The sequence below is a fragment of the Nicotiana sylvestris genome, chromosome 2 (genome assembly GCF_000393655.2).
Source record: "Nicotiana sylvestris chromosome 2, ASM39365v2, whole genome shotgun sequence".
Taxonomy (NCBI): Eukaryota; Viridiplantae; Streptophyta; class Magnoliopsida; order Solanales; family Solanaceae; genus Nicotiana; species Nicotiana sylvestris.
Window position 1 is genome coordinate 134186141 of NC_091058.1, and position 72089 is coordinate 134258229.

A 72089-nucleotide genomic window follows, 5' to 3' on the forward strand; every position below is an offset into this window, starting at 1 on the left:
AGTAGGAAGTCAGCCAGTATGGGCAGTCTTGCGTATATTCTGGTCGGTAAGAGACCGCTTGCTTTGGATGTTCAAGCATTAGCCAATCAGTTTGTGAGGCTGGATGTTTCAGAACCTAGCCGTGTTCTAGCTTGCACAGTCTCTCGTTCTTTATTATTTGAGCATATCCGAGATCGGCAGTATGATGATCCTTATTTGCTTGTGCTTAGAGACACAGTGCGGCACAGAGGTGCCAAGCAGGTTACAACCAGAGATGATGGAGTTTTGAGGATGTAGGGTCGAGTTTGTGTGCCTAATGTGGATGGACTTCGTGAGTTGATTCTAGAGGAGGCCTATAGTTCCCAGTATTTTATTCATCTGGAGTCGCTAAGATGTATCAGGACTTGCGGCAGCATTATTGGTGGAGGAACATTATTGGTAAAGTACGAGCATCAGAGACCTGGTGGTTTGTTCTAGAAGATTGAGATTCCTGAGTGGAAGTGGGAGCGTATCACTATGGACTTCGTTGTTGGACTCCCACACACTCAGAAGAAGTTCGATGTAGTGTAGGTTATTGTGGATAGGCTGACTAAGTCAGCACATTTCATTCTTGTGGCAGTCTCCTTTTCTTTTGAGCAGTTGGCAGAGTTTTATGATACCACAGTATAAGGAACAAAGTAAGAGACTCCAAGAAATCAAACTAAATCATAGATGCGAAAGTTTTCCAACAAAAGGGATGGCTTCAACAACCCATAAGGGACGGCTTGCCAAGCTACACAAATAGTTAATTTGTTTATAGTCGCAAATTTTTTCCTACAAAGGGGCTGGCTTCAACAACCCATAAGGGACGGTTTGCAAAACTTTTGTACTACAACCAACGTTAGCTTTTTATAACTTAGAAAATTTTCGTACTACAATAAGCTAACTTTAAAAGAGTATTCTTATTCTATTTTCATACATGGACCAGCCTTTCCATCCATTCGAAAGAAAGAACAAAAGGGAAATTTAGAAAGCACTCATATGTAATATATCACAAAAGATTTACAAAGGTTACAATATGATCTTCCAACTACTACAAGGCCTCCATTATATAGGACTAGGAGGTTATTACAAGACAAAATTGCATAATAAAATAAACCTATATTACATGGCAAACTTATCTACATGTGGGTCCTTCTTGGCATGTGAAGGACTTTAGGCAAAACCACTAAAAAACACCTGAAAACATGTGAAAGGGGTGAAATATACATGGTGTAGCATGTGAAAGTATGAGGGAACATGTGATTCCATGTGAAAGCATGGTGTTGCATGTGATTAAGCATGTGAAGGCATGTGGAAGCATGTCAAAAAAAGTGGAAGTGGGGCCCAGATAGTATGGAAAGATGTGGGAATTTTTCTTGGCATGGGTAGGATATTTTTGAGGGTTTTTTGGTAGGTAATGCAGGATTATAGTTGGATTAGCAGGGATTTAGATAATTATCCTTCATTGATTCTAGGGTTATCTTCTAGGCATCTTTTCAAAGACCTGGTGTAGTAATGCCTGGAACTTGACGGTCCTTCTCCGCTGTGTTCTTTCTCCTTTGGATTGAGAGATGTAATCCGCAACTTTAATCTGGAAATGTCGTGAGTGATCTTTTCTCGGATGACTTCGTATGGGGTTTGATATTCTTTTGCAACTTCCCGGACTCTTTCCCAGTGAGGATGAGTGTTGGTATAATTCCAGCTTGTCTAACCTTTTGGCCATATCTCTCTCGGGATGTACTTATTTTGCTGGAAAAGGATTCTTTGTGTTTCGCTATATTCTTCCTCCATTGATAAAATGGACAGGGGAAATTTCCACCAAAATGATGCCTCTGCTCGCGCCTGGACTTTTCTATTAATGATCTTCACTGGCCTATGGAACATGAATATCTTTACTGCGTAGGAATCGCTGAAACATTTCATCCAATATCTTCTAGGCTTGAACCATAGTAAAAATACTTTAAGAGCTGGTGTAATGTTATCAAAATCCTTGAAGACGTTGCATTTGAATTCCATGGAAATATAATACTGATGGCATAGGTACCAAAAAAACCATAATAGTTCTTGTGAAAAATCCTTAGCTTGAGCTATGAATATATGGCAGAACGGATATTCTGGATTGACCCCATATGGATTGAGAATGGATCCTCCATGTTTCCGAAAAACTTTGAGCTCATAATACGTTCTTCTTTCCATAATAATTGACGGATCAAAGGGATCCATGAGGTTGAATAACTCCGATGGATGATCTGTTGGCTTTAATGAACTTGTTCCTGGTATATTTGAAAGCATGAAGACATGGCTAATTAGCTTTTGCTTTGACTTCAGTTTTGCTGGGGAAAATCTTTTTGAGAATTCTTCTGGTCGAGACAGAAAATCTGCGAGAATATTATCTTTTCCTTTCAGGTGCTTGACTTGAAACTTGTATGGAGAGAACCATTGGGCCCATCTGAGAATCTGAGGATTGGGAATAATTTTTGAATTTATTTGGATCATCTTTGGGAACGACTTCATATCCATCTCTATTAGAAATTCTGTATGGATAAGGAAGAAATTGAATTTCTTGATTCCATTCTTTACTGCAAGAATTTCCTTGAAAGTGGAGTGATAATGTTGCTCGACATCTTTGAACTTTCCACTTGGATGAATAGACTTTGAGTTCTACTTAAGGGACAACTGCGAGAGCGTTAATCTCCTCTCGGGCTTCGATCACTGGTTCTGAAATTTGGTATTGATCATTGCCTTGATCTTCATAGATATCAAGAGAGAATAAAGTTTATTCATTAGGTTCATCATCTATAGAGAATATGGATTCAAGGTCCTCCTCTTTTCCAAGATGTATGCCAATGTAATCTTCAATCTTCAAGGAGTTTGACAGATCTTCTTGATTGGAGACAATTCTTTGCAAAATGTCCAGTCTTATGGAAAATAAAGCATTTGTTCTTCTTGTGAAAATTTCCTGGCCTTCTGCGTCTGAAATATTTTGTGCGTCTCTTGGACCTTGATTTCCCGTCTGGAATTCTTGGCCATCTGAACCTCTTGAATTCTCTCCTTTGCCTGGAGGTGTGGCAGGAACATCCTGATCCGGTGATTAGATTAGATTTGCAGCATGCTATTTCAAGCGCTAGATATTGCTAGATAATTTGCTTTAGGGCTGAGCGCTTTGCACAAATGTCATCCAATGCGATGAAAATAGCTTGCTTGATGTAACCAATTTGTTGGATTGTTATGGACTGAAACGTTTCTTCAATGACGGTCATGGTTCGGCTGGCCAACAAATTTGGAAGGGAAGAGACAAAGGCTTGCTTCATATTTATGTCTCCTCCGATTTCAAAGTATATCTTCGCCATTTTTTGAAAATGTCTGTCAATGTCGTTTCTGTCAAATGACACACACTTTATCTTGAAGAGTTGTCTTCACATTTTCTACTGTCTTTAGCTAGTATCTCCGTAGAAAACTTCATGTAGGATCCTGATGTTGAAGGCAAAATCTTGGAAAGTAAGAAAAGTATTTTTGTCTTTAATTCCAAGCGAGTTCCACCAATTTCTGAGGATTTTTGAGAACCGTGAAGTGAGTTTGTACAGGATGATATACTTTTCTCGTTCCACCAAATTTTCGGTCACCATCCAAGTATAGAGTCTTGGATCCTTTGAGGCCATTTTAAAACCTTGACGTCATCTAAGGTCAAAGTGTGAAAGCCAGTTCCAACTACTTTTGACGCCATGGGCTCATATCTTCTTTCTGGGATTGGCTCGTCTGTCATGCCTTCTTGTTCCTCATCTACTTTAGATACTTATGGGTCCCTTGGCTGGTCTACAAATATTGGGGGATTGTCGTCTTCGGAAGAGTTCGTTGTGGATTCATTTCTTGATTGAGAGCTATCTTCTATTGTTTCATCGTCTGATGAATTCAGAGATTCCGGCCATGGAGTATCTTCTTTTGATATGTATCTTGGCTGGGAGACATAGAGGTCTGGAGCCTTCTGGTCAGAAATCATCAGATTTTCGGGGTTGGACCCTTTTGAACTTTCTTCTTGGTTTGTTTTTGTGCTGCAAAGGCATCTTTCCTTTCCCAAACCATTTTTGCGATATCAAAATCATGTTCTTCTTTTAAGGGTTGGGTGAAAGAGATTGGATTTTGTGAGGTAGATGGGAAAGTAGAAAAGGTGTAGTCTAAATTAGGTGGGGAATATGTTTGTGGAGACATAGGGAAGAAGGTAAGGTAGGTTTTGAGGAAAAAACTGGGGTTTTTTGTGGCTCAAAGTGGTCATTTATCAGATGTTGAATTTGTTCTTTAATGGAAATTGTCTCCTTTTGTTGTTGTTGGGAGAACTGGAAAATTGAAGTTCTTGGCGGACAAATCTCATATTGTAAATTTGTCAATCTTAGTTCCAAGGCTTTGATTAGTCCGGCATGGTGAGACGATGTCTGCTCCATCTTTTTCTCAATTGTTTCCACTTTGCTCATAATTTTGTTTTGTGTATGGGCCACATTCTTTATGGTGTTGACTATGTTGTTCAACACCTTGTTTTGGCAGATGGAGTTTATTGATTGTCAGTTCATTGTTGCTTCGATATCACTTGTTGGGGGGTTTTCTCCAGTAGGTAGCACTATGTTTTTCTTGGGAATTTTTGGAGCATGGCTTATACCCTCTTTTTCAAAAGGTTGAAGTGCAGGAAAATCTAGGGTATGACTGGAGCTTGAAGGACTTAGCATGAATATCTGTGGTTGTGTTGGATTTATGGTTTTTTTAAATTGGTGAAGTTTCAGATTCAGGTGGCTTTTTGGATTCTGGGGTATGAGCTGATGGTGATTTGGGTTAGGGTGTGATTTCACTATCTTCCCAGCTTGGAGTGAATTTTTCTGGTTATTTTGGTCATTCCTGGGGTTGTAACTGACAAGAAATTCATATTTACCTAGACGGCTTAATGAGCCAATTGAAGGATCGTTATTTTCATATTTGGCTCGAAATTGTTTTTCAGTGTTTTTTCCGTTTTTCTTGGATTTTGGTTTGGTTTTGTTGAGGACGAACCTTTCCCAATTATGCTTGTGGTGTTCATCATATTCTCAAATTGGATCTTCCAAACAGTCTTGACAATTGCAATCAAGATCCCAAAGGCAGTGTCCCGTAAAGGGGCATTTGAACCACCAAGTCCTTTTTCCTTCTTTGTCAAAATTTTGACACCAGTCATGTTCTTCCATGATGCTTTGTATATTCCAAATGAACTCTCCATCATGTTCAGTGTATGTATCTGTTGTATCTTTGGGTTGAATCATTTGGCAAGAGAAGATGGTTTTATTAGGGTTTTTGAGATGTGAATTGTCAAAGCTTATGCAAACGGTTTTGTCATTTCTTTTGATAAAAGTCGGTTCACTAGATTGTAGAGATTCCTCTGGTTCTCTTAACTTTTCATAATTTGTGATACAGGAATCAGGAAGAATTTTGATAAGTTCATCTCTGGAAATTTGTCTGGGTATTTGGGTGCACATGGTGTTTCCTTTGGTAGCATCAATATTTAGTAGTAAAGTATTTTCTCCTCCGGGAAGGAAAAGATCCATGGCATGATTTTGGACCCGCCACGCCATTTGGTGATGAAGAGTGGCTTGGATGGAATCTTTGGCTTGAGGGGCTCCTTGGATTTGGACTTGGATTTTTAGAGCTTCGGTTAAGTATGGATCATAAAGGGACATGTTGAAATTTGGAAAGATAGTTATGAAGACAGTCCGAGCATTCAGGGTAACTTCTGCAGTACCCAAATTTGCATGTTGGTACTCCAGGTATCTTGTATCTAGAAGAGAAAGTCGAGCTACAATAGGTTGACCTTTCGGATAGCACCAAAATGGATATGGGTAAAGCCATGATCTCTCCATTGTCTGGAAAAATCATCTGGAATTTGAAGAGTGATAAATTGTTCCTCACGAGTGGCAAGAATAGGATGCTGGTCAAGTTTTGAGGCAACAACATATTCTTTGACTCCTTTTGGTCTGTGTTGGACTAAGGAACGAATTTGGGTCCAGGGTGCAGATGATTTTTTGGTGAAAGCTGAGTAGGGGTTTTTGAGGGGTAGTTCAGTGGAGGATACTTTTTGTTCATCGGGCAGGATATCTACTTTATAGAGGTAATCATATTTTTTGTACAAGGTTTTATATAGAGTAGGAGTCATATTTATTTTCGCTAGGGAAGAGGATGATGGAAATGACTCAGACATATTTAGTAAACTTTTCCTCCCTTCGAAAGGATGGGCTGGCTCTAATACCACAGTATAAGGAACAGAGCAAGAGACTCCAAGAAAGAAAACTAAATCATAGATACGAAAGTTTCCATACAAAGGGGATGTATTCAACAACCCATAAGGGACGGCTTGCCAAGCTACACAAACAGTTAATTTGTTTATAGTCGCAAAAGTTTTCCTACAAAGGTGCTGGCTTCAACAACCCATAAGGGACGGTTTGCCAAGCTACACAACTTAGAAAACTTTTATACTATAACCAACGTTAGCTGTTTATAACTTAGAAAACTTTCATACTACAATAAGCTAACTTTCAAAGAGTATTCTTACTCTATTTTCATACATGGATCGGCCTTTCCATCCATTCGAAAGAAAGAACAAGAGGGAAATTTAGAAAGCACTCATATGTAATATATCACAAAAGATTTACAAAGATTACAAGATGATCTTTCAACTACTACAAGGCCTCCTTTATATAGGACTAGGATGTTATTACAAGACAAACTTGCATAATAAAATAAACCTATCTTACATGGCAAACTTATCTACATATGGGTCCTTCTTGGTATGTGAAGGACTTTAGGCAAAACAACTAAAAAGCTCCTGAACACATGTGAAAGTGGTGGAATATACATGTTGTAGCATGTGAAAGTATGAGGGAGCATGTGACTATATGTAAAAGTAGGGTGCTGCATGTGACGAAGCATGTGGAAGCATGTGGGAGCATGTGAAAACAAGTGGAAGTGGGGCCCAGATAGTATGGAAAGATGTGGGAATTTGTCTTGGCATGGGTAGGATATTTTTGAGGGTTTTTGGTAGGTAATGAAGGATTATGGTGGGATTAGCAGGGATTTAGATCATTGATTCTAGGGTTGTCTTCTAGGCATCTTTTCAAAGACCTTGTGTAGTAATGCCTGGAATTTGACGGTCCTTCTCCGCTGTGTTCTTTCTCCTTTAGATTGAGAGATGTAATCCGCAACTTTAATCTGGAAATGTCGTGAGTAATCTTTTCTCGGATGACTTCGTATGGGGTTTGATATTCTTTTGCTACTTCCCGGACTCTTTCCCAGTGAGGATGAGTGTTGGTATAATTCCAGCTTGCCCAATCTTTTGGTCATATTTCTCTTGGGATGCACCTATTTTGCTAAAAAGGATTCTTTGTGCCTCGCTATATTCTTCCTCCATTGATAAAATGGACACGGGAAATTTCCACCAGAATGATGCCTCTGCTTGCACCTGGACTTTTCCATTAATGATCTTCACTGGCCTATGGAACATAAATAACTTTGATGCGTAGGAATCGCTGAAACATTTCATCCAATATCTTCTAAGCTTGAACCATAGTAAAAATACTTTAAGAGTTGGTGCAATATTATCAAAATCCTTGAAGATGTTGCATTTAAATTCCATAAAAATATAATACTGATGGCAGAGGTACCAGAAAAACCATAATAGTTCTTGTGAAAAATCCTTGGCTTGAGCTATGAATATATGGCAGAACGGATATTCTAGATTGACCCCATATGGCTTGAGAATGGATCCTCCATGTTGCCGGAAAACTTGGAGCTCATAATGAGTTCTTCTTTCCATAATAATTGACGAATCAAAGGGATCCATGAGGTTGAACAACTCCGGTGGATGGTATGTTGGCTTTGATGAACTTGTTCCTGGTATACTTGAAAGCATGAAGATGTAGCTAATTAGCTTTTGTTTTGACTTCAGTTTTGCTGGGGAAAATCTTTTTGAGAATTCTTCCAGTCGAGACAGAAAATCTGCGAGAATATTATTTTTTCCTTTCAGGTGCTTGACTTGAAACTTGTATGGAGAGAACCATTGGGCCCATTTGAGAATCTGAGGATTGGGAATAATTTTTGAATTTATCTGGATCATTTTTGGGAAGGCCTTCATATCCATATCTATTAGAAATTTTGTATGGATGAGTAAGAAATTGAATTTCTTGATTCCATTCTTTACTGCAAGAATTTTCTTGAAAGTGGAGTAATAATGTTGCTCGGCATCTTTAAACTTTCCACTGGCGTATCCACATATTTTCCTCTGGCCATCTTTTTCTTCAAATAGAACAACACTCCAATATTCATGGCTGGCATCAGTTTGCAGTATTTTCTTTCCATCTGAAGGGATGTAGAAAGACTTGACATTTTTAGATATCTCTTTTATTTTTCTGACTGCTTCATCCTGTTTCTCTCCCCATGATGGAGCATTTTTGTTGAGCATTTCTATGAGCGGTGAAATGTATGTAGAGATATTTGGGATGAAATCTCTTACATAATTTATTATCCCTAGGAACTGTTGGATATGCTTTGTTGTGAAGTTGGTATCCAGAAATTTGAGTAATTCCTGACATATATTGTGGTCCTGGACTGTATTCACCTTGGACAAAATGCATTCCAAAAAAATCGATCTCCTTTTGAACAAGAACCTTCTTTTTTGCAAAAAGCATGATCCCGTACTGTGTTACCAATGCCTCAAATTGACGAAGCAAGTTGATATGTTCCTCCAATGTATCACTAAATAACAGGATGCCATCTATATAAACTAAAGAGGTATGGAGGATGGGTTGGAATATTTTTATCATGGCTTTTTAGAACAAGGAGGGTGCAGTTTTCAACCCGAAGGGCATGACTTTCCATTGGAAGTGATGATCGGGGATGCAAAATCCCGTTTTGGGTCTTTCTTTAGGGTGGATTCCCAACTGCCAAAATCCGGATTTTAAATCAAACTTGGAAAAATATTTGGCCTTGGCTAAGTGGGAGAAAAGGGTGAGTTTATTTGGGATAGGAAACTTATCATCTTGGAGGAAATGGTTAAGTGGCTGGTAGTTGATGATTAACCTGAGTTTTCCTCTTGTCTGTTCAGCTCTTTTGTTGACATAAAATGCTTTGCATGCCCATTGTGAATCTGATGGCTCTATTAGATCAAATTCCAAAAGTTCTTCACATTCTTTCTTTGCAAGCTGAAGATGGTCTATATTCATCCCTGAATGGCTGGCTTTTGTTGAATTGATATTTTCATTCTTCTTGAAAGGGAGATTAATAAAAAACTCTTCGTTTTTCCATAACGGGTGTTTTCCTTTCTTCATGAAATCCTTGTGGGATCCAGCACATGAATGTTCAATGAGATTTTGCTCAATCTCTTTGATTTGTTCGTCGTTAGTGATTTGGAATAGCCTCAGAATCTCAGAATAAGGTCTGAACTGCTTTTTAAAAGCTATCCCGTTAGCCTTGATCTGGAGTTGATCTCTAAGTTATCTGTAAATGTCGAACCCAATAATTAGATCCTTTCCTGGTACATCAGATCATAGCAGCTTTGTTCTGTATTTCAATCCAGGAAAGAACTCAATTGTGACAGGGTGCTTTGTAACAACAGTTGTGGTCAAGATTGCATTTGATGCAGTGTTAAAATCCTTAAAATGAAGCACCCATTGATCTTCTGGGAGAATAGTAGGATTTATGAGTGAAGAAGCAATTTTGGTGTCGATGAAAGCAATAACTCGATTTGGTTTATCCCATTTGGATGAATAGACTTTGAGTTCTACTTGAGGAATGGTTGCGAGAGCGTTGATCTCCTCTCGAGCTTCGATCACTGGTTCTGAAATTTGGTATTGATCATTGCCTTGATCTTCATAGATATCAAGAGAGAATAAAGTTTCTTCATTAGGTTTATCATCCACAGAGAATATGGATTCAAGGTCCTCCTCTTTTCTAAGATGTATGCCAGTGTAATCTTCAATCTCTTCAAGGAGTTTGACAGATCTTCTTGATTTGGGACAATTTTTTGCAAAATGTCCAATCTTATGGCAAATAAAGCATCTGTTCTTCTTGTGAAAATTTCCTGGCCTTCTGAATTCTTTCCTTTGCCTGGATGTGTGACAGGAACATCCCGATCCGGTGATTAGATCAGATTTGCGGCATGCCTTGTCAAGCGCTGGATTGTGCTGGATAATTTGATTTAGGGTTGAGCGCTTTGTACAAATGTCATCCAATGCGACGAAAATAGCTTGCATGATGTAACCAATTTGTGGGATTGTTATGGACTGAAACGTTTCTTCAATGATGGTCATCGTTCAGCTTGCCAACAACTTTGGAAGGGAAGAGACAAAGGCTTGTCCAGATTGATGTCTCCTCCGATTTCAAAGTATATCTTCGCCATTTTTTTAAAATGCCTTTCAATGTTGTTTCTGTCGAATGACACACACTTCATCACGAAGAGTTGTCTTCGCATTTTCTCCTATCTTTGGCCAGTATCTCCGCAGAAAACTTCATGTAGGATCCTGATGTTGAAGGCAAAATCTTGTTAAGTAAGAAAAGTATTTTTGTCTTGAATTCCAATCGAGTTCCACCAATCTCTGAGGATTCCTCAGAACCGTGAAGTAAGTTCTGACAGGATGATATACTTTTCTTGTTCCACCAAATTTTTGGTCATCATCCAAGTATAGAAGTCTTGGATCCTTTATGACCATTTTGAAACCTTGACGCCATCTAAGGTGAAAGTGTGAAAGCTAGTTCTAACTGGTTTTGATGACATGGGCTCATATCTTCTTTCTAGGATTGGCTCATCTGTCATACCTTTTTGTTCCTCATCTACTTCAGATACTTCTGGGTCCCTTGGCTGGTTTAAAAATATTGGGGGATTGTCGTCTTCGGAAGAGTTCGTTGTGGATTCAGTGCTTGATTGAGATCTATCTTCCATTGTTTTATCGTTTGATGAATTCAGAGATTCTGACCATGGAGTATCTTCTTCTGATATGTATCTTGGCTAGGAGACATAGAGGTCTGGAGCCTTTTGGTCAGAAATCATCAGATTTTCGGGGTTGGACCCTTTTGAACTTTCTTCTTGTTTTGTTTCTATGCTGCAAGGGCATCTTTCCTTTCCCAAACCATTTTTGCGATATCAAAATCATATTCTTCTTTTAAGGGTTGGGTGAAAGAGATTGGATTTTGTGAGATAGATGGGAAAGTAGAAAAGATGTAGTCTAATTTAGATGGGGAATATGCTTGTGGAGACATAGGAAAGAAGGTAGGTTTTGAGGGAAAAACTGGGGTTTTTTGTGGCTCAAAGTGGTCATTTCTCAGATGTTGAATTTGTTCTTTGATGGAAATCGTCTCCTTTTGTTGTTGTTGGAAGAACTGGAAAAGTGAAGTTCCTGGCGGACAAATCTCATATTGTAAATTGGTCAATCTTTGTTCCAAGGCTTTGATTAGTCCGGCATGGTGAGACGATGTCTGCTCCATCTTTTTCTCAATTATTTCCACTTTGCTCATAATTTTGTTTAGTGTATGGGCCACATTATTTATGGTGTTGCCTATGTTGTTCAACACCTTGTTTTGGCAGATGGAGTTTTTTGATTGCCAGTTCATTGTTGCTTTGATATCACTTGTTGGGGGTTTTTCTCCAGTAGGTAGCACTATGTTTTTCTTGGGAATTTTTAGAGCATGGCTTATACCCTGTTTTTCAAAATGTTGAAGTGCAGGAAAATCTAGGGTATGACTGGAGCTTGAAGGACTTAGCATGAATATCTGCGGTTGTGTTGGATTTATGGTTTTTTAAATCGGTGAAGTTTCAGGTTCAGGTGGCTTTTGGATTCTGGGGTATGAGCTGATGGTAATTTGGGTTGGGGTGTGATTTCACTATCCTCCCAGCTTGGAGTGAATTTTTCTGGCAATTTTGGCCATTCCTGGGGTTTGTAACTGACAAGAAATTCATATTTACCTGAACGGCTTAATGAGCCAATTGAAGGATCGTTATTTTCATATTTGGCTCGAATTTGTTTTTCAATGGTTTTCCCCTTTTTCTTGTATTTTGGTTTTGGTTTTGTTGAGGCCGAACCTTTCCCAATGACGTTGGTAGTGTTCATCATATTTTCCAATTGGATCTTCCAAACAGTCTTGACAGTCGCAACCAAGATCCCAAGGGCAGTATCCCGTAAAGGGGCAGTTGAACCACCAAGTCTTTTTTCCTTCTTTGTCGAAATTTTGACACCAGTCATGTTCTTCCATGATGCTTTGTATATTCCAAAAGAATTCTCCATCAGGTTCAGGGTATGTATCTGCTATATCTTTGGGTTGAATCATTTGGCAAGAGAAGATGGTTTTATTCGGTTTTTTGAGATGAGAATGGTCAAAGCTTATGCAAACGGTTTTATCATTTCTTTTGGTAAAAGTTAGTTCACCAGATTGTAGAGATTCCTCCGGTTCTCTTAACGTTTCATAATTTGTGATCTAGGAATCAGGAAGAATTTTGACAAGTTCATCTCTGGAAATTTGTCTGGTTATTTGGGTGCACATGGTGTTTCCTTTGGTAGCATCAATATTTAGGAGTAACGCATTTTCTCCTCCAGGAAGGCAAAGATCCATGGCATGATTTTGAACTCGCCATGCCATTTGGTGATGAAGAGTGGCTTGGATGGAATCTTTAGCTTGAGGGGCTCCTTGGATTTGGACTTGGATTTTTAGAGCTTCGGTTAAGTATGGATCATAAAGGGACATGTTGAAATTTGGAAAGATAGTTATAAAGACAGTCCCAGCATTCAGGGTAACTTCTGCAGTACCCAAATATGCATGTTTGTACTCCAAGTATCTTGTATCTAGAAGAGAAAGTCGAGCTACAATAGGTTGACCTTTTCTTCCGTGATATGTTAAAGCGATTCGGATAGCACCAAAATGGATATGGGTAAAACCATGATCTCTCCATTGTCTGGGAAAATTATCTGGGATTTGAAAAGTGATAAATTTTTCCTCTCGAGTGGCAAGAATAGGATGCTGGTCAAGTTTTGCGGCAGCAACATATTCTTTGACTCTTTTTGGTCTGTGTTGGACTAAGGAATGAATTTTGTTCTAGGGTGCAAATGATTTTTTGGCGAAAGCTGAGTAGGGGTTTATGAGGGGTAGTTCAGTGGAGGATACTTTTTGTTCATCGGTCAGGATATCTACTTCATAGGGGTAATCATATTTTTTAGAACAAGGTTTTATATAGAGTAGGAGACATATTCATTTTTGCAAGGGAAGAGGATGATAGAAATGACTCAGACATATTTAGTAAATTGTTCCTCCCTTCGAAAGGATGGGCTGGCTGTGATAGGTAATGTAGGATTATGGTGGGATTATCAGGGATTTAGATCATTGATTCTAGGGTTGTCTTCTAGTCTTTTCAAAGACCTTGTGTAGTAATGCCTGGAATTTGATGGTCCTTCTTTGCTGTGTTCTTTCTCCTTTGGATTGAGAGATGTAATCCGCAACTTTAATCTGTAAATGTCATGAGTGATATTTTCTCGGATGACTTCGTATGGGGTTTGATATTCTTTTGCTGCTTCCCGGACTCTTTCCCAGTGAGGATGAGTGTTGGAATAATTCCAGCTTGCCAATAAAGGGACGGTTTTCCAAGCTACACAACTCAGAAAACTTTTATACTATAACCAACGTTAGCTATTTATAACTCAGAAAACTTTCATATTATAATAAGCTAACTTTCAAATAGTATTATAACTCTATTTTCATACATGGACCGGCCTTTCATCATTTCTGATCGAGGTACGCAGTTTACCTCGCATTTTTGGAGATCAATTCAGCGTGAATTGGGTACACAAGTCGAGTTAAGCACAACATTTCATCCTCGGACGGACGGATAGTCCGAGCATACCATTCAGATTTTGGAGGATATGCTCCAAACATGTGTTATTGACTTTGGAGGTTCGTAGGATCAGTTCTTGCCATTAGCAGAGTTTGCCTACAACAACAGTTACTAGTCGAGCATCCAGATGGCTCCCTATGAGGCTTTATATGGTAGGCGGTTTCAGTCACCAGTTGGATGGTTTGAGCCAGGAGAGGCTCAGTTGTTGGGTACAGATCTACTACAGGATGCCTTGGATAAGGTTAAGATCATTCAGGATTGGCTTCGTACAGCTCAGTCCAGCCAAAAGAGTTATGCTGACAGCAAGGTTCATGATGTGGTATTCATGATCAGAGAGCGAGTGTTGCTTCGGGTGTCGCCCATGAAGGGCGTGATGAGATTTGGGAAGAAGGGCAAGCTAAGCCTTAGGTTCATTGGTCCTTTTGAGATTCTTGATCGAGTGGGAGAGGTGGCTTACAGACTTGCGTTGCCGCCGAGTTTATCAGCTGTACACCCAGTATTTTATGTGTCCATGCTTTGGAAGTATCACGGCGATTTGTCCCACGTGTTAGACTTCCGCACTATCCAGTTGGACAAGGACTTGACTTATGAGGAGGAGCCAGTGGCTATTCTAGATAGGCAGGTCGTCAGTTGAGATCGAAGAATTTCCCTTCAGTTTGTGTGTAGTGGAGAGGTCAGCCTGTTGAGGCAGCAACCTGGGAGTCCGAGTCCGATATGCGAAGCCGTTATCCTTATCTTTTCACCGACTCAAGTATTTGTCTATGTCCGTTCGAGGACGAACAATTGTTTTAGAGGTAGAGAATGTGATGACCCTAAAGGTCATCTCTTGTTTTAGAAGTCAAAACGGTGTTCCGAGGCCTTAAAAACCTCTTCTTGCCTCACCTCGATTTGCATGCGCAGTCCGGGCGCGTTTCTTTAAAGATTTTATATGAAGTTTTAGAAAAATAATGAACTTGGCCTTTAAAATGGGTTAAAGTTGAGTTTGGTCAATATTCTTAGTAAACGGACCCGGACCAGTGATCGGACGATTCCGTAGGGTCCGCAGTAAAATATGGGACTTGGCGTATATCTGGAATCAAATTCCGAGGTCCCAAACCCGATAAAAAAATTTTTAAAGAAAATTGTTTGCTGGAAATTATAAAGGCTTTTAGAAGTGAAATGATGCATTTTCTTGACGGTATCAGGCCCGTATCTTGGTTCTGGAGCCCTGTACAAGTTTAAAATAATAATTAAGTTAGATCTGTGAAATTTGGTAAAATTTGAAATTGGTTTGGTATAAATCGGACCTAAATTTGAGAAAATGGGAATTTCAATGTTGTTGAGTAATTTCATGAATTTGAGGTTTAATTCGTAGTTGTTAATGTTATTTTGATGATTTGATTGCACGAGCAAGTCCATATGATATTTTTAGACTTGCGTGCATGATTGGTTTGGAGCCCGAGGGCTCAGGTGAGTTTTGCATAGGCTACGGAGTGAATTTGGATTTAGGAAAATTGCTGGTATGTTGCAATTGTATAACATGCCTCTAATCTTGCAATTGCGAGATCAGGCTTCGCAAATGCGAAGTTCTCAGGCTTGGGAAATGCGACCCAGGCGTCGCAATTGCGAACCAAGCCTGGACAAGCCATACTCGCAAATGCGACAATTTGGTCGCAAATGCGAAAGGGTCAGGAGTCGCAAATGCGACATATCCTTCGAAAATGCGAAGGTAGCTGACTTTTGAAGGGTTCGCAATTGCGATAACTGCGCCTGCTAAATGAGATTTCAGACGAGATTTTCTTCATTTTTCCAACTCTCTTAAACCCTAAACCTCCTTAGGCGATTTTTCAAAGGCACAAACTTCTCCAAATCATTAGTAAGTAATTTCTAACTTATCTTCTTCAATCTATAACATCTTTTATATGATTTCATTTCAAAATCAAGGGTTTTTCATGGAAATTGGGTGTTTTTGGGTATAAGCTAGGATTTTCAAATTTTGGGGATTTGGACCTCGATTTGAGGTCCGATTTCAAAACTAATTACATAATTGAGTTCGTGAGTGAATGGGTGATCGGGTTTTGGTTTGAACTTCGGGTTTTGATCAAGCGGGCTCGAGGTCGATTTTTGACTTTTTGGGGAAATCATTAGAAACCTATTTTCATACATTAGAATCGGTTTATTTAGCATTTATTGATATCGTTAAGTAAATTGTGACTAGATACAAGCGAATTGGAAGTGGAACTGAGAGGTAAAGTGGTAGTAGAGGCTTAATCTTGTTCGTGGAATCGAGGTAAGTGTTTGATCTAACCTTAGCTTGAGGAAATAGGAGTTATGGTCTATTTGTTATGCGTTTGTATCAAGTATGATGTATAGGTGTGGTGACAAGTATCTATACATTGGTGTCAAGCATGCCTGTGAGTCTTATATCATGATTTTGTGAACCTATTATGTACCAATCATGCTCAATTGATGATTAGTAATATTGAACAAGCTTATGAAAGTTTCTTGGTAATTGACTATTGTTGAGTATTGACTCAAATTGAAGTTTCATTTCGGTAAGGAAATTGTTGAAACGAGATTAGTTATAGTTGAATCCCTTGCCGGGATGTTTTATTGATATTGTCAATTCCCTTGCTGGGAAGTTATTGTTGATTCCCTTGCCGGGACATGTTGTTTTCCATTGTTTGGGTGAGGAAGAGTGTAAATCATGAAGGGTGATGCCGTGCATGTTATTGTGAGAGAGTGTAAAGCATGAAGGGTGATGTAATGCACGATATTATAAGTAATAATGCACGAAGGGTGATGTCGTGCCATGGTTTGAGAGTTAATGCACGAAGGGTGATACCGTGCCGATATGTGAGGAATAACGCATGAAGGGTGATGTCGTGCCATAATTATGTGAGGTAAAGCATGAAGGGTGATGTCGTGCCATTCTATTGTTTCATATGGTAAGGATGAGAGTAAAAGTACGAAGGGTGATGCCGTGCACGTGTTACCGTTTCATTTTTTGTCTATTTAGATATGATGTTCATTATGCTCCTTTATTGGCTTATCGTTAGAATCTGATATCTCCGCAGCATGTCCCCTTCCCACCTTATTCTATTAATTTCTGTTATTATGTTTCTGTCTGTATATGATCTATATGCACAGTTATATGTGATTGTCGGGTCCTAGCCTTGTCACTACTTCGCCGAGGTTAGGCTCGGCACTTACTCAGTATATGGGGTCGGTTGTATTAAAACTACTCTCTGCACTCTTTTGTGCAGATTTTGATACCGGACCCGGTGAGTAGCTGAGGTAGCTGACTTCTGTCCAAGGAGACCAAGATAGATCTGCTGGCGTCCGCAGAGCCTAAAGTAGATCTGCTGGCGTCCGCAGAGCCTACAGTCCCCCTTCCCTGTTTAGCTTTTCCACTGTACCTTTTCTTTCCCGAGAATAGTTGTACTTTCTTTTCAGACCAATATTTGTAGAACTTGTAGATGTTCGTGAAGTTGTGACATCGGATCCGTGGGTAGACTTGTACTGGATTATTTGATCACGTTATAACTCTTCCGCATTTATCAGCTGTTTAACTTTAAGTTTTATGTTTATAACCTATTTGGGATTGATTGTTACTGTGTAGAACCCTAATAATTGGCTTGCCTAGCTTTCACGAGTAGGCGCCATCACGACTTCCGAGGGTAGAAAATCTGGGTCATGACAACGAAATTCAATTTTGAGTCCGTCTTCACATTGTTATGACTACGGTCCAAATTCTAAAGATTAAGCTCTCATTTAGGGACTAAGTATCCCAAAATACTCCGAAACTCAAAACGAATCCTTCCGACAACTCACAATAGCGGAAACAAACACGGGGAAGGCAGTTAATAGGGGATCGGGGCATAAATTCTCAAAACGACTGGCCGGGTCGTTACACCTGGCCATTATCGCAAATGCGATAGAGAGTTTGCAAATGCGAACTCTTTAGGCTTCGCAAATGCAATCCTTTCCCTCAGCAACCCAGGTTCGCAAATGCGAACACTTCCTCGAAAATGCGATTGTCGCATTTGTGACCAATACATTGCAATTACGATCATACCAGAACTAGCAATCCAACTTCTTAACAAATTACTCTGAAGCTACTCCGAAACACACCCTAGCCCTAGGGCTCCAAACCAAACGCCCACACAAGTCTAAAAGCATAACACCTCAATTCAAGCTTAATGAACTTTAGAACTTCAAACTTTTGCGTTTGAAGTCGAAACCTATTAAATCACGTCCGATTGACCTTAAATTTTGCACACACATCACATTCGACATTACAGACCTTTTCAACTTCCGAAATCGGAATCCGACTCCGATATCTAAAAGTTCTCTTCCCGTCGAACTTCTCAAAAACTTTTAAATTTCTAACTTTCGCCAAATGATCCCAAAATGAGCTACGAACCTCCGAATCCACTTTCGGACGCGCTTCCAATACCAGAATCACCATACAGAGCTTTTCCCAGATTCGGAATCCCAAACGAACATCGATAATATTGAAATGCACTTCAACCCAAATTTATGAAATTCTCTCAAAATGCTAACTTCCATAACAGGCGCTGAAACGCTCCCGGATCATCCAAAATTTTATCCGGACATACGCCAAAGTCCAAAATCATCATACGAACATGTTGGAACCTTCAAATCACGATTTCGAGGTCATTTACTCAAAAATCCAACCTTAGTCTTTCTTCCAACTTAAAGCTTCCAAAATGAGAATTTTCTTTCCAAATCAACTCTGAACTTCCGAAATTCCAATTCTGACCACGCGTACAAGTCATAATACCTGAAGTGAAGCTACTCATGGGCTTAAACTGTTGAATAACATGCTAGAGCTCAAAACGACCGGTCAGGTCTTAATCACAGATTATTCCACTTAAAAACTGCAATTGAACTCCTCAATATGAATTTCAAAATTCATTAACACTTATTTTAACTCCCCATGTTAAGATTGCCAATATTGGTTAATTAAACAAAATCACTGATAATTTAATTTAATCAACTAATTAAATACCTTACAATTCCACTTAAACCATTTCATGTGACGGATAAAAAATCCACTGGCCGAGTTTTCAGATAAAAACTTATAAGCTTACATGAAGGGGTATCATCAAACACAAATCCGAGTAACAAATTCTATCAACTAATTGTTATTTCACAAATGATATTCGTTATTGTCCAATCTATTAGGCATACACTAACTCTGAATAGGATTGTACCTTTAGATAAATCAAAACAATAAACAAATCACATTGATCATAATAACTATATCAAGATTAGGAGTGTAAGCTCATTTAATGAATCAAAGAAAATATTTTATATATATATTCAGTACAAAAATATATTTTCTCTATTTGGTCGTTCAATATACACTAAATATAAGTTGGAGTAAACACATTCCCATAATCAAGAAAAATTATACTTTATTCATGTACTACAATCATAAAGATATTTTGCCTAACAATATCTTCGATTGTGAACATAGTTTATTAATTATGATAACCGACAATTTAATCTTCTGTCCATGTGCTAAGACTCCATACACTAAATTGTTTACTACATAACTAAAAGACACACATTTAACAAATAATCTAATTAAAATAATATTTTATTGAATTGAATAAATCAAATAAACAATTGTTCCATAGAGAATAAAATATAATAATATAATTAAACCGCATTGTTAATAGTATATTCCAACAATTACATAATTGGATTATAAAGATTCAAAACAATCTCAATTTGGTCAATACAAAGGCTATTCGTTGCTTCAGAGAAGCAAATATGGTGGCCGATGTATTAGCAAAGATAAGAGCAGTGCAAAACATCTCCAAAGATTTTTACTAACATCTCTGATCTTCCCTCAAGTGTGGGAGGAGCCCACAATATGGACAGATTGGGTATAGCCAATTTTAGAATCAGAACTAATAAAAAAAGGAACTGGCTAAGGTTTTTGAACATAATAGGATTCTCCTTTAGCAGAATCCTGATATGGCCATCCTTCCTTTTGTAATCTTATTTTATCTGTTATATACATGGTAGGGGTCTCGGCCAAACCTCCCACCACCATGGGAGGTGAAAGCCTAGCTAGGTGGATGGCTTTAATAAAAAAAAATGTTAAGGAGGAAAAACGGATATTAGGCATTCTAAAGTTAGAATAAAATGTAAAGGGATAGGCATTGCTTGAAAGCAGACAAGTTCAAGAAGATATTAACCCAATAGATTATGCCACATAAATGTTTTAGAACACGAAGAAAATCATGACATATTTTTCTTTACAACAGGAGTAATTGTCAAGACTATCAACAATTATATAGTATAATTGCTTACACAATTATGTTCCAAAAGAAATGCATACCAAGTGTCATCACTTAAGAAATTAATAATTGTATTATAGATTATATAGATGATATGGTTACCGCGTTCAATCAGCCACATATATGTACAAATTATTAGCACCGCCCACATCACATTTTTCCCTTTTTTAATTCCATTGAAATGTTAGTAACAGGAGAAATTAATGTATTGAATTGTCAAAAACTGAAGTTATTTAATTTACTTATGGTCTAAATTAGAATACTTTTATGAAAAATGAATATATTAAGCTTATTAATGTTTAAGTTTAGGTTAATTAAGCATATTTTGGTGATTTGATTATTTAATTCGAGTTAATCTGATAACAATCTATACTATAGCCAGATTATGTAAATAAATTTTCTTTGTGCTAATCATATATTTTACAAAGACAGGAACAAAATCCGCACAAGAGTTAATATATAATTATTGCACTCTAAATATTTTTCTCCACTTATAATTATAAGAGGCTGGTTAAGGATTGGATGTACATAGAAATTTGGAAGAACTTATATGTACCAACTTGTAATTATTGCAAGGATTGGGTCACTAACTCTTGACTAAAAACAATACCCATAGGACCCAATAGTTGCATAATTGCAAAGACATGGAGTTAGTCCAACTAAAACCCTATAATTAGTGATTAGCACGTTTATTTGTGTCACTTATATGTGCCAACTTGTAATTATTCTCCTTCTTCCATAATCCCATTTCTGATTTTGCTTTCAATTCTCCAAATTATGGAGCTTCTCTTTTGGAGAAATGCTCAGAGAACTCCAAGAATAGTAGTACTTGTTTCTTTAACATTAATAATTCTTGGTCTTATCCCTCTTTACCACCCTTTTAATTTGTATGCTGCAGATGTTATAGTTGTAGATCATTCTTCTAAAACACCACAACCATATCAGACCAAGGACCAAAAGATAAAGATTGCGGAGGAAGACTGTGATGTATTCATTGGAGACTGGGTTCCTAATCCAGACGGTCCATATTACACGAACACGACATGTTGGGCAATACACGAGCACCAAAATTGCATGAAATATGGGAGGCCTGATACTGATTTCTTGAGATGGAGGTGGAAGCCAAAAGGGTGCGACCTGCCCATTTTCAACCCGTATCAGTTTTTGGATATGATGAGGAACAAGTCTATGGCATTTATTGGAGATTCAGTGGGAAGAAACCAAATGCAGTCTTTAATTTGCCTCTTGTCCCGGGTACGTACGATAATTTCCCTCTTCCTGCTAATGTTATACTTCCTTAACTTTAAAAAAAAAAATTATGGTTTTTACACATATTAACAAATTCATCTTTTAGCATTAATTAATAATGAAATTGACCATATTAATCTTATTTTGCTCATCAAAAATATAATAAATTCTCATAGGCTCTTTATTCCAAGGACAACTTTGAAAAAAAGAAGTTAATTCCTTCTTAATATCTTAAATAATCATATATTGTTGACTACAAAACATAAAGACAAAAAATTAATTAAAATGAACCGGAGGGAGTATTGCTTATGCCTTTCATTTAATTTACATGAAGTGATCACTAGATAGGAGTATGTCTGTACCCCCATTCCCCAACCCCCCTCCAAAAAAAAAAAAAAAAAAATAACCCGACAAACCCCCCACACCCTCCTCATTTTTTTCCCTTTTAGTTTCACTTGGCTTGTAGTGGAATCCAGACGGTAGCATAAGAGGAGGTTTGGTCAATGGACAATGGTCGAAGTTTAGGTGAAATTCTATTAAAGCATCAAGACGTTTTCTCAATTTTAAGGGCCCAATATATTCAAAACTTATTGTTTTATTAATCCGGATTTCTATCAAGTAAGTTTTCTAAAGGGGTAAAAGGTTTTTACAGAAAGATTCTTTATTTTCAACACTGGAATATGAAATTTCTGATTATAGGTTCCAAATTTTTTCTACAATTTGGATGGTAAGATATAGTAGAAAAACCGGAAATTTTATATTCAGCTGAAGATTTTGGCGTGTGCTATTGCAATAATTTCAGTCCCGATATATATTAGCTGTGCGCTTGTGACATGATACAGTAGGCCGTTAAAAGCAGATCTAATCAAAGTTGTCTTTTTCCCATAAGAAGCAAAAGGCCACTATCATGATGAGATTGCTCGATGGATACTTTTGCAATTATGTCCAAATGAGCCCAAAAAATTAAATAAAGAACTACGATAATTGGAAGCACAGAGAATCAATGTCGGTTCAAGGGGGGAGGCAGCTAAACAATTGCTTTAGACCCAAGTTGAAGGCCCCCATTTTTTTTCATTATTAGTTAATATTATATTATTATAAAAAAGATACTCATCCATGCTTTTTCCTTTTGGATATAGAAGTTATTTAATTTAGAAAAAAATAGAGGTTATTTGGATTTTAATAATAAACATGCAATATGGCAAAGTAACAATTTGATGACGGCAGTGATAATAAGAAAATAAAAGCAAAGTCTTTTCTAACATCTTTTAAAGTAGATTATTTCTTCTAAAAAGTAGATCAAGTTATTTTTATTAATTTCAAATAAATTTGTACTAATTCAAATTCATAAAAATATTATTTTAAAATCTACTTTGTAAGTACAAAAATTAAGATCATTAGGAAATGGGAACTTATGAAAACGTTTTCTTAACCGCGGATGTTTCTTATTAAAAAAAAAGTTCGAAGCAATTAGTAAATGTCTTCAATTGTAGGAGCTAGAAAGTAGACTAGTGAATGGCCAAAATACATATATATATATATATATATATAAAGACTTAACGTTGGGCTTTGGGCCCACCAAATTCATTGAGTCGCCTCCTGCGTATAATGCTAGCTTAGAGTTTGCATATTATATCATTTAGTCGTGTTTAATTTGTTTGCCAATAGTATATGCCAAAAGATACTTGGCTAGTATTGAGTCGATCCCTTAAAAAATATACTTAAATAGTGTCATGTTATGACAACTTGTTAGAGAATCCAATCCTGGGCAACGTGGGTTCCTCATCTCTTTCTCCGTTAAGAAATGTTAAGAATCAAGAATATATCAGTCCCTTTCTTGATCTTCGTTTAATGAAAATATAAATTTAAAATAAAACTAATTAAGCTCGAATTACATAATGAGTCATGAAAAATAGTTACATAATACGATAAAAAGTTTGGTGCTTTCTCTCTGGCTTCTCATCGCGGCTCGCGAAATATCAGATTTTGTTACGGTTGTTAAGTCTACAAACAAAATTTACATTAGTAGTTGATTAAAAAAAATTGTTACTATAAAGTGTGTTTGAATAGTTTAATTTGGTGTGAGGGTTTTTGGAAAGATCATGCACACTTGACTTAAAGTGAATAGCTAGTACCACATCAACATTACGTTACAAATGACTTTGAGTTGGTTTAGGCTAACAACTATTATTATCAAAAAAAAAAAAAAAAAAAAAAAACTAAAGTCTCACAAAAAATCATGCAGTTATGGCTTAAAAACGAACAATATAACATCCTATTAAAAGTTGGTTGCCTTAACCAACAATTGTAAATGCTTGAATATGTGTTTCAACAAAATTATTTCGAAAAAACTCTTTACTTTTTTTAATTCAAAGATAATAAAAAGATAAGATATTTTTGAACGTTAGTAGAGAGTTTTATAATTATTTATAATAGAAGTTATATCATGGATAAACTCAAAAAATCGAAATCTTATGGAATATTTACATAATATCCGACCATATTTATTTTTTATTTTTTATAGCTAATATAAATAGATATATACCGATAACACACGATTATACACATATTATATATGGATTATATATAAATTACACATCATTCAATTTTTTAATTTAAGTGGTCAGGTGAGCACCTATTTAGGCTGATTAAATAAAGCCAAAAGAAAATATTAAACAATTTCAACCAAAGAGTAAAAATATAATTAAAGTTCATATGTAGACAATATTTTATTAAAACTCATCCTTTTATAGTGAAATAAATTAATTTTTTGTAACAAAATATATAATGACATAAAAAATAAGATAAAAGAAAATAAATATTGAAAACAAATGTTAGAAAGATCTAAAAACGAGAAATAAAAGATGACAACAAATTTCTTCTTATGTTTCATCTTTAATTTGTTGAATATAAAATATTTGAAAGTTAATCTCATCGATTTCAACTATTTTTTTTTCCAACTCAAATACATAGATTATAAGATAAGGATATCTTAGAATATATTTTTAATTTACATTATATATCGTTTTTAAAAATCACTATTACTAACAAACTGATATGATATTCGAATTTGAATTGGAATGCAATTTGAGTAGTTTGCATTGAGGTTAAGCCAAGTATGGTATCGAAAATTAAACTACTTGACAATTTTAAGACAATATATGCAATGTTTTATAATAATAATCAACTAGTTTAATATTTAATGATTCAAAGAACAAAATTTTTGTATATATAAGGTATTAAAAATTCAAATTCTGGGGGTTAGATATATCGATAAACTTAAAGTGGAGTCATACTGAAATAAATCCGGCCAAAGAGTCATTTAAATTTTTAGATAGCCGACTAAATTGAATTTTAAATTAAGGATAATATCTTCACTTGCATCACTATAAAGATAATCATTATTATTATAATAAATATATATAAATTTTTAGAAATTGAAATTTCAAAAACGAAATATTTTTTGAAAGATACAATTATATCAAATAAGAGTTCAAATCGTAGTATAAGAGTCACGTCGTAATCAAAGAATCGTTTATATCGTGTCAACCTTTGTGCTTTGCCATAAATATGAGTTATTATTTCACTTTATGGCTATTTTTAGGTTCCAATGACACCTATGAGAATATTATAAAAATAAAATTATCACTACGAGAATTGAGAAAATGTTAGTCTTTTTTCATGTAGTGTTTCTTAATTAATATTTGACGATTATTCATAATTATTTAGAAGGTTTAAATATTGAGGTTATTTACATATAATTCAAATAACTCGAATATTTAACATGGTTAATGTCAAATATCAAAATGGAGTAAACAAAATTCACTAGCTAAAGAATTTTTGATATTTTTAGATAGCCAACTCATTTTAGTTTTGAATTAAGAATGATATTTTCATCTATTTGTTATAAAAATAATTATTATTGAAAAATAATGTTTTAGAAAATGAAATTTAAGAAAGAAATATTTTTTTAAGAGATCAACACACCAAATAAGAGTTCAAGTAGTAGTAAAAAAGTTAAGTCTTATCCAAAGAGTTATTCATTGTCTCAACATCTGATTGTTTTGCCATAAATATGGGTTATTATTTTGCTTCCTGATTATTTTTAGGATCCAATGACACCGGCAAGAATGATATCAAAAAAGAAAAATAGAAGAAATGGTTAATTTTTTTCAGGTAGTTAATATCCAATGATTATCTATATTTATTGAGAAAGTGTAAATTTTAAGATTATTTACATACAATTCAAATAACTTAAATATTTGACATGATCAGTGTCCGCACATCCGCGCGGGTACTAATACTAGTTTAAAATAAAACTAATTAAGCTCGAATTACATAATGAGTCATGAAAAATAGTTACATAATACGATAAAAAGTTTGGTGCTTTCTCTCTGGCTTCTCATCGCGGCTTGCGAATATCAGATTTTGTTATGGTTGTTAAGTGTACAAACAAAATTTACATTAGAAGTTGATTAAAAAAAATTGTTACTATAAAGTGTGTTTGAATAGTTTAATTTGGTGTGAGGGTTTTTGGAAAGATCATGCACACTTGACTTAAAGTGAATAGCTAGTACCACATCAACATAATGTTACAAATGACTTTGAGTTGGTTTAGGCTAATAACTAAAGTCTCACAAAAAATCAAAAAATCATGCAGCTGTGGCTTAAAACGAACAATATAACATCCTATTAAAAGTTGGTTGCCTTAACCAACAATTGCAAATGCTTGAATATGTGTTTCAACAAAAAGACAATGGTGAAATTAACTAATAAGTTACTAATTCATTTTGGATTATTTTTGTTTTTGTTTTTTTTGGGTATTACAGGTGGAATATCCCATTGATATTTCTTATGACGATGATCAAAATTTCAAAAGGTGGAAATACACAACTTATAACTTTACCTTAGCAGCATATTGGTCACCATTCTTGGTCACGGTTAAAGAATCAGATCCTGATGGTCCTAGTCACACAGGTCTTTTCAATCTTTATCTTGATGAACCTGATGTAAAATGGATAACCCAAATTGAACAATTCGACTATCTCATCCTCAATTCTGCCCACTGGTTTACAAGATGCAGTGTCTACTACGAGAAAAATCAAATAATTGGTTGTCGTTATTGTGGACTCCCAAATGTCACTGATCTTCCAATAAATTATGGCTATCAAAAGGCACTTAAGACAACTTTAGAAGCCATCAATAGATTAAAAAATTATAAAGGGGTTACTTTTCTTAGGACTATTGCGCCTTCTCATTTTGAAGGTGGTGAATGGAATAAGGGTGGAAATTGTATTAGAAGAAGGCCATTTAGAAGCAATGAGACATCTTTGGATGGTTTATGTTTGGAATTTTATATGACACAAGTTGAAGAATTTAAGGTTGCATCTGATGAAGGAAAGAAAAGGGGTAAGAGGTTCAGATTATTGGACATGACACAAGCCATGTTGTTGAGACCAGATGGTCACCCTAGTAGATATGGACATTGGCCTAATGAGAATGTAGTTTTGTATAATGATTGTGTACATTGGTGTTTGCCTGGTCCTATTGATTCTTGGAGTGATTTTTTGCTTCATATGTTGAAGTTGGAGGGCAGGAGAGCCCTTGAGGAAAGCCTTCAACTAAAGTAAGGGAGGAAAATGAAAATCAATGCCTACCCTATTTTTTATTTGTTTAATTATTTATATTGTGTTGTTGTTTTGGTTTAATTTAAGGAGAATAGTATTACTTGACCTGAAAAGTTGTAATGATTGACTAGGAAAATAATGTAAAAAAGAAAGCATTGTTGAGCTGAGCATGTGTTATTCTTTGATGATTAACAAATCGTGTCTGAGAACCAGATTTCATGTTCCAGTTTAATATGCTGCTAGACTAAGGTGTAGGCGGGAGAGATGAATGTCAAGTGAATCATGCACATAGCAGGCTAATGGCAGAATGTTGTTCGAATGCGAAAGGCTAGTATTCCCATGCGAGTTGGAATTCCCAGAAGATCATGTCCATGTCCTAAAAGGAATACGCGTATTGAAGGACTTCATGCACCAGAAGGAATTTGTATTTATGGAAAACATTTGTATGGAGAAAGAAGGATAAAGAGTTGGAAATAAATAAGTAAATCGGATCTAAATATGAGAGGTTTTCCTAAATCAAAATATTCTAGGTTTTGGAGCATTAATTAAAGAAGATTTTTTGCCAACCTTGCACCTATAAAAGAATACTTTTTCCTCCACGTCATGACTACTACTATTGAGAGAAATTATTGAGAAAACTTTTGACAATAAGCACAATAAAAAGGTACTTCTGAAGATTCAATCAAACCAACTGAAGAACCATTTATTTAAGATGAAGCTGCTCGAGTTCTCTAGTTGTAGGTTATTTTTGAAATTTTCTGTAAGTTTTCTGGAATAGAGTTAGTTTGAAAAGGATTTGCTACAATTGGTTTGATTGTATGGATTATGGTATTATAGTTAGTCTCCTTGGTTATAGAATTGTAACTTAAAACTATTCTTTGAAGTTTAGTGGAGATTTAAAGCAAACCCTACTAGGTAGGTCATAGTGTTTACTCCCATGAGCAAGGAGGTTTCCAATGTTAAAATATCAATGTTGATTATTTCGTAATTATTTTTGTTTGTGTCTATTTGGGTAGTTCAAAGAACCAAGTTCTTTGAAAATGTGAAAATCAGGCAATGCACAATTCAACCCCCTTCTTGTGTCTTAGTATAATCTAAAATAACAATTAGTATAATAGAAAGTTCTTTTATAAGAGGATAATACCTTTAAAGTATGCACAATGGCTATACCACCAGATGCTCAAGAAGGATAATCAACTATTACACCACCACAATTAATGGGAAATACTACCTATAGTGGAAGGAAATGATGCATGATTTCTTGGAAAAAGAATACCTGGAACTCTAGAACTTTTTTTTAGAAGCGACCAAAGATTCTTATGATGTTTTATGGAAAGGGTGTTCCCACTAGAGCAAAACCAAGAAAATAATATTCTAAAGAAGATGTTAAAGGATTTCAAAAGAATTCCAAAGCTAAGAAGATTTTAATCTGTGGTATTGGTCCGGATGAATATAACAAAATCTTTACTTGAAGAGATGCAAAGGCCATATGGGATTCTCTACAGTGTACTCATAAAGGTACCTCTCAAGTGAAGCAATCAAAGATTAACATGCTAACTAGGCAATACGAACTGTTCAAGATGAAAGAAAGAAAACTATCCTGGAGATTCATACTAGGCTCACTTCAATTATCAATGAATCAATATCTCTTGGAGTAGTTATCGCTCGTAACAGAATTGTGAGGAAGATTCTGATCATATTGCCCCTTCATGGGATAGAAAGGTCAATACAATTACTGAAGCTAGAAACCTGAATACAATGACCCTTGATGAATTCATTGGAAACTTGGAGACTTATGAATTAAAGATAAATCAGGATTGCCTAGATTGACAAACGTTTAAACCTCACAATGCTAAGAACTTGGTGCTTAAGACCACTCAGAAATAAGATATTGAAGAAGATGATATGGCATTGCTCACTAAACGTTTCTAGAGAGCAATAAGAAAAGATGAATTCCTGAAGAACAAAAGTTCGTAAAAATCCAAGATTAAGGAGAAAGATAACAACAATAACACTTATGGGTGCTACAAGTATAGAAATAAATATCACTTCATCAAAATAAAGTTCCTTGTGGAAACTTGAGTGGAATATGAACAATTCTGATAAGGGAATGCAGCAAAATAAAGATCGGGTTCCTGAATGAAGAATGACTAATAAGCAAAATTGTGAAAAGGGCTATGGTTGACATGCAATCATCATCAACCGATAAGTCTGATGATGATGATGATGATGGAAATAAAGATGAAGATAAGCCATTGATGGCCAAGGAAGAGATTGATTCAGAATCAAAAAATCTCCTGGCAATGATGGCAAACTCAGACTCTGATGCTGATGAGGAAGAATAACATGAGATAAGTTGTGACGACCCGACCGGTTGACTTAAGAATTAACACCCCGATCCCCTATTAACTGTTGTCCCCATATTTAATTCTACTATTTTGATTTGCCGGGATGTTCGCTTTTCAGTTTCGGAGAGTTTTGGGACACTTAGTACCTAAATGAGAGCTTAAATGTTAGAAATTTGACCGTAGTTGAAACAGTGTGAAGACGGCCTCCAAATGGAATTCCGATGGTTTCGTTAGCTTCGTTGGGTGATTTTGGGCTTAGGGACATGTTCGGATTGTGTTTTGGAGGTCCGTATTTAATTTAGGCTTGAAATGCCGAAATGTCAAATTTTGAAGTTTCGGTTCGATAGTGGATTTTGATCTGAGGGTCAGAATGAAATTTTGGAAGTTGGAGTAGCTCCGTAGTGTTGAATGTGATGTGTGTGCAAAATTTTAGGTCATTTGGACGAGGGTTGCTAGACTTTTTGCCCGAAAGTGTATTTTTAGAGTTTTGGAGTTCTTAGGCTTGAATTTGTGGTTCATTCGTCGTTTCGATATTGTTTTAAGTGTTTTAAGGATTGGTATAAGTTTGGACAGGGGTATTGGACTTCTTTGTGCTTTTGGTTGAGGTCTCGGGGGCCTCGGGATGATTTCGGATGGTTGACGGAAGGATTTTGAGTTTGGAGTTGCAGCTGAAGCTATGATTGCTGTCATAACCGCATCTGCGGTTGAGAGACCGCAGGTGCGACCCCGCAGATGCGGAATTCAGCCACAAAAGCGGCAGATGAAGAAGGGGACAGGAACCGGAGAAGCGGCATATGTACCGCACCTGCGAGACCGCAGATACGGATTCTGGGTCGCAGGTGCGGCGGAGAGGCTTTAAGTGAGAACCGCAGAAGCGGTATCACAGATGCGATAGGTGGACCGCAGATGTGTGATTACTGGGCAGAACATATAAATAGTTGCCTTTGCGATTTTGAGCTATTCTTTCACCATTTTCATCCTGGAAGTGAGCTTTTGGGGAGGTTTTTGAGAGGGAATTCAAGGGAACTTCGAGGAGGTAAGATTCTTGGAACCTAAACTCGTTATTGAGGTAATTTTTATCATTATAAATATGAAAATTTAAGGAAAATCAGTGGTAATTTGGGGGTTAGGGCTTGACTAATTAGAGACCTTTGAGTGATGATTTGAGGGACAATTTGAGGTCCGATTTTGGTACTTTTGGTATGACTGAACTCGTGAGAGTGTGAGGATTCTGGAAATATAAATTTTACTTGATTCCGAGACGTGGGCCCGAGGGGCGATTTGGTTATTTTACCTAATTTCGCGTATTAGCTTAGAATTTCTTTGTAAAATCAGTTACCTGAAGTGTTATTTACATTATGAAAATGAATTGAATAAATTTGGGGCATTTGGAGTCGAGTACTCGTGGCAAGAGCGTGGTTTCAGATTGATTTGAGCTGGTTCGAGGTAAGTGGTTTGCCTAAGCTTGTGTGGGGGACCTTTTCCTTAGGATTATATATATTTGATAATTGAAATGCCTTGTATGTGAGGTGATGAGTGCGTACCTGAGCTAATTGTTGAAAATTCGATTTTCTTTAAGTAATTTCAATTGTGTTCCTTTTTCCTGTTTTATACTATTTGCAATTTAAGCCTGTTGTTAGCTTAGAAAAAGCATGTTTAATTGACTTAATTGCTTATTTGCTTAAACTGCCTTAATTGCACTATGTGAAGCATGTTAGGTTTGAAATTCCTGTTTTACTTGGTACAAAATTTGAGCCTAATTGAGTATTCCTTATGTTATTGCTGCGTATTTTACTTTGGGACTATGGGACGGCATCCCGGGAGATCCCCTACACGTATTTATGATTTGAACTGAGGTGCGGGATACTGAGAGATCCCTAGCACGTATATTGAGGATACCAAGCGATCCCTAGCATATATTGAGGATACCGAGAGATCCTCGGGATACCAAGAGATCCTAAGCATATATTGAGGATACCGAGAGATCTTCGGGATACCAAGAGATCCCTGGCATGTATTGAGAGTACTAGGAGATCCTCGGGATACTGAGAGATCCCCAGTTAATATCCTTGTGAAGAATGGTATCTCCTTGTGATTGTTTTTGCCTCTGTTCAGTTATTGAGTTCCTTATATTCCTATATTAAATTCTTATTGTTAGCTTTCAACTGTATTGCTTATCTTATTCTGTCATACCTTATATTTTTACTTTATCTCAGTAGGGCCCTAACCTTCCTCGTCACTAGGCTTGACACTTATTGAGTATCGATGTGGTGTACTCATACCATTTTTGTGCATGTTTTTCATGGGCAGATCCAGGTACTTTGACTCAGTCCTATCACCCTTGACGCGAGGCGACTGCTCTAGAGACTTCGAAGTATATCTTCCGCATCCGCAGACCGAGGAGTCCCTTTCCTTTTTATCTTGTAGTGATAGTCCTTCTATCTTTTCTGTTGATGTAGACATTCCGGAGTTAGAGCATTTTTATTATACTCGTAGCTTGTGATTCATGGGTTTCCGGGTTTTGGGAAAATGTATTAGTTTTTGAGAGATAATATTATGTATGCCGAGCGGAACTTTTAAATGTTGTTTTATTACTCTATTTCTATATTAAATTATTTTCTTCCACAAATTAGTTTATCTTCCGCATTTTAGGATTACCTAGTCGTAGAGACTAGGTGCCGTCATGACGGTTCACGGAGGGCGAACCGGGGTCGTGACAAGTTGGTATCAGAGCTCTTGGTCCATAGGAGTCATGAATCACAAGCCAGTTTATTAGAGTCTCGTGGATCGGTACGGAGACGTCTGTACTTATCTATGAGAGGCTATGTAACTGTTAGGAAAATTCCACTTCATTTGATTTCCTTGTCATGCGAGATTTGATTTCACAATTCTAAACTTCTATCTTCTATTCTCTCATAGATGGTGAGGACACGCGCTACCCGAAATGATCAGGCACTCGCCCCCTACTACAACCGTCAGAGGCCGAGGTCGGGGTAGAGGCCGAGGACGCGCACGTTATGCAGCTAGAGCACCCGCGCGTGCTACCACCGAGGTACCACCAGTAGTTCCAGCAGAGTCCAGAAACCTGATACGCTTACTGCTACTACTACTCCAGCGCTTCAAGAGACTCTGGCACAGTTCATGAGCATGTACACCACTTTGGTTCAGGCAGGGTTGCTTCCCCCTTGTTGCACTAAATCTCAGGCCGGGGGAGGAGCACAGGCTCCCGCTACCCGCACTCCTGAGTAGCGAGTGCATGTTGAGCAGGTCCTTGAGATTATTCCTGTACAGCCTGCAGACCGAGATCAGCCTGAGGACAGGGTAGTGGCTTCCGAGGATGAGCAGCTGAGGCTTGACAGGTTCAAGAAGTACAAGCCTCTTGTATTCAGTGGTCTAGTATCGGATGATGCTCTGGGATTTCTAGATGAGTGTTACCGTATTCTGCGTACCATGGGTATATCAGTATCGAGCGGGGTTTCCATCACTACTTTCCAGCTTCGAGGAGCTGCCTATGAGTGGTGGCACACCTATGAGTTAGACAATTTGGATGAGGCTGCTTCACTAACTTGGACTCAGTTTTCAGTTCTGTTCCTGAGAGAGTATGTTCCCAGAGCATTAGGGACACATGGCGTGCAGAGTTTGAGCATTTGCGCCAGGGTGCTATGATTGTCTCAGAGTATGCTGTCTGTTACACTAGTTTGTCTAGACATGCACCAACCCTGGTTTCTACTGTTCGTGAGAGGGTTCGTTGGTTTATTGAGGGCCTTATTCCCAGCATCAGGTCTAGCATGGCTTGTGAGTTAGAGATGGATATTTCTTATAAGTAGGTGGTGAGAATTGCTAGGAGGATTGAGGGTATGCATGCTAGGGAGAGAGAGGAGAGGGAGGCCAAGAAGTATCGAGAGTCGGGCCATTATTCTGGTACCCATGCCCCGCTGCAGGTCGTCATGGTAGGGGTTGTCACACCTCCTTTTTCCTGCACCCCCAGAAGAGAGGGTATAAAGGAGTTTTTTCCAATTTAAGTGACAATCTAAACGAGATTATTTTATCTAAAATTTAGAGTCGCCACTTGGGATAATTTTATGGTGTCCCAAGTCACCAGTTCAAATCCCGAATCGAGGAACATATTGACTCTGTATTACAGTTCGCGAACACAAAAATCCGGGTAAGGAATTCTATTAACCCGGGAAAAGGTGTTAGGCATTCCCGAGTTCCGTGGTTCTAGAACGGTCGCTCAACTGTTATAATTGGCCTATTATCTGATTTTAATACATGTTTAACCTATGGTTCGATTTTAACTTTATAGCCACTTTTATTCATTTTTATGAAGATTGCAACGTCATTTAAAATATGTCTTGAACCACGTCACATAAATGCACCCGCGGTCCATGACACATTTTATCTAACGTTATTGAGATTTGGATTTGGGTCACATAAATGGGCACCCAAGTTTAAGGAAATTAATTTAAATTACGTGCCTAAAGCAACTACAAGGTTCATAATTCTTCAATTCCTAAGTTCGAGATTGTTGTGAGGCCATAGATTATAGATAATTAAATGAGTGCACCATAGTAGGGAGCACTGAAGAGGAGGAGAAGAGAGAGAACAGTCAAAGGTATAAGGTAGCTAGGAAAGAGGCAAAGATGGCAGTGACGAAGGCTAAGACGACAACTTTTGCTCGTCTGTATGAGGAACTAAGGAACAAAGGCGGGGAGAAGAAGTTATTCCAACTCGCTAAGGTGAGAGAGAGGACGACTCGAGATCTGGACCAAGTGAGGTGCATAAAAGATGACGACGACAAAGTTTTGATGGGAGATGACCAGATTAAGAGGAGGTGGCAGACCTACTTTCATAAACTTCTAAGTGAAGAAGGGGATCAAGATATTATACTTAGGGAATCGAGGAATGCCGACAATCACCATGAATTAAGTAATTGTAGGGACATTGAGATCGATGAAGTCATGGAGGCAATGCGTAAGATGAGAAGGGGCAGAGCTACCGGGCCAGACGAAATTCCGGTTGAACTGTGGAGGTGTGTGGGTAGAGCAGGCTTGGAATGACTTACTGCATTGTTTAGTGTTATATTCAAGACTAATAGGATGCCTGAAGAGTGGAGGTGGAGTACAATGGTCCCGTTGTATAAGAACAAAGGTGATGTCCAGAGCTGTAACAACTATAGGGGCATCAAATTACTAAGTCATACCATGAAAGTTTGGGAGAGAGTGGTAGAAATGAGAGTGCGAAGGACGGTGTCTATTTCAGACAACCAGTTCGGGTTCATGCCGGGACGATCTACCACAGAAGCTATCCACCTTATTAGGAGGATGGTGGAACAGTACAGGGATAGGAAGAAGGATCTTCACATGGTGTTTATTGATTTGGAGAAAGCGTACGATAAGGTTCCTAGGGAGGTCTTATGGAGCTGCTTAGAGGATAAAGGGGTCCCGATTGACTATATTAGGGTGATTAAAGACATGTATGATGGAGCTAAGACTCGGGTTAGGACAGTAGGAGGCGACTCTGAACATTTTCCAGTTATTACGGGGTTGCACCAAGGGTCTGCGCTCAGCCCATTCCTATTTGCCCTGGTGATGGATGCACTGACTCATCATATTCAAGGGGAGGTGCCATGGTGCATGCTATTTGCTGATGACATTATTCTAATTGACGAGACACGAGGCGGCGTCAACGAGAGGCTAGAGATTTGGAGACATGCTCTTGAGTCTAAAGGTTTCAAGTTGAGCAGGACGAAGACGGAATACCTCGAGTGCAAATTTGGAGTTGAGCCGACGGAAGCGGGAGTTGAAGTGAGGCTTGACTCTCAAGTCATTCCCAAGAGGGGTAGTTTCAAGTACCTTGGATCGGTTATTCAGGGGATCGGGGAGATTGACGAGGATGTCACACACCGTATAGGGGTGGGGTGGATGAAGTGGAGGTTAGCGTCGGGAGTCTTGTGTGACAAGAAAGTGCCACCGTTACTAAAAGGTAAGTTTTATAGAGCAGTGGTTAGGCCTGCCATGTTATATGGAACTGAATGTTGGCCGGTAAAGAACTCACACATCCAGAAGATGAAAGTAGCAGAGATGAGGATGTTGAGGTGGATGTGCGGGCATACAAGGATGGATAAGATTAGGAATGAAGATATTCGAGAGAAGGTGGGTGTGGCCCCCATGGAGGACAAGATGCGGGAAGTAAGACTCAGATGGTTCGGGCACATTCAGAGGAGGAGCACTGATGCACCGGTGAGGAGGTGTGAGCGACTGGCTGTAGTGGGCACGCGGAGAGGTAGAGGACGACCTAAGAAGTATTGGGGAGAGGTGATCAGAGAGGACATGGCGCGACTTAGGATTACTGAGGACATGGCCCTTGACAGGGAATTATGGAGGTCGAGTATTAAGGTTGTAGGTTAGGGGAGAGTTGTGAATATTTCTACAGCACAATAGAGTGAGACTAGCCAGTTAGGAGTTAGACTAAGAATGTCATTGGTCGTCTATTGATGCAGGGCTTTACCTGCTAGTTTTACTATACCAACCATCTTTTTCGTATTTCGTATTCTATATTTCATACATCTTGTATTGATGTTATTTTATTATGCATTTTTATGGTACTAATATATTGGCTCCTGTTGCTTTTTGAGCCGAGGGTCTCCTGGAAACAGCCTCTCTACCCTTCGGGGTAGGGGTAAGGTCTGCGTACATATTACCCTCCCCATACCCCACTTGTGGGATTATACTGGGTTGTTGTTGTTGTTGTTGTTGTTGTTGTTGTAATGGCTCATCTAAGCTATTAAATAATCACATAGAACCAAAGGATTAAAACTATAAAATCGCTATACGTCTCCAAATCTTTCTATCGCTGATTCCTATATTTGCGCATTGGAATTAAAAGCTCACTATTACTATGACAAAAACTAACCACATGAACACTACAACAGTTACATCAGACATACGACTCAATTGAATCAACTTAAGATTAATAAAAGAGTATCTAATCATTTTATCAAAGCCATGAAGGAAGTAAAGTAGAGATGGTAATCTCAAAGAAACAGACAAACCTATTAAGATGACGGACCGAAGGAAAACCAATACAGAGTAGCAAAAATTAATACAGATCTTTCACCAAACTAGTAAAATGAATATGAGATAAAATAAACATAAGGAAAAGAACCTGTAGTATTGTAAAGCAAAGTACTTATTTGATATAATAATAATAGTCATCCTCCAACTTAGAGCAACTCGTTAGAACCAGAACTAAACATCGTCAATCTCATCAACAGAATCTCAGACGACGACCACCTCAATGATGGCTTGGATTTTCGAAAGACCTTGGGGCTATTCCATGGTGTTAAAGGGTGATTTTGGAGCTGGTTTCAGGGACAGATTTGATGGTGTTTCTGAAGCTGTTCGTATCTGTTTTGTTGCTGCACCTTTGGATGGGTTTTGGGTGGTTCACGAGGCTGGTTGTTAGCGGAGTTTCAGGGGTTTACAAGGCTAAGTTTTGGGCGACGTTTGGAGTGTTTAACGGAGATTTTGTAGTGTTTTGATGGCTGGTTTCATGGAAAAAACATGAGGGAGTAGGAGACTAAGGTGGAGGGAGTTGTGAATTATGATGTTAGCGTGCTGCTGCTGTTCGTTTTCCGGCGAGATCGACGATTGAAGAAGAAGAACGATGGGGGTCGTTCTTAGTTTTGGCTGCTGTCGATCTCTCTTTTTGGTTTCTCTCTCATGGCTACTACTTTTCTTGTAGAAGAAGATGACGCTAGGGAGGGGGGCTGGTCGTGTATCGGCGTATCTTTTTTTTTTATCTGATTAGGCTTACCCATATTATATAGGTCTAGGTGTAAAGGTGTATTTTGTGTATTTTGCAAATTAGCCCCTAGGTCTTTTATGTATTAGGTCCCTAGGTTTTCTAATAAAGGTGTTAAGGGTATTGGGCTCAGGGAATGAGCTTGGAAATTATGGGCTAGGTCCGAAAAATTAGGCATAAAAATGGGTCATTTGAGCCCGAATTTTATTCTTTCCCCGCGAACGAGACTAAAATACGATCTTATTTATTAATTCATCCTACGTAAGCAAAGTAACTACTAAAATAAGACTGACCGTTAAAACAAAACTATTTTTGGTATTTTCAAGATTTAAAATGACTACAAAACATTAATGAACCTAAATTTTTGTAATTTTCGTTTTATTGTAATAAAATAAAGTAAAAGAGTAAAAATGAGTTGAAATAGCTGTATTAGGCCTAAATTAAATATTTAGGTGCTAAAATATGAAAAATCTTGGGGAGGGTCAAAAATCACATGTCTACACTCATTCAGCTCTTCCAGCAGCCAATGGTATTTGAGCTCTTCTTAGGCCTTAGGAGCCTTATTATGCACCTCCGGTATCTAGCGCAGCTCCTGTGCGAGGTGCTTTCAGAGGCCAGTCCAGCAGACCTGGCCCGAGCCAGTCACAGCCACCACGTCCTCCCAGAGCTTGTTTTGAGTGTGGTGACACACGCCATGTGGTAAGGGATTGCCCTAGACTTGGGAGGGGTGCACCTCCATAGACTTCTCAGAAACAGTGCGCCTCGCAAAGCTCTTAGGCTATGGTTACAACTCCAGTTTCTACCCCACCTGCTCAGCCAGCTAGAGGTGAAGGTTAAGGAGGTAGAGGTCGCCCTAGAGGGGGAGTCCAGGCCCGATACTATGCCCTTCCTACCCGTACTGAGGTTGTTGCCTCCGATTCTGTCATCACAGGTATTATACTGGTTTGACATAGAGATGCATCAGTTTTATTCAATCCAGGCTCCACTTATTCTTATGTGTCTTCTTATTTTGCTCCGCATTTGGGTGTATCTCAGGATTCTTTGAGTTCCCATGTTTATGTTTTGTACTAATGTGGGAGATTCTCTTATTGTGGACTGCATTTATCGGTCGTGTTTGGTTTCTCTTATGGTTTTGAGACCAGAGCTGATTTATTTTTTCTCAGCATGGTAGATTTTGATATTATCTTGGGCATGGACTGGTTGTCGTCCCATTATGCTATTCTTGATTGTCACACCAAAACTATGATGCTGGCTATGTCAGGTGTACCGTGTGTTGAGTAGAGGGGTACTTTAGATCATACTCCCAGTAGAGTTGTTTCTTTTCTTAAAGCTCAGTGTATGGTTGAGAAGGGGTGTAACCCGTATTTAGCTTATGTGAGAGATGTCAGTATTAATACCCCTTCAGTTGATTCAATCCTAGTAGTACGGGATTTTCCCGATATGTTTCCAGTTGATCTTACGGGCATGCCGCCAGATAGAGATATTGATTTTGGCATTGATCTGTTGCCAGGCACTTAGCCCATTTCTATTCCTTTGTATCGTATGGCTCCTCCTGAGTTGAAGGAGTTGAAGGATCTGTTACAGGAATTACTTGATAAGGGTTTTATTCGGCCTAGTATATCACCTTAGGGTGCTCCTGTCTTGTTTGTGAAGAAAAGGGATGGTTCTATGCCTATGTGTATTGATTATCGCCAGTTGAACAAGGTTACAGTGAAGAACCATTATACTTTGCCTCGTATTGATGATCTGTTTTACCAGCTTCAGGGCGCACGGGTGTTTTCTAAGATTGACTTGTGCTCAGGTTACCATTAGTTGAGGATTCGGGAGCCAGATATCTCGAAGACTGCTTTTAGGACTCGGTATGGTCATTACAAGTTCCTTATTATATCATTTGGGTTTACCAATGCCCCAAAAGCCTTTATGCATTTGATGCATAGTGTGTTCCGGCCGTATCTTGCCTCGTTTGTCATTATCTTTATCGATGATATTATGGTGTATTCCAGGAGTTGGGAAGTTTATGAGCAGCACCTGAGGATAGTGCTTCAGACCTTGAGAGAAAAGAAGTTATATGCTAAGTTCTCGAAATTGAGTTTTGGTTGGATTCCATGGCATTCTTAGGCCACGTGGTGTCGAGTGAGGGTATTCAGGTGGATCCAAAGAAAGTAGAGGCAGTGCAGAGTTGGCCCAGACCATCCTCAGCTATAGTGATCAATAGTATCGGAGAGGCCTATGGCGATGGATGTTCAGGCCTTAGCCAGCCAGTTTGTGAGATTGGATCTTTCGGAGCCTAGTCGGGTTCTAGCTTGCGTGGTTTCTCGGTCTTCCTTATTTGATCGTATTATGGAGCATCAGTATAATGACCCTCATTTGCTTGTTCTCAAGGACAAGGTTCTGCATGGTGATGCCATAGATGTGACTATTGGTGATGACGAGGTATTGAGGATGCATGGTCGTATTTGTGTACCCAATGTTGATGGACTTCGGGAGCTGATTCCGCAGGAGGACCATAGTTCGTGGTATTCCATTCATCCGAGTGCCGCAAAGATGTATCAGGATTTGAGGCAACACTATTGGTGGAGGCGGATGAAGAAGGATATAGTTGGATTTGTAGCTCGGTGCCTCAACTATCAGTAGGTGAAGTATGAGCACTAGAGACCGGGTGAGTTGCTTTAGCAGATAGAGATTCCGGAGTGGAAGTGGGAGCGGATCACCATGGACTTTATAGTTGGGCTCCCATAAACTTTGAGAAAGTTTGATGCTATTTGGGTGATTGTGGATCGGCTGACCAAGTCCACGCACTTCATTCCTGTGTGTACTACCTATTCTTCGAAGTGTTTAAAGGAGATTTATATCTGAGAGATTGTTCGTCTGCATGGTATTCCAGTTTTCATCATTTCAGATAGAGATACTCAGGTCACATCACAATTCTGGAGGGTCGTTCAGCATGAGTTGGGTACTCGGGTGGAGTTGAGTACGGCATTTCACCCTCAGATAGACGGACAGTCCGAGCACACTATTCAAATTCTTGAGGATATGCTCCGTGCGTGTGTGATTGAGTTTGGAGGGTCTTGGGATCAGTTCTTGCCATTGGCGGATTTTGCCTACAACAACAGCTATCGGTCCAGCATTTAGATGGCACCATATGAGGCTTTATATAGTAGGTGGTGTAGATCCCCGGTGGGTTGGTTTGAGTCAGGCGAGGCTAGATTATTGGGCACAGACTTGGTTCAGGATGCTTTGGAGAAGGTCAAGGTGATTCAGGATAGACTCCGTATAGCCCAGTCCCGACAGAAGAGTTACGCGAATCGGAAGGTTCATGACATTTCCTATATGGTTCGAGAGCTGGTTCTGGTTCAGGTTTTGCCTATGAAGGGCGTTATGAGATTTGGGAGGAAGGGGAAGTTGAGTCCGAGGTTTATTGGCCCTTTTGAGGTGTTGAGGCGTGTTGGGGAGGTTGCTTATGAGTTTGCCTTACCTCCCAGCTTGGCAGGAGTTCATCCAGTATTTCATATTTCAATGCTCCGGAGGTATCACGTTGATCCATCGCACATGTTGGATTTCAGTTCAGTCCAGTTGGATAAGGATCTATTCTATGTTGTGGAGCCAATGGCAATATTGGACAGGCAGGTTAGAAAGTTGAGATCAAAGAACATTGCATCAGTGAAGGTTCAATGGCGGGGTCAACCGGTCGAGGAGGCGACCTGGGAGACCGAGCAAGATATGTACAGCCATTTCCCCCATCTTTTCACTACTTCAGGTATGTCTTTATGCTCGTTCGAGGACGAACGAATGTTCAAGTGTAGGAGGATGTGACGACCCGGCTAGTCATCTTAAGAATTAACGCCTCGATCCCCTATTAACTATTTTCCCTGTGTTTATTTCTGCTATTTTGATTTTCCGGGATGTTCAGCTTTGAGTTTCGGAGAGATTTGGGACACTTAGTACCTAAATGAGAGCTTAAGTGTTGAAAATTAGAATAGTGTGAAGACGGCATCTAAATGGAATTTCGATGGTTCTGTTAGCTCCGTTAGGTGATTTCGGGCTTAGGGGCGTGTTCGGATAGTGTTTTGGAGGTCCGTAGCGAATTTAGGCTTAAAATGCCGAAAGGTCGAATTTTGAAGTTTCCTGTTCGATAGTGAGATTTTGATCCGATGGTCAGAATAAAATTCTTGAAGTTGGAGTAGCTCTGGAATGTTAAATGTGACGTGTGTGCAATATTTCAGGTCATTCGGACGAGGGTTGGTAGACTTTTTGATCGAAAGCGTATTTTTAGAGTTTTGGAGTTTCTTAGGATTGAATTCGTGGTTGATTCGTCGTTTTGATGTTGTTTTAGGCATTTTAAGGATTGGTATAAGTTTGGACAGGGGTATTGGACTTGTTTGTGCTTTTGGTTGAGGTCCTGGGGTTCTCGAGATGATTTCAGATGGTTGATGGAAGGATTTTGAGTTTGGAGTTGCAACTGAAGCTATGACAGATGTCATAACCGCATCTGCGGTAGAGAGGCCGCAAGTGTGACTCTTGCAGATGCAGAATGCAGCCGCAGAAGCAGCAGATAAGGAAGGGGTCAGGAACTGCAGAAACGGCATATATATCGCACCTGCTAGACCGCATATGTGGATTCCGGGTTGCATGTGCGGCAGAGAGGTTTTAAGTGAGAACCGTAGAAGCGGTATCGCAGATGCGATGGGTGGACCGCAGATGCGGGATTGCTGGGCAGAACATATAAATAGTTGCCTTTGTGCATTTGAGCTATTCTTTCACCATTTTCATCATGGAGGTAAGATTTTTGGAACCTAAACTCATTATTGAGGTGATTTTTATCATTATAAACATGAAATTTTAAGGAAAATCAGTAGTAATTTGGGGGTTAGGGCTTGACTAATTAGATACATTTGAGTGATGATTTGAGGCAACATTTAAGGTCCGATTTTGGTACTTTTGGTATAACTGAACTCGTGAGAGTGTGAGGATTCTAGAAATATAAATTTTACTTGATTCCGAGACGTGGGCCTGAGGGGTGTTTTGGTCATTTTACCTAATTTCGCGTATTAGCTTAGAATTCTTTGTAGAATCAGTTACTTGAAGTGTTATTTACATTATGAAATTGAGCTGAATAGATCTGGGGCATTTAGAGTCGAGTACTCGTGGCAAGAGCGTGGTTTTCGGATTTTTTTGAGCTCGTTCGAGGTAAGTGGTTTGCCTAACCTTGTGTGGGGGACCTTCCCTTTAGAATTTGGTATATTTGATAATTGAAATGCCTTGTACGTGAGGTGACGAGTGCGTACTTGAGCTAATTGTTGAAAATCCGGTTTTCTTTAAGTAATTTCAATTGTGTTCCTTTTTCCTGTTTTATACTATTTGCAATTTAAGCCTGTTGTTAGCTTAGAAAAAGCATGTTTAATTGACTTAATTACTTATTTGCTTAAATGCCTTAATTGCACTATGTGAATCATGTTAGGTTAGAAATTCCTGTTTTACTTGGTACGAAATTTGAGCCAAATTGAGTATTCTTGTGTTGTTGCTGCGTGTTTTACTTTGAGACTATGGGACGGCATCTCGGGAGATCCCTGTAAGCACGTGATTTTTGCCCTATATGAGAATTACTCCCAAAAAATTCAAAAATAAAATGATTTTTCTTTGGTGTACAATTTTGTGATATTTTGAAGAATTATTTGTATTTGTCTGTGCGTGTTTATTCGCTAAATTAATAAAAAATACAAAAATATGTCGCATTTTGCATGTAGGATTTAATTCTACAATTGTTAGTAATTAAAATTGTTTTACAAAAATTAAAAATTACAAAAATAGGCATCGTTTGCATTTTTAGCATTTAATGTCCAAATATACAATTTTATGCTTAATTAATACTTAATTGTGCGTTAATTGTTATTGGGAGTTAATTTGCGCCTTTATAACTTAATTTAGTTCTTAATAATAGTTTAAGTATTTTTATAATTTAGTTTTAGAAAAATAAAAGAAGAAAAGAGAGCGAAAATATAAAGAAAGTCGGAATTGGGCCTCTTCTTCAATTTCAAGCTATAGGCCCAAAAAATGGCCCAATCTTCCCTACGACCCAGTCCATTTCGAACTGGGTCGACCCAGTCCATTAACCCAACACCCCTTCTTCATTTTTGTCCACCACAAAACAAAACCAAAAAAAAAAAAAAAAAGTGAATTATCACTATTAATAGTTTTATTTTTTGTTTTTTTATATATATAAAAAAATCCGAAAATATTTTATTTTATTTATTATTTTTATTTTAAAAAAAAAAAATATATATATATATATATATATATATATATATATATATATATATATATATATATATATATATAGTAATTTCGGAAATGATTTTAAAAAAATAAAAAATAAAAAAATAAAAAAATGTAAAAGAATGTAGAAAATTTTAAAAAAAAAAGTAAAAAGTTTTAAAAAATTTAAAAGTAAAAGAAGGTTGGAATTAAAAAATAAATATAAAGATATCTGAAAATTTAAAAAATTTAAAGTAATTGAAAGTAGCATTTTTAAAAGAAAAAGAAAAGATAGTGGTTTATTTTTTAAAGAAAAGTTAAATAAAGTGAGATTCTCTTTTAAAAAAAAATAAAAAGTGGGATTTTAAATAAGATAAAGTAATTAAAGTTGGAATTTTAAAAATAAAAGTAAATAAAGGTGGGATTTCTTTTTCTAAAAAAATAAAAGCAATTTGTAAGTGGGATTTCTTTTAATTAAAAAAATAATAAAATAATAAAAAACAAATCTGAAAATTTCGAAAATTTTGCTATAAATAGAAGAGAAAATTTAGGAAGAAGTGTGGAAAAAAAGAGAGGAAAAACTAGATAGAGAGAAGAAAAAAAGAGGGGGCGGAGTGAGAAGTATACACCCGATATACATTCTGGATACACTGAATATACAGGGGCAGAATTCATTTTGGAGAGTTTTGAAGTTGAAAAAGAATAGTTACTGCTTCATTGCCTCGCTTAAGATCTGAAATAGTCAGAACCTTCCTACCTTTTACTTCTTCACTATACTTGGAGTCGTTTATAGTCTCCTGGGTTTTCTGCTATTCCTACTGTACTGGTTTGCGATGTTGCTGAATCTGCTGTTGCTGTGTTATTACTGCTGCTGACTTCTCCTTCTTTTGTTCTTGTACTGCTGTTTCCAGGTACACATTTGTACAATCTCGGCTTGAAGCAAAAAATGAAATATTAATCAGGCTTTGTTCCTGTTGAATTCCTCCTGTTTAGATTTGTGGTTGAATATAATTTTTCTTTCTTCGTATAAAGATGTAGTTGAATGATTAATGAATAATGAGGTTGCATATGTATACTTTCTTCATCTAATAATGTTAGTTTAAATTACGGAGAATAATTAATCTGTTTTGATATTATGGTCAATCTCATGTTCTAGTATTATTGAATAACAGAATATAAAATGAAAGCAGTTTTTCTTTGTACAAACTCGATCGCAATTTTCCATTCGCATTAGCCGTAAACTAATAACTAATAAGTTACGTTTTTCAGCATGTAAATAATTAAGAGATTTTCTTTTATTTTAGAGACGAACTTAATAGAAAATATAGTCATTGTAGGTTTATCCTTTAAAAATAAAAATGAGACGAGCCTCGCCAAATAAAACGTATAGATTGCGGGGCCCTCACAAAATGTATGGTTTAATTAGAATTCGGAAGGACCGTTTAGCGAATTTCACGGTCTTCCCCAAAATAATAACGCGATAGTCTCTTTAGGCGCGTGTTTAATATTTTACTTTCTTAAGCCTGGGTGTGCATTTCATGCGACCCGAATCCAAATCCCAAAACATCAAATAAAACGTGTTCCGGATTGTGGGTGCATTTCATGTAACGCAGTCCAAAGACGTGTTTTAAGCGATGTTCATATTTCTTTTAAAAACAATAATAATAAAGCGGTTAAAATATAAAATTTGCACATAAGTTCATATTTGTATAAAATCAGATAATCAAGCCGAATATAATAGTTGAGCGACCGTGCTAGAACCACGGAACTCGGGAATGCCTAACACCTTCTCCCGGGTTAACAGAATTCCTTATCCGGATTTCTGGTACGCAGACTGTAATATGGAGTCATTCTTTTCCTCGATTCGGGATTAAAATTGGTGACTTGGGACACCCTAAATCTCCCAAGTGGCGACTCTGAAATAAATAAACCAATCCCGTCTCGATTGTCCTTTAATTGGAAAAACTCCCACGCACCCTCGCGGGTGCGGAAAAAGGAGGTGTGACAGCTCTGGCGACTCTGCTGGGGATGAAACCCAGAACCACTGGTTCAGGGTTCAAGAATTCGAGCTTAAAATAATTGTTATAGTTGGCTTTATTTATTATCTGATTTTTTTACATGATATATGCCCAATGTGCTAAATGACACTTTTACCGCTTTAATATTATTTGAATTATGAATATATACAACTGCTACGAAACCCCCTTCTTTCTGAGTCTTCTAAATTTATGGTGCACACGTGCGCGTGGCCCACCTTTCTGTTAAAGTCATACCAAATAAGACGAAGTTGGGACAAGTAACTAGGCCGGGTAGACTTTCGTGCTCCCGGTACGTTGCCCCCGCTTCGGCTCAAACTGTCCGTTTGGGTAAGCCAGGGCTAGATCAATATGCCTCAGGTTTTTTCACTTAGAATAACTCAGCTTCATGCCGGATCCCTAGTAGGAGCGATTGTTTGCATCACGTGCATTTGACTTTGGAGACTCAACACAGGGGTTGGGTCTGTCTAGGACAGGTGTACCAAAAAAAATGACCATCCTGATGCATCTTACTTGCTGCTACTTGCGCATTTATTTGATCCGGATTTGTGTGTTGACTGACTTTTGAATATCATGAATAATATTTTAAAATTGAAAAAAAGAAAATAGCGGTTAGGGAATTGACTGTTTATTTTTGAAAAAAAAAACCAATGCCCAAATAACTGTCAAAACTCTGCCGAAATTTTGAGAAAATGAAAAAAAAATGTTTTATTAGTTTGTTTTATTAAAAGCAAAAGAAAAATAGAAAATGAAAAAAAAAGAGTCTTATTTTTAAAAAATGTTTTTTTTTTAATTTTATTTGCTTATGAAAAAAAAAAAAAAAAAAAAAAAAAAGGTCTTTCATTATTTGTCGCAAATATATATATATATATATATATATATATATAAATCCGAAAAGTCTTTTTTTATTTCCAAAAGATATATATATCTTTATTTGTTGCAAAGAGTATTTGTCTTGCCAAGAAAATTCAAAATAAAATTCCAAAAAATATGTCTTGCAAAAAATAATATAAATATCTTTATTTTCCATTGTTGATAAAACAAAAATAATAAAAATGTTTTCTTTTAGGAAAAAAAAAATCCGAAAATATTTTGATTCCTCTTTCAAAATTGAAAAGAAAATTCAAAATTCAAAAATATTTTTTAGAAGCATTTCTTTTATCAAAAGTAAAATTCCAAAAATATTTTTTTCTTTAGAATAAAAAAAAAGACAAATGGAATTCGAAAAAAAAACTTCCTTTTACTTTTGAAATTTTCAAAGTTCAAATCAAAAGAAAAGGAATTTTTACGAGTTTTTCTTTCAAAAAGAAATCAATCAAAAAAAAAATATATACTTCCTTTGAGCAGTTCTTTCACAGTTCCAATAAAAAAAATATTAGTTCATTTACTTATTCACGAGGCCCGAACTACGCGGGTTTGATTCTCACCGGATGTGAGATACGTAGGCAACCCTCATCGGGTCCAACCCCCATTTTTGCTAAAATAGCCAAAAACCAATAAATAAAACATGTCAAAATTTTAATTTTTTTTTCATAAATAAGTCGGGCAGTGTCCAGCCTCCACTTTTTGCTAAAACAAAATAGCCAAAAAAAAATATGTCAAATTTTAAGAGTCATAAAGAAGTCGGGTGACGTTGTTTTATCAAGACATAGCCGAATGTTCCCGAATGGGACGCCAGAAGGCCGACTTTGCATAAACAACCACCTTTTGGGTCATGTTTAGGATTTTGGTCTAGTTGACCCACACAGCCTTAAAAATCTTCGTCCCCGAGGCGCTGAAGGGCCGTGTTGCAACACCTGGTTTTTATTGTAATTTGAAAAAAAAAAAAGAGTCAACGGTCAGGTGATTTTTTTTTTAGTCAAAAATAAGCCGAGCTAGCTTCGACAGTGTCTTAAACCGTTCTTGCCAAAATAGCCTTAGAGTATCTTTCAGTTGTCGAAAGGCTATTTTCGTAAAAGAACGAACAAGTTTGTAAAGTGTCAAAATAATCCTCCCCGGCCTCAAAATTCATGTGAGATTTGGAAGGGGCCACATTTGCAAAAATAACCATTTGGTTGCATTTGTCAAACGGGGAAAGGAAGCTGACCTTTTTGTTTCGAGGTTATAAATCTTTAATTAGAATATGTGGGTTGTTTGATTTTCGAGTTTGTAGGTCATCTTCAAACCTTTAAAACCCAGTTTATTTTAATATGAAAATTAAAAAAAATGATTAATATTGTTTATCTTTTATTGGTCCGAACTACGCAAGGTCTGATTCATGCGGAGTCATGATACGTAGGCAATCTGCATAAGATTCGACCACCACTGAAAAAGAAAAAAAAAAGGAAGAAAGAAAAATAAAAGAAAGCGCAAGTACATCGCATTTCTGATAGAACAGTTTAATTGCTTAGGTGCATTGCATCTCTAATATATGATTATCTGTCAAATGCCCTGACACTAACATCATGGCTTCCCTTTGCTGTGTTCATATATAGAAAAGTGGTTGGTTGTGGTAACTCCTCCCTGCAAAGCAAATGACACAGAACCTCAGAACAGGATGGGTCGGTACTGATGACCGACAACAATTGGTCGAACAGAACAACGGGTTGGTAGAAGAAGTGAAAATGCTGAGACAACATGTGGCAGACATGTATCAAGCATGGATAACTGGGAAAGCACCACCCCCACCACCGCCAAGCTTTTCAAACTCTGGCATTACCCATCCCCCATACTCTCCATCCCAACCCACTTATGACAGTTTTCCTAGCTACCCGAGTAGCTCCATCACTCGCCCACGCTACTCCCCTCCCCGATGCTACTTCTCTCCACGAGATTCCCAAAGATGGGCTTCACTTTCCAAATACCCAGCTCCACAGAAGGCCTATCCACCCTCACAAGCCTACCGGAAGCCCCCTGGATCAGGTTTCCGGCCCAATCAAGCATTTAGGAACGAAAGGTTGCTGAAACGAGGAAAGGCTCTCACCCCTATCGGAGTATCTTATGCAAGTCTGTTTGAAAGGCTAAAGCATGCTGGCTTGATTGAGCCGCTCCCCGCATATACTCCAGATCCACATGCAAGAAACTTTGATCCGGCAGCGCAATGCGCGTACCACTCCAATGTCATAGGGCACAACATTGAGAGTTGTCGTAATTTGAAAAGGGAAGTAGAGAAAATGATCCAAGAAGGGCGGATTGTGATCGATAACAGTAACATGGAGCACTCGAACCCTATCGAGAACTTGTTGACGGAGGTTGATGATATGGAAGCTGATAATGGTCTTGGCAATACTAATGCAAAGCTTAGTGGCTAAGATGCCAATTTTGATAAAATGGGAGGACGCTCCGTTCCATGGTTAGCAAGAGAGAAGCTGTTGGTGGTTTATTTTGTTGTCATTTCTGTTATCCGGATTATTCTTAGGGTTGTAATCCGAATATTGTCTTGTGTCAAACCTTCTTATCTTTCCATTTTTGTCGTATCAGTTTGTTTAAGTCTCGTTGATGTTGTGTTAAGATTTTATTCTGGTTGTTTTGTTTGTTTTTCTAACCATTTCGCCGGAAGTTTAATACAAAAGCCGGTCTTTTATTATTTCCAGTCATCTTTTTATTTAGTCCTTTTGTCATTTTCGTTCAATGCCGATTCTAGGGACATGACATGCGCACACAGTTTGGGCCTAGTCTATAAAGTTAATCATAAAACCCTGGGAAGGTGATCAAAGCATTTAAAGGAAATAAGAACGGTTTGAGATTATTTGAAGCCCGAGTCATGTGGAACTGGGGCAAGTAAAACATAAAGAAAACCGTTAAATGCAAGATTCGCCAAATTGGCATGAGGGTCGTGCATGAGAGTGAGAGTGTCGCCCAGCAGTGCTTTAGAAATGACAAATGAAAAAGCAAGTGTTTAACATAATTGTCAAGTCCAGCACCGTCGGAAGAGACTATAAATCTATGTTCAATTGTGTTGTTTGCACTTGGCATGTTTTGAAGACTGGAATGACGAAGGCATTTTGTTCTGCTACCTAAACACTTTATCCTTCGTTACCCCTTTTGAGCCTTATTTTATTTTCTTTCATACCCCTCGTTCGGAATCAATAGCAACGACTAGGAAATACGAGCCTGGAAGGTAAAGAAAAAATCAACAAAAAAAAATAATAATAAAAAAAAACGAAAAATAAGAGAAAAATGATAAAAGAAAGTCAGAAGAAAATAGAGGAATTGGGAACTACGTTTGACCTGATTCCTCAAAGAGGATACGTAGGCGCTTCACGGCTCGGTCATAGGGTGCATAGTGTGCATAATGTGCATGGTATGCATGGTGTAATAAATAAATAATTTAAATAAATAATCCCCAAGCAAGAAACTGGGGCAAGAGTTGTACTCGTTGTAAGCAAAATTGGTTCCGAAGGTTGTAATTTTAAAACCCCAAATTTATTTTGTTTTTGAGCCTTTTAATACCCTTTCTTTCTAGCCTATCCAAAACCCGCATTACGGTCCAAAGAAAGACCTTCTGATCAGTCTTCAAAAGATGTCAAGTCAGACGAATGAGAGTCTTACCGGCGAACATAACATTCTGTTCCACAGCAGAAAGGACTCTAATCTCCAGCAGATAGAGTCATACCGGCAACACTCTAAATCCCCAGCTGAAAAGTGATACAAATGAGAGAGTCTTATCGGTGAAAACCTTCACAGGCACCATAAGACAATGAAAGCTGAGAGACAAACCAAAAATGAGAGAGACTTGATAGTGAAAACCCTTCGGGCACTACAAGTCGAATAAGATTGAGAATCAGATGGGGAATTGCCAATTGAAGATCTTGAAAGATGATTGACGGCGGAGGATAGGCCACATGTGCATGTCATGAACATTAGAGTCGGTGTCTGCGTTTGATAGGTTTTTGTTTATAGTTTCTTTTGTTAAAGAGTCATCTTTTTCCTTTGTCCTTTTATTCTGTTCCCTTTTATCTTTTCCTTTCATAGAAATTTCCCCAGTAGAGTCTGTTTGGTCAGAACCAGTGGGAAATGACTTCAAAATAGGCCATCAGCTTTCCAAGATAAGATCTGACTAATACATCCAAGTGATATAGTCAGGAAGGAACAAGCGCGAGGCCAATGTCAAGAAAGATATCCCCAGTAAAAGGGAATTGACAAAGGGATCGACGAGTGTCAATAGGGATATCCTTGCCGAAATCAGAGGCTATTAAAACCTCAAGGCCAAGGCCCGTGGACAAAACAAGGAGAGCAATAAGCATGACTTGGGAAATTCATGCAAGACTAAAAGGTCGGGAAAATGCAAGTCTCCGAGCCATGCCTCGAAAGAAGAGGGATATCCCCAGCAGAAAAGGATTATCCCCAGCAAATAATATCATCCCCCAGCAAGTTGTGGAATGCAGAGCAAGGAAGGAGAAAGGGAAAAGCCATCCGAGTGGAGTATCACATCCAACTACCACGCTTTAAGCTAACAAATTTTTGATTTGAAACAGGTAAAGGAAATGGCATTGATGACGGAAAGGCATGCCATAAAAAAAAAGATTATCAAACTGGGGCAGAAAATATTCTTTTCAATTAGAAAATTTTCTGGAAATTAGGTACCCATCTGGGGAAGAATAAAGATAACACCAAGGAAGTGGTCTTTGAACCAGTGTTGCCCCAACATAATAAGTTTCAATGGAGGAAGTTATCCCCAGCAGACAGAATAAAGGGATGACGCTTGTGCTCAGAAAAGCAAAAAGCCATTATCATCCCCAGCAGCTTCCACAAGAATGAAGCATCGATTTGATGGGATAAAATTCCCCAGCAGCGTTATCCTCAACAACGTTATCCCAAGAAGATAACAATTTTATCCCCAGCAGTGTTGAAAAAAAAAACAACTAATTTGAAGGAGGGGAAGAAAGGAGACTCCCACAGTGGTATTATCCCCGGCAAGCAAGAACAAAGCAGCGCAAAGGAAGGAGAAAAGAAAAGAAGAAATTACGAAGGTAAGTTTCTCAAATCATTGATCTTTACTACATTTTTCTCCTAGGATAAAAAGTCCTAGTCTGATGAATTTACCTCCCGATACAATCTTGGTCCGATGAAATTTTTCTCCCAAGATAAGATATCAAATCTTAGTCGGATGAATCTTTCTCCTAAGATCACAACAAAATGGACCTAGTCTGACGATTTATCTCCTAGAGTCAAAATCTTGGTCTGATGAAATTGTTCTCCCAAGATAAAATCTTAGTCGGATGAATTTTTCTCCTAAGATCACAACAAAATGGACCTAGTCTGACGATTTATCTCCTAGAGTCAAAATCTTGGTCTGATGAAATTGTTCTCCCAAGATAAAATCTTAGTCGGATGAATCTTTCTCCTAAGATCACAACAAAATGGACCTAGTCTGACGATTTATCTCCTAGAGTCAAAATCTTGGTCTGATGAAATTGTTCTCCCAAGATAAAATCTTAGTCGGATGAATCTTTCTCCTAAGATCACAACAAATGGACCTAGTCTGACGATTTATCTCCTAGAGTCAAAATCTTGGTCTGATGAAATTGTTCTCCCAAGATAAAATCTTAGTCGGATGAATCTTTCTCCTAAGATCACAACAAATGGACCTAGTCTGACGATTTATCTCCTAGAGTCAAAATCTTGGTCTGATGAAATTTTTCTCCCAAGATAAAATCTTAGTCAGATGAATCTTTCTCCTAAGATAAGATATCAAATCCTAGTCTGATGAATATTCTCCTAGGATAATAATTAAAAAAAAATGAAAAAATTGAAAAAGAAGTCAGGCGTCCACCTGGAGAATGAGAATGAAAAATCGAAGAAGAAATCAGGCGCCCACCTGGAGAACAAGGAAGAACAGTTGAAATATCAGAAGTCAGGCGTCCACCTGGAGAACAAGGAAAAGCATCAAAACTAGGGCAGAAGATTTTTTGCCATGGTCAAAAATTTTCTCGGAAGAACGAGGAAATCAATTCAAGTTTTAAGAGATAGCAAGACAACAAGATTTGGAGAAAAACAGTCGGAGGTAAGACAATTCCAAGATGTTGAAAATGGGATCATCCGCCCTCGAATAGGATATTTGGGTTCATCCACCCTCGAATAGGATATTTTGGGTTCATCCGCCCTCGAATAGGATATTTTGGGTTCATCCGCCCTCGAATAGGATATTTTGGGTTCATTCGCCCTCGAATAGGATATTATGGGTTCATCCGCCCTCGAATAGGATATTTTGGGTTCATCCGCCCTCGAATAGGATATTTGGGTTCATCCGCCCTCGAATAGGATATTTTCATCCGCCCTCGAATAGGATATTTTGGGTTCATCCGCCCTCGAATAGGATATTTTTGGGTTCATCCGCCCTCGAATAGGATATTTTGGGTTCATCCGCCCTCGAATAGGATATTATGGGTTCATCCGCCCTCGAATAGGATATTTTGGGTTCATCCGCCCTCGAATAGGATATTTGGGTTCATCCGCCCTCGAATAGGATATTTTGGGTTCATCCGCCCTCGAATAGGATATTTTGGGTTCATCCGCCCTCGAATAGGATATTTTGGGTTCATCCGCCCTCGAATAGGATATTTGGGTTCATCCGCCCTCGAATAGGATATTGTTGGGTTCATCCGCCCTCGAATAGGATATTTTGGGTTCATCCGCCCTCGAATAGGATATTTTGGGTTCATCCGCCCTCGAATAGGATATTTTGGGTTCATCCGCCCTCGAATAGGATATTTTGGGTCCATCCGCCCTCGAATAGGATATTTGGGTTCATCCGCCCTCGAATAGGATATTTCGGGTTCATCCGCCCTCGAATAGGATATTTCGGGTTCATCCGCCCTCGAATAGGATTTTATTTTTGGGTTCATCCGCCCTCGAATAGGATATTTTGGGTTCATCCGCCCTCGAATAGGATATTTCGGGTTCATCCGCCCTCGAATAGGATTTTATTTTTTAAAGTTGTTGAAATCAGGAGCCCCCTCTGAAGAACAGAATGGCGATGTATTGGTTGAAGAGAGGAATGACATTCATTTTTAAAGTTGTTGTTGAAGTTGGGAGCCCGCCCATAGAACAGAGGCATACATTTCAGTCTTTAATTTTCAAGCATTGAACTTGGGAGCCCGCCCAGATAACAGAGGCATACATTTCAAGTCTTTAATTTTCAAGTATTGAAGTTGGGAGCCCGCCCAGATAACAGAGGCATACATTTCAAGATCAAGTCAGAGAACAATAAAACAGAGGGTTACAATAGGAATCCCCAGCAGGAAACAATAAAATTCCCCGGCACCGGGAAGCAGAAGGTTGCAACAAGAGGTCACAGCACAAACTCAAGTGCATGTGTCAAAAGAAGAAAAGTACCGGAAGAAATGCAAGCAGACAAGGAAGCAAGGCAACAAAAACAAATTGTACTCTAGCCTAGCTTCTTGTTTTCTTTTAAGCACGTTGTAACAAGGAGATCGGTAAGCAGTAGTAATAGCATGCAACAACAGTAACAGTGCAGTCCAACGGTAGTCCCAGCTACCAAAGTTTTCCGAACTACATTGACCTGATTCCTATTTAGCCCAGGATATGTAGGAAACCTTTGAAGCAAAGGTTCGGTCAAATCTTTTTCAAAAAATGCTTCAACGGAGTACTCGGATGGGCAAAAATCGCTCGCTTTATCTTTGCACGAAAACCCTTCGTGTCTCCGGGCAAAGAGGGGCAGCTGTAAGCACGTGATTTTTGCCCTATATGAGAATTACTCCCAAAAAATTCAAAAATAAAATGATTTTTCTTTGGTGTACAATTTTGTGATATTTTGAAGAATTATTTGTATTTGTCTGTGCGTGTTTATTCGCTAAATTAATAAAAAATACAAAAATATGTCGCATTTTGCATGTAGGATTTAATTCTACAATTGTTAGTAATTAAAATTGTTTTACAAAAATTAAAAATTACAAAAATAGGCATCGTTTGCATTTTTAGCATTTAATGTCCAAATATACAATTTTATGCTTAATTAATACTTAATTGTGCGTTAATTGTTATTGGGAGTTAATTTGCGCCTTTATAACTTAATTTAGTTCTTAATAATAGTTTAAGTATTTTTATAATTTAGTTTTAGAAAAATAAAAGAAGAAAAGAGAGCGAAAATATAAAGAAAGTCGGAATTGGGCCTCTTCTTCAATTTCAAGCTATAGGCCCAAAAAATGGCCCAATCTTCCCTACGACCCAGTCCATTTCGAACTGGGTCGACCCAGTCCATTAACCCAACACCCCTTCTTCATTTTTGTCCAACACAAAACAAAACCAAAAAAAAAATAAAAAAAAATAAAAACTATTAATAGTTTTATTTTTTGTTTTTTTATATATATAAAAAAATCCGAAAATATTTTATTTTATTTATTATTTTTATTTTAAAAAATATATATATATATATATATATATATATATATATATATATATATATATATAGTAATTTCGGAAATGATTTTAAAAAAATAAAAAATAAAAAAATAAAAAAATGTAAAAGAATGTAGAAAATTTTAAAAAAAAAGTAAAAAGTTTTAAAAAATTTAAAAGTAAAAGAAGGTTGGAATTAAAAAATAAATATAAAGATATCTGAAAATTTAAAAAATTTAAAGTAATTGAAAGTAGCATTTTTAAAAGAAAAAGAAAAGATAGTGGTTTATTTTTTAAAGAAAAGTTAAATAAAGTGAGATTCTCTTTTAAAAAAAAATAAAAAGTGGGATTTTAAATAAGATAAAGTAATTAAAGTTGGAATTTTAAAAATAAAAGTAAATAAAGGTGGGATTTCTTTTTCTAAAAAAATAAAAGCAATTTGTAAGTGGGATTTCTTTTAATTAAAAAAATAATAAAATAATAAAAAACAAATCTGAAAATTTCGAAAATTTTGCTATAAATAGAAGAGAAAATTTAGGAAGAAGTGTGGAAAAAAAGAGAGGAAAAACTAGATAGAGAGAAGAAAAAAAGAGGGGGCGGAGTGAGAAGTATACACCCGATATACATTCTGGATACACTGAATATACAGGGGCAGAATTCATTTTGGAGAGTTTTGAAGTTGAAAAAGAATAGTTACTGCTTCATTGCCTCGCTTAAGATCTGAAATAGTCAGAACCTTCCTACCTTTTACTTCTTCACTATACTTGGAGTCGTTTATAGTCTCCTGGGTTTTCTGCTATTCCTACTGTACTGGTTTGCGATGTTGCTGAATCTGCTGTTGCTGTGTTATTACTGCTGCTGACTTCTCCTTCTTTTGTTCTTGTACTGCTGTTTCCAGGTACACATTTGTACAATCTCGGCTTGAAGCAAAAAATGAAATATTAATCAGGCTTTGTTCCTGTTGAATTCCTCCTGTTTAGATTTGTGGTTGAATATAATTTTTCTTTCTTCGTATAAAGATGTAGTTGAATGATTAATGAATAATGAGGTTGCATATGTATACTTTCTTCATCTAATAATGTTAGTTTAAATTACGGAGAATAATTAATCTGTTTTGATATTATGGTCAATCTCATGTTCTAGTATTATTGAATAACAGAATATAAAATGAAAGCAGTTTTTCTTTGTACAAACTCGATCGCAATTTTCCATTCGCATTAGCCGTAAACTAATAACTAATAAGTTACGTTTTTCAGCATGTAAATAATTAAGAGATTTTCTTTTATTTTAGAGACGAACTTAATAGAAAATATAGTCATTGTAGGTTTATCCTTTAAAAATAAAAATGAGACGAGCCTCGCCAAATAAAACGTATAGATTGCGGGGCCCTCACAAAATGTATGGTTTAATTAGAATTCGGAAGGACCGTTTAGCGAATTTCACGGTCTTCCCCAAAATAATAACGCGATAGTCTCTTTAGGCGCGTGTTTAATATTTTACTTTCTTAAGCCTGGGTGTGCATTTCATGCGACCCGAATCCAAATCCCAAAACATCAAATAAAACGTGTTCCGGATTGTGGGTGCATTTCATGTAACGCAGTCCAAAGACGTGTTTTAAGCGATGTTCATATTTCTTTTAAAAACAATAATAATAAAGCGGTTAAAATATAAAATTTGCACATAAGTTCATATTTGTATAAAATCAGATAATCAAGCCGAATATAATAGTTGAGCGACCGTGCTAGAACCACGGAACTCGGGAATGCCTAACACCTTCTCCCGGGTTAACAGAATTCCTTATCCGGATTTCTGGTACGCAGACTGTAATATGGAGTCATTCTTTTCCTCGATTCGGGATTAAAATTGGTGACTTGGGACACCCTAAATCTCCCAAGTGGCGACTCTGAAATAAATAAACCAATCCCGTCTCGATTGTCCTTTAATTGGAAAAACTCCCACGCACCCTCGCGGGTGCGGAAAAAGGAGGTGTGACAATCCCCTGCACGTATTTATGATTTGAGCTGAGGTGCGGGATACCGAGAGATCCCTAGCATGTATATTGAGGATACCAAGAGATCCTTAGCATATATTGAGGATACTGAGAGATCCTCGGGATACCAAGTGATCCCTAGCATATATTGAGGATACAGAGAGATCTTCGGGATACCAAGAGATCCCTGGCATGTATTGAGGGTACTAGGAGATCCTTGGGATACTGAAAGATCCCCGGTTATTATCCTTGTGAAGAATGATATCTCCTTGTGATTGTTTTTGCCTCTATTCAGTTATTGAGTTCCTTATATTCCTGTATTAAATTCTTATTGTTAGCTTTCAACTGTATTGCTTATCTTATTCTATCATACGTTATATTTTTATTTTATCTCAGTAGGGACCTAACCTTCCTCGTCACTACCCGATCGAAGTTAGGCTTGACACTTACTGAGTACCGTTATGGTGTACTCATGCCCTTTCTGCGCATGTTTTTCATGTGCAGATCCAGGTACTTTGACTCAGTCCTATCACCCTTGAGGCGAGGCGACTGCTCTAATGACTTCGAGGTATCTCTGCCGCATTCGCAGACCGAGGAGTCCCTTTCCATTTTATCTTGTAGTGATAGTCCTTCTATCTTTTCTGTTGATGTAGACATTCCGGAGTTAGAGAATTTTTATTATACTCGTATCTTATGATTCATGGGTTTCCGGGTTTTGGGAAAATGTATTAGTTTTTGAGAGTTAATATTGTGTATGCCGAGCGACACTTTTAAATGCTATTTTATTACTCTATTTCTATTTTAAATTATTTTCTTCCACAAATTGGTTTATCTTCCGCATTTTAGGCTTTCCTAGTCGTAGAGACTAGGTGCTGTCACGATGGTTCACGGAGGGCGAACCGGGGTCGTGACATAAGTTTTCAAGATATCAAAAGCAAAATACACACTTTCTATAAAAAGAAATTTATTTTCTTGTCAGGTATCTTGATTGATGAATACCTAAATATTTCTGATGAAAATGGACAATTAATGAATGGCTATGAATCATTTAGGCTTGAACATAAAGATCTGAAAATTTGTAGAAAAAGTCTTAAAGTCTTTGTAGTAGATCTCAAAGACCAGATTCTTATGTTGGAAGATCTCAAAGACCAGATTCTTGTGTTGGAAGATGAAATGGCTGCCTTAGAAATGAGAATAATAAATTTTTCAATGCTCCAAAAAAGAAAAGTACTCAGCCACTGATATACAGGAGAAACTAGAAAGTGATCTAAAAAAAGCGAATAACAAACTTCTAGTTGAATCTGAAAAGGCTAGGCCACTTCAAGAAAATCTAGATAAGACTAAGTTTGAATTAGAAAGAAACTTGAAATAAACCAGGACTTCTCAAATAATTTTCAAGATGCATGAAAATTACAGTAATAACAAAAAGGGTCTAGGACATACTAAGGCTAAGACTTCATATAACCCACCTAGTAAGTATGTAGACATTCCTGACAATCGTCTTTGCATTCACTGTATAAATAATGAACACTTCAAATAAACATGCCCATCTAGGATCCAAACAGGCTTAAAGAATGTTGCATATGTTGAGAAAAGGAAAGTGGTGGACTAAGAAGAATGTCATTCATTCCTTTACTCAAAGAAAGGGACCCGAACTAGTTTCTATTCCTAAAGCAAATCCATGTATATTTTTACAGTCCAAGATGAGAGGAAACAAAAATTTATGGTATATTGACACTGCTTGTTCCCGTCATATGACCGGAAATAGAGTTTCTCTCACTAAGAGCCTATCAAAGAGGGAGTGTGATCTTTAGAAATGAGAAAAAGGGAAATATAATTGGCATAGGTAAGGTTGGTAAGTCCCACTCTCATGCTATTAAAAATGTGAATTATATCAAAACGTTGAAGCACAACTTGTTGAGTGTATCTCAAATATGTGATAAAGGGAACCGGGTTCTTTTTACTTCTAAGAACGATATGGTTACGAATGAAAATTATGAAAACCTAGTTCTCTAAAGAAAAAGGCACAAATATATTTACAAAGTTAACATCATGTCTTCACTAAAAAATGAATTCTCATGTCTCAATGCACTTGATACTGACTCCTTTTTGAGGCATAAAAGACTAGGGCATGTCAGTTATTCTATGTTGAACAAATTGATTACTAAAGACTTGGTCCTTGGGCTACCCAAGTCAAAGTTTATGGAAGATAAAGTTTGTAATGCTTGTGTTAAAGGAAAGCAAGTCATATCATCATTCAAATCCAAGAAATTGGTAAGTACCTCTCGACCTTTGGAACTATTTCACATGGACTTATGTGAACCAATCAGGATTCAGAGTAGAGGTGGAAAGAGGTATGTATTTATTATTTTTTATGATTATTTTAGATTTACATGGACTATATTTTTGGAAACTAAGGATGAAATATTTAATATTTTTGTGATCGTTGTAAAGAAACTGCAAAGAAAAATAAATAGTCATATAACTAGCATTCGATCTCACCATGAAACTGAATTGAAAATGCCAACTTCCTTGAGTTCTATGCCGGAAATGGTATAGATCATAATTTCTCTGCTTCTAGGATGCCACATTAAAATGGTGTTTTATAAAGAAATTATAATTCTAGAGGACATGGCTAGAACTATGTTAATCGGTAGTGGACTTCCTAAAACTTTTTGGTATGAAGTTGTGAAGGATGCATGCTACATCATAAATAAATGCATGATTGGGCCAATAATTGATAAGATCCCCTATGAATTACGTAAGGGTAGAAAACTAAATGTAACCCTTCTAAGAGCCTTAGAAGCAACTATTTTGTATATAACAATGACAAAGAGGTTCTAGAAAAGTTTGATACTAAAAGTGATGAGGGTGTCTTTCTAGATACTCACCACATAGTAAATCTCATAAAGTGTACAATAAAAGAAAAATATTTGTTGAAAAAATTATTCACATAATCTTTGATGAATCTAACCATTTGGCTGAGAAAGGTACACTTGTTACTCATAAAGTTGAGTTTGGACCTGCTGAAAACAATGAGGAACAGACAAACCAAGAACTCCCAAAAGTTTCCTTAGAATAAGAGCAAGAACCAGGTTCTCCGGTATTTGTTCAGGATGTATCACAAACAAGGGGAACATATAAAAAAAATCAAATAAAAAGTGTAGCACCTAGCTCCACTACTTAGCATTAAGGAAATACTAGGATTCAAAGTTCTTACACTATGGGGTGGAAGAATCAAAGCTCCCACCCTCTGATCATTGTATTTACACTAGTTGACTCCGAAATGGTGACAAGATCAAAGTTTAGAAATATGATCGCTTTCTCGGCTTACATATCTATGGTGGATCCTAAGAACATCAAAGAAGATCTTGGTGATGCAGAGTGGATAGTAACCATGTAGGAGAAACTAAATTAGTTTGAAAGAATAAAGTTTAGCACCTAGTTACCATCCCAAAAGATAGAACACTCTTTAGAACTAGGTGGATGTTTAGGAACAAGCTGGATGATCAAGAAAATATTATTAAGAATAAGGCAAGATTGGTTGTACAAGGTGACAATAAAAAAGAAGGGATTGACTACGATGATATGTTCGCTCCTATGGTAAGGGTGGAGGAAATATGCATTCTCATTGCCTTCGTATCATACATGGGTTTCAAATTCTATCAAATGGATATGAAGAGTACCTTCCTAAATGGGTACTTGAAAGAGGAAGTTTGTGCGACAACCTCCAGGTTTTGAAAGTCATGACTTCCCAGATCATTTCCAAGGGCATGGTATGACAGACTATCAAAGTTTCTCCTGGTGAACGGGTTCTCATGAGGAAAAATTGAAAACACAATTTTACTATTGAAAAATGGCAAGAACCTGGTGATAGTGCAACTATATGTGGATGACATCATTTCTAGAGCCACGATCGAATCCATATGCAATGCATTTGTTGAACTATTGGGCAGTAAATTTTAAATGAGTATAATGGAGAATTAATACTTCTTCCATGGGCTTCAATTCAAGCGTACGGAAAGCGGACCATGATATACTAACAAAAGTACATCAAGGAGTTACTCAAAAGGTTTGAAATGGACAATACAAAAATGGTTGACACTCGCATTAGTACTACTACAAGGTTGGATATGGATGAACCTGGTATACTGATGCACCCATTGGTGAAAAAAAGTATAGAGGTATTATTGACTCCTTAATCTACTTGACTGCAACTAGGGCTAACATAGCAAGATTCCAGTATAGTCCAAAAGTATCGTACTTGAAGGCAGCTAAAAGAATCATGAGATATCTTAATAGTACTCAAGACCTGGTTCTTTGGTACCCAACTGGAAACTTCTTTAAGTTGATTGGATATACTGATGTTGACTATGCTAGGTACTTGGTAGATACGAAGAGCACATTAGGAATGACTCACTTTCTTGGGTCGTGCTTAATCTCACGTGCATCCAAGAAACAAACTTTAGTGGCCATATCTATTGCTGAGGTTGAGTATATAGCAGTTGCATCATGCTGCTCAGCTACTATGCATCAAGCAATAACTGAAATACTATGGGGTGATGATTGAGCTGGTCCCTATATTTTGTGATGATATAAGTGCTATGAATATAGCTAAGAATCTAGTTAACCACAAGAAAACTAAAAATATAAATGTGAGGCACCACTTCTTGAGAGATATTATTGAGAAAGGTCATATCTCTATGGATTTTTGCAAGACAGAAGAACAAATTGCCAACATATTTACCAAAGCTTTGAGCAGGGATCACTTTGAAAGAAACTATTTTGAGTTTGATTTAATCAAGATGGATTAGAACATTCTGGACATTCCTTAATGATTGGCTATGTCTTAATAATTTGTTCAGTGAGTAAATGTATATAATAATGTCTAATTCAGTCTTATACAATAATAGGTTTGCACACAGGATATTGGGAAAGGATGTGTAATCTAATGAAAAAGGTCTGGACAAGAAAAGTTCTAACAACGAAGATTGACGAAATAAGTAAAAAACCTAGTTGTATGACGCCCAAGTATGTACCCCTTTTTCAATTGATTGTTGTACCTAACAGTGAAATTGTTGCATCACTCAAACTAGGTTCCTGCTCACCTCATGACCAAATTTCTCTAACCCTAGGTAATAAAAGGGGATCAGGTTCCAAAATTAAAAATTGTCAAGTCATAGGATAATTATGATTAATTTTAGTTCGCGTGTAATTAGGACCAGTTTCCTAAATTTCCCTGCACACGTCTTTGCCACCCAATTAAATCGCCTAAACACCACTTTTAAATTTTAAAATATGACAGTTAACCCTTTTCCCTTTTAAAGATGGATAAGGTTCAATTAAAAGAAAATTCAATGCTGAAAAAGTGTCAATCATCCACTATAAAACCCTCTCAACTCACCATTTGTCTCTAATCTGATTAAATCATTTGAAAAATTCCCATGTACTGACCCGATCGGTTATTTTGAGCTATAGCGCATCGTTCAATTATTCAAGACCTTGAGTAGCTTCACTTTGTGTATTATGACTTGTACGTGTGGTTGTAATTGAATTTCGGGAAGTTCAGAATTGTTTCAGAAGGAAAATTCTCAATTTGGAAGCTTTAAGTTGGAAGAGTTGACCAAGGTTTGACTTTTGAGTAAACAACCTCAGAACCAGGATTTGAAGGTTCCAATAGGTTCGCATGATGATATTCAACTTGGGCGTGCATTCAGGTTAAGTATTGGGTGGCCCAGGAGCATTTCAACGCTTATTGTTAAAAGTTAACATTTTGGAGGTTTTAGAAATTTCTAAGTTTGATTCGAAGTGGGATTTGGTGTTATCGATGCTCGTTTGGGATTTTGAGCCTTGTAATAGGTTTGTATTAAGATTCACGACTTGCACGTAAAGTTTTGGCATCATTTCGGGATGTTTACGTATAATTCGGACGTTTCATCGAAGTTTAAAAGCTTAAAGAAAGGTTTCGATCGTCGATTCATAATTTTTATGTTGTTTGATGTTATTCTAGGCATTGAATAATTCCATATCGTGTTTTTGGATGTGTTTCTATGTTTGGATGGGTCCGGAAGCCCTTGAGTTTGAAATGGATTGAAATTTAGATTTGAGGAAGTTCTGGTTTTGGCAAAGTCCTGGTGCGACCGCACCTGCGGAAATTTGGGTGCAGTTGCGGAGTTGTTGAAGCAACAGTTGAAGCGTAGAAGTGTAATAGGAGCTGGGAGCAGGGGATCACCAATGCATATTTTTGGTCCTACCTACGCAAGCGTAGAAGGAGAACGTTGGGTGCAGAAGCGGTAGAAGGCGCAGGAGCGGAAGAGGCTCGCACTTGCGATATCGTAGAAGCGGAGAATGTATTCGCAGGTGCAAGGTATCGTGCATGGGTGATTTTTGCAGAATCGGAAGTGTGGTTGCAAAAGCGATGTCGCAGGTGTGGCATTTTGATTCACAGATGCAAGGAATGTCGGGCAGTCTCTATTTATTCGAGGTTTGAGTATGTCATTCACGATTTTGAGCTTGGAACTCGGATTTGGGGAAAGTTTGGAGTTACATTTTCATCATCCATCACGAGGTAAGTGATTTCCATTTATTGCAAGCTAATTTCATGAATTTCATAAGGATTTAACATGAAAAATTGTGGAAAAAATTGGTTTTTTTTTTATAGAAAAACCTAAAATTGGTAATTTTGAATTTTGGCCACGATTTTGGAAATGAAATTAGGAATAAATCATGTATTTGAGCACGTTGTGTTATGGGTATTGTTTATCTTCAAAAAATTTCGGAATTTGGCACGTAGTCTTGAGGGTTGACTTTGTTGACTGGAGTTGAGAATTTTTATAAATTGATATATTATGAATATTAGAATGTATTTTTATTGGTATGCATATTGTTTGACTAGTTTCAGATCGATGGGCATCAGTTTGAGGTGTTAGAGAGGCGTCGTAGCCGGTTATGGAACTTCGAAGCGAGGTAAGTCTCCTGCCTAATCCTGTGAGGGGGAATTTACCCCGTAGGTATATTCTTGTTATATGCTACATGTTCTAGGAGTTGCGCATGTATGAGGTGAAGAGTATCCATGAGTATGCTAGAATTCCTGATTATATTCGAGTAGACTTAGGTTCACGCCATGCTTTAATTATACTATTTGAGTTATCCTTGACTGTTGAATTCTTTCACTTTGTGTTACGACCTGAGACTAGGACTGCATAGAGTGATAGACTCGCTATTGCAGAGATTTGACAAGCTACTTTATTAGCCGCGGAATAATTGTTCTTCCCTTACAAATTTCTCCTGCGTTGTGTGTTTTCATCGAACATTTTTCTCAAATTTCATAACTTACACGTATATCCGCGAGTAGGGTCAAAGACCCATTAAAGCTTCTTATTCTAATGGATCGGGCCATTTGCCTTGGCAGGATTATATAACACACTCTTATCGGATCACGCCATTCGCCTCGGCAGTATCATATTCTTATGGGATCGTTCGTTTGCCTTGGCAGTATAATATTCTTATGGGAACGGGTTGTTCACCTCGGCATCTTCATGAAACACTCTTATGGGATCGGGCCATTCACCTTGGGAGAATTGTGCGTAATATTTGACAAAAAGCCAATGTATCCGTGAGTTTTCCTGATTTGAGTTATGACGACCTATCTGGTGGAGACCATTATATATATATATACACACACGCTCTCCAGTTGAGGAGGTAATCGATAATTGAGAGCTTATGATTACTATTCAGAAGAGGATCGTACCATGCACCTACATTTGTTTACACTGTTTACTTACCATGCCTCATACTTGTTTACTTTCGAATGTACTTAATTTATTGGACGAGTAGTAAGTATCGATGTCGACCCCTCGTCACTACTTATCCAAGATTAGACTAGATACTTATTAGGTATACATTTATTTATGTATTCATGCTACATTTCTACACTTATTGTGCAAGTATATATTTCTGGTGGCCTTTTAGGCACAAAGGTGCGACTATTGCGGGGATTCTATGGTGTGCTGCATCCCATGTTACGATCCACACGCATACAGACTCTCCATCAGAATTATTTACATTTTCCTATCAAATTTGTATTCCAAACAGATGTTGTATTATTATTGTATCTTCTAGTAGATGCTCATGCACTTGTGACACCGAGTTTTGGGGGTGTTCTAAAATTTGTTTATGGATTGTTTTACATTCATACACTTTTACTTATTATTTTAATTAAAATGTACGTAACTATGATTTATTTTAATGCAATGACCTCTCTATCTAAGTATGATTCATGATTTTTAAAATAATAAAATGAATAATTAAGTGTTAACTTGCCTAACAGTGACGTTGGGCGTCATTACAGCCCATAGTGGATTTTGGATCGTGACAGCTTGATATCATAGCATTAGGTTCACTTAGGCCTCACAAGTCATGTGCAAGTCTAGTAGAGTCTTATGGATCGGTGCAGAGACATATGTACTTATCTTTGAGAGGCTACAGGGCTGTTAGGAGCACTTTCCTTCTTGATTCCCCATGAGCGCTTTGATTCCATTGAAGCTTATGCCTTCATTTCATTCCTACTCATTCTTATAGAGTGTGGAGTTATTGTTATGAATTGGGCAACGACAAGTTGTGAAGATGCTACAGATGTGGTGGAGCCCTGCGAATGCAGGCGGACCATTATGGTCCCCTTCTGGAGGAGTGTTCCGCCATTACAACCCAGTGTTGGTATTGCATATGGATGATATTTGATATCTATAAATTTAGAGGAACTCTTATTAATATCGTGATGTCGACGTCCTTTATTGAATGCGTTGAGGCTCATCGACATGTTGGTCATCATTTGTCTGCCTCTGGGCACAATGTTGTGAGATGGAACCTAAGAGGAAGTTATCCGAGATGGTTGTATGCTATGACTTCAGGACCAAATCGGCATTTTCGGTATTGATGGCTCGAAGGAGATGATCCCTGAGGTGGTTTCTATGTCAAGGAAATTTTGAATATAGAGAGAAGGGCTTGATAACATATTGTTGTACCTTCGGGTGATGTTAATGAATGAAGGGATTCTTACGGATGGTGGATTTTTGTGGACCCAAGGAGGTTACTTGATTTCATGCTGGATGCAACAATAGCAATGAAGTTAGAGGAGGTCGAGATAAGGGTACACAGGTGGGCTATCTCCTATGAACAAGTTAGCGCTTGCGTGATTTTTGATGAGGTTCATACAAAGAGTTCTACTCTCTTCCCAACATGGGATGAATGTACTACAAGGTGAGCTTGGATCGCTTGAAGAAGATGGTACGACAGTTAGGAGGTCGAGTGTACGATTGTGCTGGGTAATTCACGATGTGTTATGATTAATCTAATAAGAACTTATGAGGAATTTGGCGGAGCAACAGTGTGGGATCATGATAACTGGGAAGAAGAGGTCATTATGGGGTCTGGATCTATATGATTTTGGTGTAAAGCTATGTGGGGACCCCATCATCTATAAGTGAGTTACGTGGTCGTGTTCCTATGTGATTTCTGGAAATCGATGCATAGACAAGGATCTTTGGATAAGTACTTTGACGTATATGTGTTACAATTTGACTTATTGGTTCATATACCATTAGAGCACTGGAGTTTGGTTATATATTCGGGACCAGGTCATAGTGGGTGACTCTCAACAATAGTTCTAATGGGTTCAAGAATTAAAGTGCGGTGTGTAAAGATTTTTGGGTCTCTTATGTGGCTGAGGATTGTGTTTTGCGGCAGAGTGTGATGAATGCTTAGGGGACTTATATGTTATCATCGAGTCTACGGTTTAATGTTTAAGAAATTGGAGAAACAACTTCGGATTCGTGGAAGGTCTTTCAGGACGGGTGTATCAGTTGGAGATACTATTGAGAGCATGAGGAGGGTAGGAGATGGTTGATGGGTATTGAGAAGATGTGGTCTCGTGATTTAGGTCACTCAGCGGGAGTTATGTTTGAGGTCTTTTATGTGTTTGAATGGAGCTACTATTATTTTGAAATCAAGTCAAGAGTAAATTGGAAGAAGTTGGACCAGTTAGTAATGGCTTAAATCAGCATGGTTGTGGAAATGATCAGTTCCTTCGCTATGTTAAGCTATACCAGTGTATCGTGGTTGTACGTGCGGGCTTGACAGCCTCCATGATTTAATCTATATGGCGGTATTTGATTATGATGGACTTTCTATGTGTAAATGAATCCCGGAAGAATAATGGTGGTTTAGACCTCAACTTGAGGTTTGATTTTCTATGGTTATGGGAATTTGGTTGAGTGTTACAACTGTTCTTCTGAAATAAGTGGAGTGAAAGGTATTCTAGCCAATGAAGTGTATATTCTACTAGTGGTTCGGGGTTTGTGATAAAATTCTTGTACTCTCACGTAGCGGCAGGATAGGTGCGGTTAGCGGTATATTAATTGGAAGTTGAGGATAAAGGTTGCAGTTTGGATTCGATAAGAATGTCACGACATCGGAGGAGCACCAGAAGATTTTAGATGTTCAGAATATGCTGGCACTATTTTCGGGCTGCTTGATGATGGTATATTTGTGGAAGAAATGTTGGATATTGAAATGAGGATGCTTGACTAATACTACAAGAATAGCATGGTCGATGGCCATTAATATTCAGATTTTACTACCTGGTGCAGAAGATTATGGGGATATATCCCACGAAAAGGTCGTATAAGTGTGAAATGTTAGTCATTCGATTGTTAGAGATTTAAATCAGGTATGGAGGATTTAGTATTGTCGCAAACGGGAGAGATTATTACTAGGAGGTGCCATATTCCTTTGGTTGTGGACTGGGGGAGTTTGCTCTCAATTAGATAGCCACTCTTATGTGTCACGAATGGGGTCATTGTGGATCCTTAAGAGGTTATTGGCTCAGTATGGGATGATCAGAATCGTGTTGAGGTCCGCTAGTAGATCTAATGTAAATGTATTCTCTATATCAGGCCGGATGTGATCATTCAGCATAGCATTTGTTATGGAGGAGTCTACGGGTGTTAGATGTTATTCCTGTCATCAGCTATTCTCTGTAATACTATATTATGCCATGTGGGTTGTGAGACAGCCGGATTATTCTCAAGTGTGTTGTGGTCCAGTGTAGCTTGTCGTTATTGCACATTAGTCGTGCTTGAGTTTTGTAGCGCATGGCGCTATCTGTCTTCCTAGGGTCGTATTTATGCACTTGGCATGCTTGTGGTCGATACTTGGGAATTCTGTAGGTATTAACATTATGGCACGATGTATATTTCCTTATTGATTGATTGTGTGTGGATCGGGTGGCACACCGCTACAGGTATGATGTGTGGATCGAGTTGCACGCCGCAACGATATCACGTGTGGATCGGGTTGCACGCCGCAACAATGAAATGTTGATTATGATTCCCTATACTTGTTTTGTGTGTCTTGTTTCTCATCTCTGAGATAGGTTCATACCATCTATCATCCATTTTATTCGCTACGTGGGATGAATAGTTCTTTTCCAGAGTTTGTTCTTCTTTATTGTCACAACCCAAAATCTAATCATGTCGTGACGACATCTATCATGATACTAGGCCAGCCACTTATTTCCCAATACTCCATTTTTCAAATAAAAACTTAAGGAAAATCATAATTTTAACAAAAAATCAATAAGATAAAAGTAGAAATCAAAATCCAGCGGAAAGAAACACAATCCCGACACCGGGTGTCACTAAGTCATGAGCTAAAACTACTACATCTGTCCGAAACAATATGACCAACACGGTCTGAGAATATCCAAATAAATATACTAAAGGAAGATAAGGAAAGGAGAAGGCGAAATTGCAGTCGTCAAGCAGCTACCTCGCAATCTCCACAGAAAGTCTCCAACTGGTGCGAGCAACAACCGCTGTCGTGCTCTGAGATACCTAGATCTGCATACATGGGTGCAAGGGGTAATGTGAGTACACCAACTTAGTAAGTAACAAGTCCAAACTATGGAATAACAGTAGTGACGAACCAAACCTCAACAGGTTGCAATAGTTAATTGTACAAAAAAGTAGACATGCTTACAGTTCATGTAATTTCTCAGTAGTAATTAAACACAGTATGAACGATACAGAGTATAAAGCTCAGGAACCTCTAAGTACCAATGTACAGATAGCATGATCAATGTTACATATACTACTTCCACTCACAGTGCTCAACCACTCGGTACTGTATATGGCCCATTCGGCACAGGGAAGATCCTTCCCGGAATATATATAAACATCACAAACTATAAGTCACCCAGTACTGAGGAAACATGCCAATCCAGCCTCTTGGAGAAGATCTATAATCCATACCAATACTTCGGACAAGATCCATAACCAGAGAAGATCCATCCTTCAATATCATCAACTGCGCTCACTGGGGGTGTAAAGACTCCGGAGGGGCTTCTCTGAGCCCAAGTGCTATATCAATGTCAGCGAAGGCATGATCAATATCTCGCTGCGGCGTGCAGCCCGATCCCATACTATCAATCAATATCAGGATCTTGGCCTCACTCAGTCAATACTCTCCAGTCTCTCACACATGGGCTAAAGTGTCATGATACAAGCCCGAACAATGATATGATATGTCAAATAGCAATAATCGAGACTGAGGCACGATATAATATGCATGAACATGATTAAGTATAGAATATAAATGAAGTTAATGACATGATAGCAAGAAACGACCTCTCGGGTCTCAACAGTATTGGCGTGAAGCCTTAACATGGTAATTAGCATGATTTGCAGCTCATTGACTTAATCACATAGATATAAAATAGATATCAGCAAGAAAGAGTCACTCAGCGGTGCTCTGGAATGATCCAGGCCGCATTTCTCACGGTGCACGCCAACATGCCTGTCACTTGGCATTTGCGTCACCTCATTAGTAATCATAAAACACATAGTTCAGGGTTTCGAACCCTCAGAACCAAGTTTGGAAGCGTTACTTACCTCAAGCCAAGCCAAACTCTAGCCCGCTACGCCCTTTCCTCTCGATACGGCCTCCAAATTCCCCGAATCTAACAAAAATCAGAACCATAACATCAATATATACTTAGGGAATAAATCCCATGCGAAAATAATCAAATTATATCACAAATCCCAATATTGGTCAAACCTGACCCCCAGACCCACATCTCGGATTCCGATAAAATTCACAAAACTAGAATCCTTACACTCTCCCGAGTTCATACATACCAAGAATACCAAAATTCGACTACAAATGACCCCTCAAATCCCTATATTAAGGTTTCCAATTTCCAAGCCCTAAATCCCCCAATTTTCGCTACTAATTTCCATATATTTCAAACTTAATTAGTTAAAAACAATCATAGAAACAAGTTTAGGGTCCAAAAATATTACCTCCACAAAACCCTCTTGAATTCTCTCTTCAAATTGCTCTCTCAAGCTCAAACCCGCATGAAAATGGTCAAAACTACTCAAAAATCGCAAAGGGCTAAATTTATATATTCTGCCCCAGCTAAACCGCTTCTGTGGTCGAAATCTCGCACATGCGGTCCCAAGTGCGCATCTGCGGAATTCACTTATTCTCCTAAAATTGCACATGCGCTAAGATGCCCGCACATGCGCCTTCGAAGGTGCGCTCCACACTCCGTATCTGTGGTTCCTTCCCTTCATAGCACTGGCCGCATCTGCGACCCTCTCAACGCTTATGCGCTCCCGCACCTGCAGTCCCCAACCCGCAGGTGCGGTTATGACAGAAAACTCAAAAGCTGAAACTACCCCAACAAATTCCAAAACTTCCCATTAACCATCCGAAATCATCCCGAGGCCCCCGGGACCTCAACAAAAGGTATGAAAAAGTCTTATACCACCATCCAAACTTCTACCAAACTTCGAAACACCTAAATCAACATCAAAACAACAAATCAACCACGGATTCAAGTCTAAGAACTCCAAAAACTTCCGAATTCCGCTTTTGATCAAAAGTCTATCAAACCTCGTCCGAATGACCTAATATTTTTCACACACATCCCATATGATAAAACGGACCTACTACAACTCCCGTAATTCCATTTCAATCCCTATATCAAAATCTCCCCAGTCCACCGAAAAATGCCAAAATTCTAATTTCGCCAATTCAAGCATAAATCTACTCTGAACCTCCAAAACACATTCTGATCACGCTCCTAAGTCCCAAATCACCTCCTGAAGCTATCCGAATCATAAAAACCTGATTCCAAGATTGTTTACTCACAAGTCAACTTCTTGTTGACTTTTCCAACAAAAGACCAACTTAAGAGACTAAGCGTCTCATTTTTTTACCAAACCACTCCGAACCCAAACTAACCAATACGATAACACATAATACAGTTGAACAAGGCATAAAGAAGCAGAAATGGGGGAAATGTAGCGGTAACTCATAAAACGACCGGCCAAGTCGTTACATCCTCCCCATCTTAAACAAATGTTCGTCCTCAAATGCGTCACATACCTGAAGCCTCAAATAGGTGAGGATATCTTCTCCACAACTCCTACTCGATCTCCCAGGTAGCCTCCTCTACGGGCCGACCTCTCCACTGCACTTTCACTGAAGCTATATCCTTTAACCTCAACTTTCGAACTTGACACTCCAAAATAGTTACTGCCCCCACATCATAAGTCAAATCACCGTCCAACTGAACCGTGCTGAAATCCAAAACATGAGACAGATCGCTAATATACTTCTAGAGTATAGAAACATGAAATACCGGATGCACACTCGACAAGCTGGGTAGCAAAGCAAGCTCATAAGCCACCTCCCCAATCCTCCGAAGCACCTTAAAAGGCCTAATGAATCGAGGACTCAATTTCCCTTTCATCCCAAATCTCATAACACCCTTCATGGGTGAAACCTTCAACAGAACCTTCACGCCAACCATGTAAGACACATCTCGAACCTTCCTGTTAGCATAACTCTTTTGTCTTGACTGCACTGTATGAAGCCGCTCATGAATTACCTTCACCTTGTCCAAAGCATCCTGCACTAAGTCTGTACCCAAAAGCCTAGCCTCACCCGGCTCAAACCAACCAATTGGAGATTTACACTGTCTCCCATACAAAGCCTTATATGGAGCCATCTGAATACTCTACTGGTAACTATTGTTGTAAGAAAACTCTGCGAGCGGTAGAAACTGACCCCATGACCCTCCAAAATCAATGTCACAAGCGCGCAACATGTCCTCCAATATCTGAATAGTGCGCTCGGACTGCCCATCCGTCTGAGGGTGAAAAGTTGTGCTCAACTCAACATG

The 72089-nt window shown here is 37.9% G+C and overlaps 1 protein-coding gene across 1 annotated transcript; it reads left to right on the top strand.

Annotated features, from left to right (window-relative positions):
* Positions 1 to 20909: 20909 nt before the first annotated feature.
* LOC104219055 (protein trichome birefringence-like 19) lies at positions 20910 to 27885 on the top strand. The gene is made up of 2 exons (XM_009769695.2): positions 20910 to 21447; positions 26271 to 27885. The coding sequence occupies exons 1-2, from the start codon at positions 20971 to 20973 to the stop codon at positions 27069 to 27071; spliced, it is 1278 nt and encodes a 425-aa protein (XP_009767997.1). The 5' UTR covers positions 20910 to 20970; the 3' UTR covers positions 27072 to 27885.
* The last annotated feature ends 44204 nt before the right edge of the window (positions 27886 to 72089 follow it).

Bases quoted from the DNA above. Each gene is read 5' to 3' on its own strand.
- LOC104219055 (XM_009769695.2), top strand. From the start codon at position 20,971: ATGGAGCTTCTCTTTTGGAGAAATGCTCAGAGAACTCCAAGAATAGTA. The intron at 21,448-26,270 runs GTACGTACGATA...TGGGTATTACAG, and splicing joins TAATTTGCCTCTTGTCCCGG to GTGGAATATCCCATTGATAT.